Source organism: Falco peregrinus, chromosome 6, assembly GCF_023634155.1.
Source record: "Falco peregrinus isolate bFalPer1 chromosome 6, bFalPer1.pri, whole genome shotgun sequence".
In the NCBI taxonomy this organism is placed as follows: Eukaryota; Metazoa; Chordata; class Aves; order Falconiformes; family Falconidae; genus Falco; species Falco peregrinus.
This window is the reverse complement of record NC_073726.1, coordinates 55,673,422-55,745,164: the sequence shown is the minus strand read 5'-3', so window position 1 is coordinate 55,745,164 and position 71,743 is coordinate 55,673,422. Positions and strand designations below refer to the sequence as shown.

Genomic DNA, 71,743 nt, shown 5'->3' with positions numbered 1-71,743 from the left:
TTACAAATAAAGATTAAAAGAGTACAGTCTAGTGAAATCTGCACTGAGGACTTTCTCCATTAAGAAGTCCCCTGTCTCAAATAAACACTTCGAAGTATTCCCAGGGTTCACTGTGCAATGTTACTTGAACTTTAGTTAAAACCTGCTTTCTCTGCTTAGCCTGTGTCTTACCGGACCTTTGCCTGGTTGCTGAGGATAGATTTTCCCCAAATATCTATCTTTTGACAGATAGGGAGTATAATAATTTTCTGCATGTGTTTGAAGGAAGTAATCAATAAGGAAAGGAAGGAGTTCTTTAGGACAATCCAAGTGAGTGCAATGGAGGAGTAATGGGGAGGCAGGAGGTAGAGCAAAAGTGCGTTTACATTGAATATCATAGATCAGTGGATTCTTTTAGAAGTTGCAAAACAGTTGTCTGATGAACATGCTGGGAGCTTGGTTGCTGCAGCTGTTGACTATGGGATGAGACAGACCAATTGGGGGGGAAGTGGAGAGGAACTGACTGGAGAAGCATCAACCAAATGTTTTATTTCCATTGTTCCATGTCTGTCTGTGTGTTGCTGTGGAAGGTGAGCAGCACAGCACTCCCAGGACAAATTCTTCCTTTCCCAGATATGCTCTCCCCCCACCGGCCCTGTCTACCTTCCTATGAGCAAGAGTGTGGAAGAAAGTTCCCTTGCCTTCTGTGTGAGGGGAGGGTGTTCAGTTTATACTGTGGCCAAGGGAGAGGGCTGAGAAGCCCCCTGCACCCTGAGGACCCCAGCAGGTCTCTGTGCTGCCCACCCTGCACCTGTATGGGTGGAATTTTCCAGGAGCATCCCCTTCCACTACCATCATTACTTTGCAAACTCCAAGAAACGCAACTCATGAAAATGCATTCTTAGCACACAGCTGACATGGTCAACATCTGGTTTCCAAAGAGAGTGTTGTAGAGATTTGGAATTGCTGCACTGTGGAAAAAATTACTTGGAGTAATTATAGATACCTAACAACACTATTTAATTGCTTCTGCTGTGTCTTTCCTTTAGAGTGTATCTGGTAATGCTTCAGAAAGCTGAATAATTCTGACAGAGAGCACTGAGAGGGGTAGGTAAGAGAGAAAAAAGTCCTCTGTGATTTCATTTAGGATCTGAAATTAAGGAAATGTGAATGGAGGGTTAAGTGTTTTCAAGTCCTGCTCCAGAAAGGGGGACCTTTCCTTTTTTTGTGCATTGGCTGTAGGAGGAGGAAGAGGATGTGGAGGATGATGAGGGAAGCTAGGGAAGACAGGACCTCCAAGCAGAGACTCACAGGATAGGGGGAGCTTAGCACAAAGTCTCACTGGCAGCTGGGGTGTTCCTTGGCCCTAATTCTGTTGAGCAGGCTCAGAGCCTGGGACCACAGGGGAAAGGGAGGGGGAATAGATAAGGTTGGATCTGTGACCAGTGGTGAGACTGACTGTTCCAGGAGGCAATCCAGAGTGACTGAAAGTCAGACCCCTGCTCAAGAGCACCTGTGCTTCCTCTGATACAGAGGGAGCCTGCAAAGACTAACCTCAGCTGGCTTAAGTGATGACAAGCCTGGATCCCAGCAGGTTCCCTCTGCTTCAGAAGTGCTGTCGCTCTGTTGGCACTGCAGTCCAGAGGTCCTGCATATGCTGTGTGTCTTCACAGGCAAGACTCCTCCTGGGCTGCACAGAGCCAGCTGCAGTGATGACCTGTCCCCCAAGAAGTGAGCACATTCCTTGGGGGCAGTGGAGAGGGCACCACAGGGGGGCCTTAAGAAAAGGCTCAAGGGCCCTGCAGGTAGTAGGACCCACGTGGAGGTCAGAACATGGTTTAGGAGAAGCCCTGAGAGGCTAAGTGGCACATGTGAAGGAGCACAGTGAGAACCACACAGGGCAGAACTGGGGAGCAGTGGGCAAAAATAGGTTTTGGGGACATTAGATGTCAGTTCCAGCATCAGGGAGGAGGCACTCAGGATAGGGAGCTTTGGGGACTATTGAGCCTTTCTGTAGAGCCCAACAGCAGAAGGATGTTATGGAGGGTTGGTGTTTGATTTGGCCTGCAATGCAGCCAGTGTCACAGTAGATAGACAAGGATGCAAAGAGATGATGAAGTCCATGTCTCAAGCCCCAGAGATGTTGGCATGCTACCTTTCTTCCCTTGTGCTGGGTGCTGTGTCCCACCTCAGTTGCTGGCTCTGAGACAATTACAGCTGTGCAAAGGTGAATTGAAGGGCAGTGGAGATTTCCCTCCTAAAGGGAGGATGGAAGGTCAGCAAGAGACTTCAAGCTGAGGACTTGTCAATTGGTATAGCCTCTACTGGTAAGTTGTCCCCTGAAGGCAAGCTCTTTGTATAATTTCATTTAGAGAAATGCACCAAAAGGGATATAATGAAGATATTCATATTATGAAATTGTGACTTATCCTAGAAGAAACACTGATTAAGACTCATTTGTCTATCATGCTCATTGGGGATTGTCTCAGTGATACGCAATCTGAAGAGCTGTTGGTACTGACATGTTACAATACTTTAGTGTAGGCCTTGGGGAAGGCCTTCATATACAAACATACCAGTTTGAGTGACTGCCTAAAAACATGTAATGCTGAGTTAACTTGCAGAAAATACTCTGGGTTTTTTTGGTGGAAAATTATTTCAGTTAAAATACTTTTTTTCATATGAGGTGCTTGTTTTCCTTGAGACACTTCAACTTGTTGTGAGAAGGCTGGGAAGTTTGAAAAGAGACACTCCAGAGTCTTCTACTACTACAAATGAGTACAAATTGATTTTGGCTTTTTGTTCTCAAATTTTGAATACTATTTCAAACTTTTTAGCAAAAGAAGCAATGTCAGGGACCTCCTCTCATTGATATTCAAATGGATATTTCTGTGTGTTTCAGGAAGCCAGAAACACAAACCAGATGATTCTGGTATTAAAAAAAGAACATACTCTTAGCCAGTGTACCTCCTTCAGAGGAAATTAGCATCTCTCTCTGCTCCAGAAAGTTCTGCAATGATAAATGCAAAGCTGTGCAGATACTGAGGGAATAACCGAACCTTGATCTCTGAGGAAACAGCTAGGGATGGATACTAGTTGAAGGTCAAGATTCCGGACAAATCTGAAGCTGTGATCTCTTTCCCTGTTGAGGGCTTATGAAGAGTATGGTGAGCATGGGCACAGATGTGTGGCAGGAAAACCACAGAAAGTATTGGAATGAGGTATAAGAATTAATGATATTTAGACAGCATCACAAATTTGCAAGATGGTTTCTACAAATTAAAGCAAAAAATAGATGTTCTGTTCTTAAAAGGCCTTTCTCACAGGCCACCTAGACAGCATCTTCTATAGCATCATGGAAAGCTGTGTCTTTTCCTTGCTGCCTTGAACCCTCTCCCTCTCCCAACTTCCTTACTCCAGAAGCTGCTCTGTTGCTGCAAACCAGACTATTCTGAGTTATATTGATACTGTGAAAATGGTACTGCAGTTCCTGACCCAGCCCCTCTTTCTGGGACCTGAGCAGCATTTGTACTCTGGTGGATTGGGATGGCAGACCATGCCTTATTCTTCAAGTGAGGTGTGCATACATGGCCAGGCAACTATCTTACCTGCAGCCTAATACTGACAGCACTGGAAACCAGAACCAGCTTCAAGGATTTTCTCATCACCCTGACCTCTGTAGAAAGAGGAGGAGACAGGTTACCAGCCTTCTGTGAGCAACTCTAAGATACTGTAAACAGCTATCTTTCAAAGTAGATGAGCTCTTCCTGTCTGCGTGCCTGCCAGAGGACTTCCTTGCAGGGGAAGGTTGTTCCTGAGTTGCCTGTCCAGAAGCAGATCTGAAGACCTCTTCTTTTCTTCACCTTTTCAGCCTAGTCTGGGAATAAGGAGTCAGTGAAGGCTGTAATAATGAGTATTCAGTTGCTGAGTCAGACATGCCTTCTATTAACACCTCCATTCTGCTCCCTTCAGCTACAGGGTAGTTTGAGGTAATTGCTTATCTACACAAGGGGTCTTGGTCTGGGGAATAAGACCTCTGTGTGAGTGTGAGAGGCATCTTTTTGGTAATTTTGGAGGCTGAAACTTGGCTGGAAGAGGCCACAAGGGCTCAGAAAAGCACTAGACAATGTTACAATTTGCCTATGAATGGAGCCTGGACAGCTGACCTCCAGGTACCAGCGTGTCCATCTATTTTGAGTTGGACATGTGGACAAGGAATAGTACCCTAGCTGTTTAAAAATATATGTTTTGGTTTTACTTATTGTGTTTTGTGCCCTTCTTGCTGCAGTCATCTCTCCTGCTACTGGGTGCCACAGAGCACTGTACAGGAGCCTGTGACTAAGTCATAGTGAGGTTAAGACATTTAATTGAATAATGCTTATGCACTGGTCCTACAATACATCTTTTTCAGTGGTGGGCCTACTTTTTTTTGTATTTGTGGTGCAGCTGAAGGTACTGAATTTGTTCTTCGGAACCCTCTGTGAGATTGCATCCTGAGTATTTTGTCGCTTTATGCTTCAGCCTGGATTGAAATGAGCTAGGTTAATTGAGCTAAAAATCTGTGGATTTGTACATGTAGCTTACCAGTGGTGTGATCTTGGCACAGGGTGCTACATACTGATACTCTCTTCCATGCCCTTGTTAAAATGCAGGTGAAGGTTGATGACCTTTAAGACAAGTTGCACTGCCTTCCTGTTTAAGGCTGTTTCTGAGGAGAATGGTAGTATAGGGAGGTGTTGGGTGTATTTCTTCTTTATGGGCTGTGGAGGTCTCTAATGTCATTTTCTGACCTTGTGTTAATTGGAAGTGTTTCCAGGGATGTTTTTCAATTTTATTGCTATTGCACTTGGAGAGATTGAAATAATATACAATACGGAAAGGGAAATAAATAAAACCAATGATCTTATGAGGTTTGGCAAATCTTACGTCTGTGATGCCTGGAGCCTCCTAGTTGGCTAATAAACTATTTGTCCTTCTTTCTCTGGCTTATCTTCTGGAGAAAGTGTTCTCACAGGATATCTCTCTTGCACATAGTGAGCAGCAGAGGCAGGGCACTGAACAGGGGAGATTGACTGGAGGGAATGCAATGAGGTAGGGAACTGTGAAATGTGGAATGTATGAAGTGACAGATCAAAGTTGAGAGATTTGTTGACTCCTTTGTTAATCAGGAAGTCAAAAGAGGGGAGCTCAATCAGAAAAACTGACCTTCATCTGGGTTAGGACAATGCCTCTAATTTCCTTAGCATGGTGATTGATGGTCTGTGGACAGCTTATTCCAGAAGTCCCATGACATGGGACTTGATCAATAAGGGAGAAGCCTAGGTAGGTCCTCAAGCCCTTGCACTGCAGCAGTGCATGAGGTCATGTTTCCTCTTTCTGCTGGTGCAGATGCAGAAAGAGGAACCTTCTGCTTGTGGATGGACTGATCTACACAGAGTGCTTTTATAAGCACTTGTTGAAAGGAGTGCTTCATGTTGTGGAGACAACACGTTCCTTCTTGTTTATGTTATAGTAATCTGGAGATACTTGCAGTTGTGTAGCTATGGCTATGGAAGAAGAGTTTGGACCAAAGCTCACAATGATGTCCCTTACCTTCTTGCAGTTTGCCACATCCTGAGGAAGTCCCTAAATTGTTTTGATGCAGTTCACTAAAACTTTCTTTGATGATCCTTTTTATAAATCCACCTGAAGGGGACAAAATTTTATTTACTTTGATTTCCACCCTCAGTCTTTTGACAATACAGTTTATAAAGGGTTGTATTTCTGGGATAAAACAGTTCAAGATTTATTGTTCAAGATGAAAATTTCCTTCGTACCCCATTCCCAACAAATTTATTTACTTGAGAAAAGGCAAGCCTTGACATTTTGTAGTTATCTGTCCTGAAGCCATGGTATCAATGACCTTCTGACCTGTGGCCTTGGGCAAGTGTCCTTTGCTTGTTATGTGTTTTGCAGCAGCGGTTTTTAATGCAACATTGTAAGGTGCAGCTGCCTCTGCAAAGATGATGCTTGATTGCTCTAGGTCCTTCTGGTAGTACCCCTGCAGTCTGTGATGGGTGGCATGTGGAACAGATCAATTCACTCCTCCTTCATCTTTAATCTGTGCACAAACTCCTCATGAGAAGCTGAGGGAGGAGAGGTGGAGCTGTCCTTGTGACAATTTCCTTTCCATCCCCTTTACATGGGACCCAGAAGCCAGCTTTCCTGGCTGCTGAGAAAGAGGCACTTGGAGAAATGGAAGCTGAAATTTAACTGTGTCAGTAGAAGGAGGTGGTAAAGAGAAGTACTTTTCAAAAGAACATGTTAAATCCTAAAGATCTGCTTCAGTCCAGCACCTCTGCCACTTAATTTCATGCTGAACACAGATCAGGAGGCTTTCACTGGTGATCAGAAATAGTGCGGGTTTTTTGCAGCTGCTAAGAAACCTTAGCTCTGTGCTACAGGCTTTTCTGTCCATGGCTAGGAGTGTAGCATCTCCATAGCAGGTTGAGTTAATTGTGTTTTAATATTGATAGTAAATGATGTGGGAGACTCCAGAGTGGTTCAAGACATAATGTTCCATTTTCTCAGTAACAAGGTAGGACTACTTTTGCTTATGCTCTCTGGAAAGCAAAGTGAATTTGATCTCCAGGCTGTCATTCCAGGCTCCTCCACAGATGCTGAGAACAGTTAAAAATGCTGGTGGAGTTATTTAAGTGCCCAGTGATTTGGACTCAGAGGATAAGGCCTTGTCCCTTGGATATTTTAAGTGTGTGATCCCCTGGGGACCAGGAAAAGAAAGAAAACTTTGCTAGAGGCAAGCAGTTTTCTGGCAGAATTTTGTGGTGAAAGCTCTCTTCTTTCAGAGTTTCCCTTAGGCCAGGACAGTCAGCAGAGGCAGATTTACTTGTGGAATTGCTTACACATAGTTATATGGGCTAGCCTCCCATTAATATTCTGTCTTTAGGGAAAATAGACCAAATTTTTAGTTTCGGGGTGGTGCTTTTTTCTAGCCTCTTTATTATCTGGTTTTGGCTGCTGTCTGGGACTTCTGTTCAATGTCCAAAGATCTCAGGCAACCAAAACATCAGGTCTCAAAGTCTGATGCAGCAATCTTGTGTCCTACTTGACTCTTCTCACCATGCAGCTTAGCCTCTAGCTTTTGTGTCCTGCTGCACCCAATACATCAAATATAAGCCCAGAAACAGAAAAACCCCTCAACATAACTGTGACCACACAGCAGGTGGTACTGGGTGGGAATCTAGACTTGTTTCCCCAGTGTTTCCAGGAGATGCATGCTTCAGTGAAGTGCCTGCAGGGCAGACAAAACTTTGCACATATTATTCAGTGACAGAGACAGGTGAGTGGTGTTTGGTGCCTGCAGAAAGCTGTAGATGTGCATATGGGTACTTGTGCTTAACAGGGTACTTGTGGACATGTACTGGTCCTGCATGTATTTCTACATGGGAGTTAGAGATACTGGTCCTTGCAGTGTGTGTGGAGCTCTGCCTCCTTCTCTATGTGTGTGTGTGCACTCCCTAATGTCACCTTCTTGTCTTTCAGTCTTGATTTATAGCTCATATCATGAGAGTTTTTACCACTCCCATAACTCCACGTTTCTTCATGTTTGCTTCTTTCTAATTTATCGCCATTGCAACTTTGTGAATGGTTCCTGATTCTGGGAATGCTCAGTCCTTACTTCATTGGCATCAAGCCATAGCCCCCACTGTTGTGCTATGACAGCAAGTTCCATAACCTGATGCTCCAGAGTGTGGAAAAGTATTTCCTAGGTCCCAAAAGCATATGCATATGATCCTAAATGAAAGGCACTAATGAAAAAAAGAAACTTCTAGCTACTTTTTAAAGGCTCTGGATTAAAAAAAATAAGACTTTCTTTCTTTCTGGGATTGTAAGCAATTTGACTCTGCAGACATTTTATATTGCCTGCTGTAATTGTACCTAGTCCTGCACAAGTCTGTAGTTTAGAAAGCTCTGCCTTCTGGGGATCGTGATACTCTTATTTTGTTATGTGCTTAGCCTAAGGTTTCTTCAAAAACTCAAAGTTAGAACAAAAATCTCAAACAAAAAAGCGCTTAGAATTTGTCCTTACTAAGTATTTTTCAAGTTGTATTATTATGAAGAATAAACCTACCTCTTTTTAATAAGAAGACACATTTTTTAGTCCTAGGAGAACTCTATGGTTGGTCAGATTTTAGCTTCATGCTTGTTCAATGGCATAAATGACTTTTCACATCTGAGGGAATCTAGCTCAGAAATAGAAAAGTTAGGAGTGATTGTGAGTGAATATTCCTTGAGATTGCAGCTGCTCCTTGAGATTTCTTCTCATTTTCTCATTTTGAATGCATTTCAGCTGTGGGTCTCCTGAGAGAGTTGCACCTACCCATGTGATTTTCTGGAAAGTTATGTTTCATCTCCAAAGCAATAATGAAGATTAAAATGCTGGCTATGGCAAACATAACGTGGTGAATCGCAGTGAATGCATGGACTTGTTCTGTTCAGGAGACAGTCTTCTGTTGCAGATCCATGTGAAGATGTGTGTTGATAGGTGGGAGTTTGAATGTTGGCAGCTGATTCGGGGTGAGCTGGATTTTTCCCTAAGTGGGAGTGGACACAGAAAAGCCTAGGTTGTTTCATAGTCCATTGAACTGGGTAAATATGGCAGCTCTTAATAAAGCAGTAAAGTTCGTTGAGGTCTGAAGCAGTAGAGTGGTCAGGAAATGGTAACAGTGCTGCTGGAGCAGCAGTGCATTCTTGTCTTGACCAGACTTGGATGCAAGGTCTTCTGTGCAGTCTAGGAGCTGGCCTCAGAGGGTGTGGGCTGCACCCTGAGGAAAAAAGGACATGCTGTGTTCATCCCAGAAAGTAGGAAGGAAGAGGGTGAGGGTGATACTGCAGGAATGATATTACAAGGCAGCAAGGAGGCTTTTCCTGTACCATTAATTATTTCCTTTCGCAAGGGGAAGTCTCTACTTGAGTTTTCCTTTCTCTCTCTTTCCCCCCTGCCCTGCAATTTCCTCCTTTTTTTTTTTCTTTTTTTTTTTTCCAATCCCCTCTTTCTCTTCCCTTCTCACTGGCTGAGTTTCTAAGAGCAGACCAGCTGGGACTGAGGTAGAGTTGCAGACTGGCCTCTTGCACACTCTCCTAAATGCTTGTTCAAGTAAGCTCAATAATTGATGAGCACCTGGGTCCTCGTCTGCACTGGAGAGTGCACATGGCATTTAGTACATGGAAAAGCAATTTTGCCCATCAGAGCTCATCTCTGGAACAGCACCGTTTCCCCGGGACACCAGTTAATTGTTCTTTCAGTAGTTGTAGAGGAAATTCCTTTCTCCAGTGGTCTCAGCTGCTTGACTTCTTCCAGCCTAGAGCTTGTGCGTGGTCCTAGCACATGGCTGTTGACTTCCACTTGGCATGGTTCAGACTCCTTCTTCCTCCAGTGGGTTAATTTTTGACCACTGCTGTCTAGACTGTCCTCTGCTACAAATGAAACAAGTGCAGCAGGCCTCACGTCATCTCCTGGGTTTCCATGGCCTGGATTATCATCCTGAAACCTTGCACAAGCTGTTGCCTGCCTGGGATTAACTGCTGTTTATTGAGATGGAAGATGCACTGCCACAGCTGCAGGTGCAGGAGGGAGTGTGAAGTCAGGGTTGAAATGTCTCAGGGGAGTTGGAGAAGGAGGAAAAGTGGGTGAGAACTGTCATGTCAGGGAAGGTGCAGGCCATTAGCTTAACATCAGTCTGCTGTGCACATGGGCAGGATAGGCTAAGCAGGACTGAGTAGCTGGGGCTGCTGCTGAGCAGGACAGAGTTGACAAAACTAAGTGTGGAATGGGAGGAAGGACTAAAACAGTTGAGGTGCTATGGATGGGGTCTAAGGTGCACTGGCTGAACTGCTTATTGCTGTCAACAGTGGAAATGGCAGGACGTGCCACAGGCCAGAGCTGTAGGAGTGACAATCTGGTGCATGTTAATACCAATCTCTATTCTGCTGTCAGTGTGACAAGGGGGACTTGCACAAGGGCAAGGGTGCATGTCTCCCCAGACAAGGTAACAACATCCTTTCTCCTGTTGCAGCAACACATTACATACCCAGCCTGTCCCTTTTTCTGAAGGAAGTTTACAGTAAGAGTGTTTTGTGAATGCACTGCATTGGATCTGTAACTGGTAAAGCTGACCCAGGTAGTATCTGCCAGATACCAGAGAAACATGAATGCCTGCCTTTAAAAAAAGAGCTGGGTGGGGGCAGAGGGGAAAAGAGCTTGGGAATTGCAGATTTATGGAATTGCTGTTGTTTAACCCTGATCCTCAGAAAAAAAACCCCAAATTAATTATCAACCAAACTTCTTGTCAGCACGTGGACTATAACAGGGGACGTGTAAAAGTCCACCAGTATTTGTTGAGAACAAGTCATGTCAGACCAATCTCATATCTTTCTGTGACAGGGTAACAGGCATTGTGGACAGAGGTGAAACTGAAGGTGTCATCTGTTTTGACTCCAGTAAGGTTTTTACCATCTCTCTCATCACACTTTGCTAGCAATCTAGAGGAGAAAGGTCTCAAGAAGAGCTAATAACAAATGCATGCAAAATGAGTAAGAATGTCACAATGGAAGGGAGCATGGACTGGGGTTCTGTGAGGGTCTGTCCTGTGCTCAGTTCAGTTCAATGTTTTCTTTAACAGCCTTGGTGATGGGTGGAAAATTTGCATATCAGATCTGAAGATGACAGAAAGCTGGGGGGACTGTGAATTTGTTGCAGAACAGGGTTAGAATTCATAATGATCTTGGCAAAGTGGGATGTAATTCAATAAAGACAAGCACAAACTATTGTACCTTGGCAGGAATAATGGACTACATAAATACAATGCAGAGAAAGATCAACTAGATCACAGTTCTGCAGAAAAGGATTGGGGGGAGGATAAGAGGATCACAAGCTGAACATGATTGTGTGTTGTTGAGAAAGAGGCAAATGCTGTACTTGGATATATAAATAGGAGTTTAGCCTGCAAGGCGCATGATGTAATCTCTCTGCTCTGCTGGGTGATGGTAAACCAGAAAAACTCTGTGCAGTTCTATGGATAGCACTTCAAGAAAGATCTGGATAATCTGGAACTAGTCCAGGGGAAGCAGTAAGAATAATCAGGGGTGCAGAAAACAAAGACATACAAGCAGTGATTTGATGTATTGGGATTGTTTAGTTGTAAACTGAGAGGGCTGGGAGAAAGAGGGAGAGACTGGACAACAGGCAATGAACTTTGTATCTCGGAACTTCCCTATTTGCAGCAATCGCTTTGACAGCACCAAGTGACAGCATCAGTGATTGTGTCAGTGCTCTTACCTGGTCCCTGGTGGAGGAAGCATTTCTGTGATGGGATTTGTGTGGTTGGAAGTTCAGGTGTTTCCCGTCTGTTTGAACCGTTCCTTTGGACCATGATCAACACAATGGCACTGGAGGCTGTCCTGGGAGAGAAGGGGGAAAGGAGCAAGTGAGCAAGGCTCACAAGGAATCTCTCCCCCTTGAAACAAGTGGGTGCCCCTAAGCCAAGGGGTCACTTGGGCCCAAGTGTTGTTAGAACCATTCACAATGTGTGCTGCATGCCAGCTGAACTCTTCAAGGTGAGGTTGAAAGTTTGGCAGGCCATCTTCTGCACAGCATCTGTAACCCTGGAAGAGGGATACAGGCATCATATTATCTCTTCTGTTTCTTTCCTTAAGACAGGCTTTGCTCTTTATTGCCTTACTTGGCCTTATCACTGATCTTGCTTTTTTCTTTCATTTGCACCTTCTATATGTATACATCTGCCTGTCTATCTATCTGCCTGTCTATCACCAGTGTACATCCACAGTGATTTAGTTTGTCTGTCTGGGATACTGCCCCAGCTCCCCCTCTCCTGGAGTTCTTGTATATGTCTTCTGTCTTCTTCCATCTGGGGTACTGTAATCCCCTTGGACTTCCAGATCTCAACTCTCTCATCTTCCATATTAGTATTACGGTGTCTTGTATTAGGCACTGAAAGAACACTTTCCAGTGGTCAGTCTCTCCAAGTGTTTAAAGGAGATGTTGCACATGATGAGTAGATAAACTAAACATGCATATGGAGAGTGGGAGATTTTGGGGGCAATGAGGAAGTGAAATACCTGTATTTACAGCATAATGAATGGTGCTTGTAACTTGCTGTCTGACTAGCTTGCTGTAAACTGGGATGGCAATTCTTGCAGACATCATGGCTGAAGAAAGTTTGAAGGCTGAATCTCATCGTGTTTAAAATGGTGTCTAGATTTCATTGGAGACCAGAGTGCCAGATTCTGCCTTCTCAAAGGAACTGGGAAACAGATTTATCCTTCCGTACCTGAAACCATATCCCACTGATTCCTGATTTTTAAATTCCAAATGTATTCACCATGTAGCGCCTTGACATGCACTTTTTTTGTTGGGTATATTCATAGCATGTTGTCATGTGCAGTACTTTTAAAATTTAGGAGTCTAAGGCTCTGTGAACTCTTTGACTAGCCCTGTCTCATAATACTTAGGAGCTATATAAAACAGCCTTGAAATGTGGAGGCAATATTTGGGCATGGAAGGACAGGTGTTTGTTCTTACTCTTTTGAGAAGATCTGAAGTCTATAGTTGGCGATAAAGGGTACAGGCAAGAAAGCTCCTAGGAAGGCAGAAAACAGAAACGCAGCATTTTTATGGATGAATGAGCTTTTATGCAGTTGCTTTTAAAAGGCAAAATTATATGGCCATTTGCACTGCCTCTTGATTGCTCAGTGCACCAGCTATTCTTTATGCCGCATGCCATTTGCTGGCTTGTATTTAACTTCGCAAAATATTCTGGGATGCAGTTTCCATGAAGGCACCTGTATGAAACATTTGTACTGTTTCATACTGGGTGTAAGATGGGTGTAAGATTTCCTCCAGGAGTGCTCATTAACTTCCACTATTTATTGCCCTGATTTTATGCCCTCCGGGTTAGCTGAGCTCTAGACTTGGGTATGACAGATAGCTATTCTGTTGCAGCCTTTCTTGGCCCTTTTTCTCCCTCTCTCATGCTATGGCTGCAACATAAGCTTTGAAGGGTCATTATCTATATTGTTGCATAGAAAAGTCCTTTGGCAGCCAAATTCACCTCTGGCATAAGTGGCTGCAATTCCATTGACTTCAGAGTAGGTTCACTGCTTGACAACAGGGGTAAAATTTTTTTCAGTGTAGATATCAAAATACTAAGGCATAATGGAGTAGTTTTTGTCCCCAAAATGACCCATTCTTGGGCTCGATTTGGCTTATTGACAGTGCTGCACTCCATCCTTGCATATTAACAGCCCCCTTTTCTGTTTGCTGCTGTCCTGGGACCTTCTTCTCTCCTGCCCGTCATCTTCCTTTCAAATCTGTTTAGATATATTTGTCTGCACCTGCACACTCCCTTAAGTTGCACGTTCCCAACCCTCTGCTCCCTCTTTGCAGCCAGTTGTGCTGAGTCCTTGCAGCCAGTGTTGTTGAGACAAAGTTAAAATAGCTATCCTAGGGTAATCATTGCTCCTAGGTCTTAGGAGGTTGTAGAAGATGTAGACCAAAGTCCGTAAGTGCTGTCTCACAGCTATTGCAATCCAGGACTCCCGTATCTCCTTTGTGGAGGGGAGTGGAGACAGGGAGGCCCCGTGGAAGCCTGGTTTACATTCATACTGCAAACCTGAGGTATTTTCAGCAACCAGTACACAACTCTTGGCTGTATTTAGAGCCTCACAACCCTTCTGGAGGAGACAAGTTGTGTCAGCAGCCCCTGGGATGGGGGGAGACAGTAGAAGTGCAGGTTGGCAAAGCCTGAACCGATTGACTTTTATTGGCAAGGAACTATTTTTGGGAGCCAGTGATGAGTACACCCTGTACTGCTGCAAGTTTGGCTCTGCCTTGCAAGGTTATTATTTGGGAGTTTAATCAGAGTCTGTCAAATGCATGGAGTGAGCAGCTAGTGGCTTAATGGGTGTGTTTTGTGCTGGGATAGGGGGAAGGAGGGGTGGGGATAGAGGCTTTTGAGGTATAAGTGGAGAAAATAGAAATCCATTTCTTGAGTTTCTGCCATTTTTACTTTTGTGTTTAAATACATATAAATAACTTGCATAAATTCAAGATGGACTTTCCACATCTCTATGATCTTGCAGTGTTCAGGCAAAGGCAAATCTGTGACACTGCAGACCTCCTGTTTTCCCTTAGCCTAGGGGGGTCCCTGAGCTCTCTGTGAATGAGCTCTGTCCGCAGAGATGCTTTGCCCTCTGTAGATATGCAGCCGTACCTCCTTGGGATGAGATGCAGCAGCTGTTTGTGCAAAGCCATTCTAACTGGCAGTTTAGGAAACAGGTGAAAATGGAGGGGTAATTAGAGAGACAAAGACTGTAATGAATAGCACTCGGGCTGCAATATGGCTATCATTCTCTGTCTTGCAAAAAAGTGGCCCTGGTTAGTTTGATTCATGAACTTGCAGAACAAGATTATGATTATTTTGATTATTTGTATTACTGTAGTCTCTGACAAGGCCTGCCATTAACCAGTGCCCCATTGTGCTGGGAGCTGCACAGAGAGACCAAGATGATGGCTGTAGCCACTAGACACTTACTGTGTAAGTATCAGCTGAGAAAACATGCTCACATAGACAGATGAGAGAGTCAATGCACAGGGAGTGCAGATAAGTTAAGAACAGAAGTAAATATCTGGGATTTTCTTGCTGTGCATACTTTAGGGAAAGTCTGTAAAGGGATAGCATATTTTACCCACTGATAGCAGTGAACATTTTTGCATTGATCTGCTAGTGCGGTATGAGGGGAAAAATGGGTGAGGATTTCTAAGCTTTGTGGACTATAAACCTAGCATATCAGCAGCCTGACTGCTGCAAATTATCTCCAGCTATCTGGGCAAAAGAGAGACGTAGGGTAGGGTGTAAAGAAAAGCAATGACATCACTGGTATTCATGGTACCTCCCTCAAGAAGGTGGCCAAAATTGAAGAAAGCTACATGGGTCTCTGAAAAGCTACTGAAGAAAGTGAAGGTCAGCATTCACATCTTGTTACTGACTGAGGGATTAGAGGCATCAAGTGGCTTGGAAAAGAGGCACTTGCAGCTGAGAAGGGAGGCAAGGGAAAACTGAAAATAATGAGGAAAAATGATGTCAGGTAAATGATCTCTGAAACAACCTTTTGAGTGGATGTGCAGGGTGTGGGGGTCTGAGAGTTACCCTAACAAAAATGTTAGGGTAAGGGAGAGAGCAGGACCATGATAGTCTGCAAAGGTCAACAGTCCCGGGTCTTAATGCCATACCTCAGACCTGCATTGCTGATAACAAAGAGGAGTCAGGAACCTGGGCGTGTTCCCCTCCAAGGGATCAGTCTGTCCAGCAGCAGGGTTTGCTTTCCCACACCCAGGAGTTGGAGCACATAGCTCCTCTTCACTCAGTCCTGCTGCACTGCTTGCTGAATATCATCAGACTTCTGTTTTTTGGAGATATCTTGTACAGCTGTCATACGAAACCTGACTTTTTCTTAACCTATATGATCATGGACACCTATGACAACAGCTTTACAATGTCACCAGTTGCAGAAGTGCAGTAACCTCCTGCAGGAAGCAGAAAAATGATGCAGGTAATTTCATGCATAGTGAGTGGAGCAGGTGAGCTTGTCAAAAATTCCTGTTTGTTCTCTGTGTTAGTGTCTTCTCTGATCAGAAAGTCTGCGTTTTTTAGGAGACAGATCTCTGTAAAGTGAGAAATTAGAGGCCCGGAAATATACACATATTTACTGCAGTGCTGACAGGCAGTGGTAATCATGAACAGGGGGAACGTGATGGGTGGAAAGGGCTTGATGCCACAGAGAAAGCAGACTGCAAGGAGCTTGACAATACAGCAGCCACTCTGGGGAACCATCAGCTGTGATGGCTGTGTGGGGTGAAAAATCCCAAGGGATCCCAACTGCATAACTGCAGTTATGCTTTGACATGTGGATGACTATTTGTGGGAAGGGTGTTTTTATTTTCCACTCTGCTTACAGAGAATAGGGAATAGGTGGAAGGAACAGACCAGTCTCTCATGTTCAGTGGTACACACCACACTGACAGAGCACCTCCATCTCCTGTTCTGGTGGATACTGGTGGCCCTTCTCACTCTTCAAATTTCTAAGACAGGGTGCTTCTCCCTGTAATGCAAGAAGTCTGCCCAGGGGTGGAGGTACATTTCATTGTACTTATTACATAGAGTTCAGGCCCCATCCCCTCTCTCATTCCTGTTGGACACATTTTTTTGTGTATGTGCAAAGGCTGGGTTTTTTGATGTCTGTGTGCAGAGTGAGTATGTTATTTTCTCATTATCAATAAGGAACTTTTTCCCCAAAGTGTCTCCCTTCCCCAAAGGACACTGATGTGCAACAGGGTAAAATAGTGATAAAAACACTCTGCTGAGGCAGAGGAAAAGTTGCAGAACTTGCTGAAACAGGGAAGAAGTGGGTTTGGCGGGTTGCATTCACTTTGGACCCAAATCTCTCAGTGACAGCTTGCTTCCTACCACAACTCGAATAGTAGCCAGCATCTTTGTACCTAGAGGAGAAAATAAAATTAGTGAACTTGAAAGGGGGCCTTCCTTGACCTTTTTGGCTCTGGGGAAGTGAAAAATCTGGGACATACTCCTGAAGGAAAGATCTCCAAATCGCTCTGAAGCATCACCCTCTGATAGCTGCATGCCAGTGCACAAAAAATGTCCTACTCTGACCATATAAGTGGTCCTTCAACTCTGCCGGTTCCTGCTGTGGGCTCTTTGTGTATGCCAGAGTGTGCTCCCACAGCTCTGCCAGAAACTGGCTTTTGACTGGATTTTCTGAGGGTTTTTTAGCTCTTCTGGATATGTTGGGAAGTATACAAATAGTGTGTGGTTTCCTGGGGTATGGCATATTTTATATGGCTATTACCCCTCAAACCCATCTTACATGGATGACATAAGTGGCCAATTTTATATCCTATTACCTATAATACCCAATTTCAAACCAGTGTTTCTCAAGTGGTCTAGAAAAGATCCAAACTTTATTCTTTGATATCTCATAGAGACTTGTGAAATCTGTAGTGCTGTGGGCGTAGACACAAATAATTCTGCATGAGTATAGGGTCTACAAGCTGGTGAGCCTGGAAGAAGCCATCAATATGGTAACAGCCTCTGCCTAGCCACATAGCAGAGATGAAGGTGGGTGAGTGACTGTAGGGTTTTGGAGTGTGGCCAGCTGTCTCCCCTGGTACCCAGCTTAGGGGGGCAAAGGAGCAACCAGGACTGGATCTCAGGCCTGGTCTTTATCTGTGACAGAACCAGTCATTCCCCAGAAAGGACACTTCAGCCTGCTCCTGAGCATTCAAGGCCTCTTTCTGGAGCGTGACATCAAACAAGGAGAACAATGGAGCTGCTAAAATAAAAAAGACTCAGCATTAGTACAGTTATTTAGCTGTGTCTTTGGTGTTTCAGTTCAAGGCTCTTTCCTCTACTAGCCTCCCAATAAGTCACCTTCTTGGTGTTTGGATTTGTGCAACTGTACTAACACAGACCTGTATTATTATCAGCTCTGATCTCAGGGTGAAAACAACCTCCTGTGCTGGCTGGGTCAGGGAAGAGAAGGGGTTGTTGTGTTTCCAGTTCAAACTCTCATCATCATTTGTCTTCTCCTAGTCCTCCAAGCCATGCCTCTCTTCTTTCCCCTCTGTGCCTTGAATACTGCAGCCAAGTTCCTTGTGCTTTTCTGCATCTTCTGTGGTTTAGTGGCTACTTAAATATTTGTTTATGTCGAATTTGCCCCTGAAGAATGTCTTACGAATGTAGAGGAGGGGTACTGTGAGAGAAGGAGGGAATGAGCAGTCCCTAGAGGGCTTAGTATTGTCCATGGCTGAGGCAGAAACTGCACAAAACCCCCTTGTCCTGCAAAAAGATCGATGTACAAAAGAACACACACGTGTGCACAAAAGCACAAACTTACGAACATATAAACACCAAAAAAAATTCACTGAACACAAGAGAAAGCAAGCATTTCCACCAGTCAAATGGTTAGAGACAGCCCTGTTCAGTCATGGAATCTGCGTTCTTTTGACCCATAGGACACCAGCATTTTTACAGACCTGCCATCCAGAAAATGCTGCAGAAAGATATATGAAAGGGTAGGAATAGTGTGAGATGCTGCATGCAAGAAGGCTACCATGAGTTGAAGGACAGGCTGTATCTCATTGGAAAGATGAGTTTCGCAGGTTTGCAAACACATTTGAATTTGCCCATTGATTCAAGTGTTAACAATCACTTTGTAGATAGCACATAGGAAAATTGGGAATATTTTTGCTGTTGTCATCGATATTGCTTGAACTTTAATCATATGCAAGAGGAAGCTCAGCTTGTTGAATTCATTAATTGCAAAGGCGTAACATATTCACTTAATTGGATTCTCTGCTAGATAGAGATGTATTTATATGTATTTGTATATGTGCTTAGTGTATATATTTAGCTCCACAAAGACTGATATTAATGGAATGTTAAGGTTGCCTGGTGAAATACTCAGCAGACTGGAAGGGATAAATGTTCAGTCGTAAGCACGATCTTTTCTGTTGCAAGAACGGTAAGGCCTGGCTTGCTGGATATTCTTGACACAGCACAAAAGCAGGCAGGGCTAAAGTTGGCACTGAGGCAAATCTGCACTTGTATGTGCCTCAGCCTGGCCATGGCGCTGCTCTGCACCTGGCAGGCCACCCCACCACAGTGCCTGTCTCATCACTGAGAACTGCTGATCAGTTGGTCCTTCTCTTAAGGACATTTCTCCTGCCCAGGTCTTGGAGCCTACCTCCATTTCCTTGTACAAGACAGCACTGCATTGGTGAACCACAGCTGTGAGCCATGGCTGGGGAACATCCCTGGAGTAAGGGTCTGAGGAGGGCAGGACAGGAGAAGTGATTCTGCCCTCTGAAGAGGCTGCAGCCTCCTTCCCACCCACATCTCACCTATGTGTGTGGAGACCTACTGCATGGGGTCTATCCCAAGATAGAGAGGCTGCCTCAGAACCACGAGGTAGAGCTGTGGCCTGGGCCCTCAGCTGATAGAGCTTTATGTGTTGAGCGTAGGTGGTGAGATGGCTCTGCTTCCTGGAGGCTGGAAGGGGCAGGGATGTGTGATGCTGTGCTAGCTCAAATGTTGCTGTGCTCTTTCTTCCAGGAAAGGTATCTTGAGAGAGCCAGGAAAGACAACTGCCTGGTCACTTGTGCCATTTCAGCTTTCAGGGCAGCTGGAGAGGACCAAGAATGTGCTCTTGAGCTTTAGTTAATCTCGTGATCCCAAACTAGTCCTTAGCAAGTACCATATATAATCCCGCTGTTCCTTTTACAGCTGTTGATCCACATGCTTGACCTGCTGTACTGCTGCTCTGTCATTAACCAGCAAGATTTCCACTGCTGACTGCCGTGTGGTCAGCTGCTCTACAGTAACTATTACTCTTCTATGGCAAAGCTCCTTCCTCTGGTGTGGGGCATGAGGGTGTTGTAGGTGCAGCCCTGAGCTGCACAATTTCCTGCGGGATGGATAAGCTGAGGCATCTCCTTACTATACTGACTTCTGTCATTGCTCCCAGCTGTTAGGACCCTGTTCATGCCCCTTGCAATGTGGGCTGGATTATTAAAACCCTTTAATAGAGGGAAAATTGAGTTTCAGAAAGCTTCAGTGGCTTGCTTAAGGTCACAGAGTAAGCACAGGACAAGATTACAGCCAGCACTTGGGTCCCTTCACTCCTGGGCATTTGGGGAGAAAGCATCTGTGCTCTGCACAGCTGCTGCAGCTGCTTAGGGCAAGTTTGCCCTGTGAAACTCAGCTACGCGATGCCTGTGCTGGCATAGGGTTGCGATAGTAAATCCACAACATGCAGAGCAGCGCCACAGGGACGCAGCAGCTCGGCATGGTGCAAGGCAGCTGTGTGAGCCTGGCAAGATGCCTCGGCTCTCAATTTAGCCCTGCTGAGCTAACATAGCTAGACAGCATCTGGACAGTAAGTGGCTTGGTGTCTCTGTGCCATCTACCCCCACCCTCATGCCTCTACTCGAAGGTTACACAGACTAGACCAGCTTGGTCCTGTCCATACCTGCCGTGCAGACCAGCCCTCTCTCTCCTTTAGCCTGTTACAAGCATAGTGCTGCAACATGAGAAACCTGCCTGCAGCATAATCTGCCTGATTAGTGCCTTCCTTTCCTCTCACCTTCTGGGCACCATGACCATGAGGGACCTGCCAGCTTCACCCTCTTCTACCTCTCTCCAGTGCTCCTTTTCAATTGGCTTCTACTTTCTTTGCCTTGTTCAACCCCTCGGCAAGGTCAGTGCTGCTTATATTGTCATAAAACGGGATTGCATAATCTCTACAGTGGTTGATTGGTTTGCTGTCCATCACCGTCTCTATTCCTCTCTCCTCTGCCACTGCTTGGTGATTCATGGACAGCTCTTTCTTCATCTTCACTGATACTTTCTTGGCCTGTTTATTGGTTTTGTAAGAGCTTTTGCACATTCAAGCTGTATAAGCAATTACATATAGAAAATGAAAGAACAGTGATTTCATTTTTAGGTTGTGATTTCAAGCTAGGAAATGCCAGTCTTGTTTCCCAGGCCACCTTAATTCTGCAAAGAAACTTGAAGGAGCAGTACAATGATTGAGGCAGGGATCCCATGGAGGGAGTTTCATGCACTTATTAATTAAAACTTGAATCAAAATGTCCACACACAAGTGGGATGAAAGAAAGGCTGAAAAAGAAACTGTAAACCTGTCATTTCCTAATATTTCAACCTCAGTAAGGTTCCTTTAGTGTAGTTTGCTTTATGTTTTTTGTGTGTGTGTGTTTTGTTTTGTTTTTAAGGGGAAAACCCAAAATATTTTCTGTAGAAATGTATTGTTCATTCTCATGCATACTGAGCCTTTGGCACTGAGTCTGACTTTTCAGCCTAGTGACTAACCTGTACTTGTTCCACAGAGAGTCATGGCTGCTCAGACTGGTTTTCCTTTCTTCTGCATCCTAAGTGGTGGAGTCCAAGTGACCTTTTGACAGTGAGGTGCATTTAAAAGAGAGAGGAGAACCTGGATGGTTTGTCCACATTTAGTGGGCAGCCTGATCGGGCTTTTGCCTCTCCCTTGCTCTGCCAAAGCTGAGGTGTTCCTTGTACTGGCTGTGATACTGGTGGGGATGTCCCCACTGATTTACCGGGTTGATGGACTTAGCTCTTAAAATGTTTATGCTCAGATGCTGTTTGGGCTGTCTGCCAGGATTTCTGTAAGAAAATGACAGAAAAGAAATTATGATTATTTAACAGTTTACAATGCAGTCCAGAGTGAATTTGATGGGCCAAAGTAAAAATCATGTCCTTAGCCTCAGGGCTTTTCCCCTGCTGACTTTCAAATGCCTGTTGTAAAACGTGGACATGTTGGCTTTTCTCAGGGAACTGGCCTGAAGACTCTTGTAATGGAAAGTGTCAGAGAACCTAATTGCAGGCTTACTACTTGCTCCCCTTATAACAGAGGTAACTATACAGTACATACACATTTAAATACGCATTTGAAGTCATCCAGCTAACTCCAGACTGCAAGAAGTCATTCCATGTGTGGACTTACGTGTGCCACAAAAGACCTTTTGCAACCTGCTGAGAGCCTTAGATTTATCTTGTGCCTCCAAGACTGCCTCTGTCATGCCTGTTCTTCTACTTTTAGGCTGCAGAAAGGGAATGGCACAAGATCTGCTTTGTGTTGACATGTTTAGGCACAAAATGACAGACAAATCTTTGAAAAGCACGTGCACCTGAGGTCCACAGGGGCTAAGAGAAGGAAAGATTTTATCTTCCTAAAGCCGTGTTCCCAAGAAAGCAGTCCTTGGCTTAACCCGTCTTTGCTAGATGGGGTTGGCAAATACACAGCTTTCTCTCTCCTTCCCAAATTGCTGATTTCAAGGTTACCTCTCTTTCTGTCCATACTCAGGTCTGATGGTACTCCTTTTGCACAGAGATAACTCGCAGCCCAGATGGCCTCAGCTGGGCCCTTGGCAGTTCTGCCTGGACTCCAAGCCCAGATCGGCTTAGGATAACTGCTTCTGGGGGTACCTCTGTGTGTGTGTCTGCACCTGTGTATAAAATGGGGAAGCAGCAAGATCTTTGGCAGATCTGCTCCCTGCTGCTCATAGAGCACTCAGTGGCTCCAGCCAGCATGACAGTAATACACACGTGTGCAGTGAACCAGATGTCCCACTGATGGGCTCCATCCAAGGATCAGGTCTTCTCTGTAGGGTGTAGGTAGAGCTGGCGGGTCTTGTCTAATGCTCTGCTGAAACTTGGCAGAGTGCCACGGTTTTCAAGCAAAGCCCAGTGCTTGGCTGTAGCAGTGGGTCAGGTGGGGGTCCTGCAGCTCATGGGCTCTGCTTCTGGAGTCCTCTTCCACCAGAGAGGCTGAAACATGTGCTCCTAAAGAAGGAGTTTCCAGATGGGGAGCAGAGCCCACACCAACTCCTGGGAGCCCTGACTGGCCTGGCAGCCTCTCCTGCACGAGGGGTTGGTCTGCAGCAGCATGGACAGAAGTACCCTGGCAATGCTCACTGCTGGCAGAAATGTGCAGTACTGGCACTGGTGTGGTTTGGGCCAGCACTTCATTTCAAGACAAAGGTGAGGCTATGGTTTGGGCACTGCTGGGGCGGGGACAAACCACCCAGCCCAGGTCTAAGTCACTGGGAGCTAAGCCAGCGGGGGGAAATAACATCTCATCCCTGCAGGTTTCTCTACTGCTTGCACTGGTCTCGTTCTTGTGGCAAATCCTGCCATGGGGGCATCAGGGTAGCAGACTGAAGATATGATGAAGTCAGCACATGAGGAGACAGGTCTGTGCAGTGGGGACAATGTCCATGGGTGCACAGCAATGATGGGGAGCAGGACTGTGGGTAGGTGGGAACAAGGGTGCTGATGAGCCTGGGCATGAGGGACCACTGTCCCTTTCTGCTCACACAGGTGAGACATGGGATGTCTGCTGCCTCTACTTCCCCCACTCGCATCCCCTATCTCCTGTGTTTGTTGGGGAGCACCTGAGTGAATAAAAGAAAGAAGGAGGGAGGAAGAAACTGAGTCAGAGCATGAGGTTATTCCATGCCTTCTCCGTAGAGACAGGCAAAGGAGACTGTAGTTAAGAAAAGGTGCAAGGATGCCAGAGAGCAGCCCCCTTAACCACACATGGCATAGAAGGAAAGCAGCAAGACTCAGCAGGGGTCCTCAAACTATGGCCCGCGGGCTGGATACAGCCCCCCAGGGTCCTCAATCCGGCCCCCGATATTTAGAGAACCCCCCACCCCTCCCCCGCTGGGGGTTGGGGGGGGGGGAACCAAGCAGCCGCAGATGACTGCCTGCCACTGCATCTGCGTGCCGGCCCCCTGGTTAAAAAGTTTGAGGACCCCTGAGCAAGAGTGTCCCTGGTTGCCCCTATCCCACAGCCTTGCTTCCCATCTGGTGCCTTTGCAAAGCTGAGTGAAGAGACCTGGCAGAGAACCAGAGTGCAGAGCAGAACTCAATTTGGAGATCCACTGGCAACTTTGAGCAGCAGCTTAGTTGGCTGTTGCTTGGGATGGCCCCAGTGCAGTGCATGAGGGTCCCCACCATGTGCCAGTTTGGGGGTGGGGGGGCATGCAGACATGCACTCTAAGGTGTGGAGGTGTGGGGCTTGCTAGTGGCTATGCCAGTGTGAATGCAGGGCCAGGATCCAGACAGAGGGTGTGCGGCAGGCAGGGACAGCATTTGCAATCAGCTGCCCGAGCTCTTGGTGGGAGAGGAAAGAAACAGGGACATGCAGTTCTGTAGCTGCCTCTTCTGAGTCTTGCTCCTCACATATGCAGTAATTCCTCCAGAGGAGGCATGTTCCAACCCTTTTCACCAGCGAGAGAGGAGCTAAGCACCTTGTGTCTCTCTGTGGAGGAGTGTGCATGCAGCCGTGCCTGCCTGTGCCTCCCTTCACAGGTGTGCATCTCTACATGGGGGCAATGTGGGGCTGCTGTGCAGAAGGCAGGTGCTCTGGCTGGTGTATTCAGGATGGGGAGGTTTCACCTGCTGCAGCATCCCCCAGTGAAGGTTAAAGGATCTTGCTGATATTCTTGGAGATGCTTTTCAAATTGGTGCCCTTGGTCTGGCTTGCACAACTCAGAAAACCATGAGTTTTAGACAACCCACCCCCTCTCTTCATGTTGCCTCCTCTCCTAACCGTGCCAGGTCCTGTTTCAACATTAAGCTTTTCTCATCACAAGGAAATGTTTTTGTCCTTCCTCTAGATCTGCATTTTCAAACATTCCTTCAGCCTCAGGTCACAAGAGATGCTGGGAGAGATACTCTGTGTAAAAAGTAGGTGTCACTGCACAGGGGAACACATGTTGGGGTTTTGTACACTGCTGTATGGGACCCACTTACCAGCTGAAGCTCTAAACCATCTCCCAGGCTGCAGTGTGAATCGGCAAGCCCATCCCTCCCTCTGTGTAACATGTTTTAAGAAAAAAAAGTCTGAGTGAAAGAAATGAAAGCTCAGCAAAATGCAAACCCAAGCCCAGCGCTCAACAGGGAAAGCCAAGGGGAAAAATCATTAGATAGGGCATTACATGCATGGACACGTACTGGATGCAGACACACACCTGCACAATGCGGATGCACTCCTAGAGACCGTGAAATGCTTTCATAAACCATTCAGATGTCTCTACATGCACATAAAAATACAGGGGTTTTTAAACCTTTGTGATTTCTGAACCCCCCGTGACAGAAAAACTGCAAGCTTACCAGTATCCCTGAAATATTTTCCCCTGCTCCATGGTTCTGCAGAGCAGAGCAGTAGAGATGCTCAAAGTGAAATCTTCTTTCACCTTAGATGAGAAATGTTAGGGGCAGTGTGAGCTCCCTGTCTTTGGATTTTATTTCTCAGACCAGAATCAGAATAGACTGATCTTGCTGGTGTTTAGGACATTGTACTAAACTTACCTTTCCTCAGAGTAATTTCAGAAGGGCATGACAGCTCTAAAGGATGCAACATTATTGAAGAGCCTGAGTCAGGTGCTGTCACTGCCTGTTAGCTGGAGGTGGGTTATGTTGGATGGTACAGTCAATCTGCAGTGTTTGTTAAGATATGCATTTTTTCCTAATTCTTCTTCCAAAATCCTAACACCTGATCTGCCCCCCTCTAGAAGCTATGGCTTTGCTGAGTTACATCCTCCAGCCTACTCAGATCACTACCCACACTGCCATCAACATCTTCCTGTAACCTCTCCCTCATGTCTCCTAATTATGCCTGTGCTGATTGCAGCCTGCATTTCCATAAATCACGGTTATGTGTACATCAGATAGCACTGAGGACCTCAAACAAGTATGTCCCTCTGGAAACCATGCTGCTTCTGCATGAGTCAGCTTTGCCTGGATGAACCACTTCCTGGACTACCAAGTTAACACTACTACCAAGAACAACACCATCTCCCAGAGAGAGCTATCAGGTGATCCTCACTGTTTTTATGCCTGTAGTGAGCTCTTGGTACCTTCTGGTTTGGAAGAATGATTACCAAGACAAACACTCTGGCATTCTCACAGCTCTGACCTTTCTGTGACACCAGTGGAGCTCCATAGTTCACTGATTTTGCAGAAGTCAGAAGCACTCAAAGTATATCTCATTAACCTTCTCAGGCTAATCATGGCAGGGGACAGGACCTCAGCAATTACGAAAAACATAAATGCACCAGGAAAGAAATGTTTCAGCAAAAATGGCAAGAGCTGTGTAAATGCCAGACCTCAGTGAGCTGGTTGACTGTGTTTCTGCAAAGAGCTTTTATTCCCAGAATGAGTTGCAAGGCAAAAGCAAGTACTTCACCCTGCCTGTATTCTAAGCAGAACCTCTCTCCAGCATATGCTAGGTGCTGTATAAATATAGAAGGAAGAAAATTCCACCATCTCCTGCAGCCTACACATTTAATTGACAGGCTGTTTGAAGCAATTCCTGCTTCTGCAGGTGCAGTGAAGAAAGCAGCCTTCCCCAGGTGGTTGTGGAAGGTGAACTTGAGGTTCAGGAAGGAATGTTGTTTCTGCGTTAATTAATTTTGCATGTGGAGCATTTACAACTATTTCTTGTCTGCTTTGGCTGATGTGGCTAATTAATCACCTTAAGTGTCTGTAAACAGGAGATTTTTGCTCTCTGTGGCATCCCTTCTCCACCTGCTGTAGACCAGCCTATGTGAGGATACAGACCTGTAGCATCACAGGAATTATACTTTTGGTAATGGCTGTGATGTCAGCACTGTACATGTGAGAGTCAAGACTCAACCAGCTTGGGTGAAGGCTAAGAGGAATATTCTATTCTCAGGGCACTGGAGAAATTTTTGCTGCTGAATGAGAGAAGTATGATCCTAGGAGGTGGAGATACCAAGAATCTTTGTATTCATGTAGATTACCTGAGGGACAGAGATATAATGATTAAGCCTGAGTTTTGACATCTGCAGGCTGAAAAGTCAAGGAAAAGAGGTTATCCATAGAAGAACTCCTCCTCTTGCTTCTGTTTACTCAAGGCCACTGAACTGGAAAGGCTCATCTGGTCCCATCCCTGCTGCTCTAGACAGCAATATCATATAGCCCTACACAAACCAGTTGTGTTTATTCTTGACTCCATTTTAGTTGTTTTCACAGCTCCTTTTGGACAGCTGTTCCAGAACTTCCCTTCTTTGATGGTTAAAATACATCTTATTTTCAAGGCAAATTTCCTCACAACCAGTTGTTCTTGTACCAACAGCGTTTTTCTTCTTAAAACCCCCCTTTCTTCCTCGCTTGTCTATCTGTCTCCCCTTTATTTATAAGGAGCAGTCATATTCCCTCTTGGCTTTCATTTATCTAGGTTAAACAAGTTTTTTAATCTTCTTTTTTAAGGCAGGCTCTCTGTTCCCCTAATCGCTCAATCCAAGGTTATTTCCGATAACTAGCTTTTCTGTAAGGTTCCTCACTGCTTTGCCTAAACCTAGTGTAAACCAGCATGACCTATTACCTGTTGAGTAATTTTGGGTTGAAGAAATATGTCAGCTATCAAATCCAGAGAAAAAGACATCAGGGTACTGCTGTTAAAATTTGCATTTGTTCTCCGCCTTTTCTCTTTAAAGCTAGTCTCCCATAATGACTTAGTTCCTGATATAATTTCTCTTTAATAACATTAATGACATCATCTCTATCCAGACTGAAAGTCAAGCTTGTGGAGCTACAGTAGATCTCTGTAGTTCAGTCCTGGTGGAATATCTTGCACCAGCCTTCCAAAAACTTATCTCAGTCCCAAATGATTCCACTTTATTCATGCATGATTTATTTCTTCACAGTCTACTGCAACATTAAGGTTAAAACAGCATTGCCCAGGTTTACCTTTACTTTTATGTACCCTGAGCAGTGCATACTTCCATTGGCAGTGTCCCAGTTATAATTGCTATTTCTATGGTGCTATTATTCCTACAGTAGCCCTTTTCTGGTCCTGCCCAGTTGTTCTGGTTTTCCCATGTCCTCATTCAGGACCTGTACGAATTGTACTGACAAGACTCTTATTTCTCCCTGGACTCTCCCTGCTTCCCAGAGGGGTTAAGTATGCTTTTCCATCAGCTTCATTACCAATAACACTGCTATTTTCTGCCTGCTGCCCAGCATCTTACCTTTACTTTTTCTATATTTGATCTTCCCTTTTTCATGTATTAAAATCAGGTGTAAAAGTTATGTAAGTTTTTCCCAATTAACTATCTGACAGCAAATATAAAAGACAGGAAGTTTCACATTTACACCATTCACAGATACATGCTGTATATGTTCTCTCATCTAGCTCTAGACACATGTGTGTGTCTCCTCATTTCCATACTATCTGTAAGCCCCATGGCCTTTTCTGTGTTTATGTCCCCAGTGCACCCCAGAGGTGAAAAAATACCACTATCTCCATTTTACATAATGTGGAGTGGAGGCACAAGGGTGCAGATCAGATTCCAAAGGTCCTTGGTGGAATAGGGAATTTCTGCCTTCTAATCCATGCTCTGTGTTGTTGCCTTAGTGTTTCCCCGCTAGAATGAACAAGCCCCTCAGCTTCTGGAAAAAAAAACACGTAATAAGGGAGGAAACATAGAACTTTTGGGGAAATGTAGAAAGCAGTTCAGGTCCTAAGAGAGTTTGGGATGGTCTTTCTTTTATTCTGTAAATGAAACCAAATCCTTTTTGTTCCTTTTGTATTTCTTCTATACCCGGAATGGCAGGAATTGAGAGAAGATTTTAAATTAAAAGATTGTAGCTCAGGGCATGGTGCAAATGGGAGCCTGAATGAAATAAAAACTATCAAAAGACTTTGCCCAGACATAGTTCTCCTGCAGCCTGGTGAAAAGCAAGCACCTGAAGGGTCAGGCCTTCCCCTGAATCTTCACCCCAAATACAAATGTAATGCTTCTGAGCATCTTGCCTGAGAAATATATCTGAACATTTCTGGTTTTATCCAGAACTGTCTTCTGTGGCCTAGTCCTTGAAAGCCAAATTTCTAGGAGGTTTTGGTTTTCCATCTGTTGACATTAGTTAGAGGTTTCTCCAGATGCTCCTGTGCTTTGAAGTCCTGCATGCTAGGAGGAGCTTAGAGACTGGCTTCTGCTCTGGCTGGAACATACAATTTTGGAAGTTCATGTGAGCAGCTTGCACTTGTCTGTACTACCCATCTGGGTAAGGATTTTGTAAATGGTGAGACTGGGTGCTGGTCATTTGAACACGCAGTTGCTTTTGCCAGTGTAGGATGTAAGTTATCCACTGAATGAGACTACCAGCTCCTCTGTGTTATAAATATCTTATTGACCTGATAACACTGAAAAGAGCACATGTAGAAGAATAAGGAAATACACTCTCCTGGTATAAATTGCAGCAAGAAGATTTAGGTTAGACATCAGGAAAAAAAACAACCAACTTTTTAATGGGAAGGATAGTTAAGCACTGGAATAGACTGCCCGTGGAGACTCTGGGCTCTCTGTCAGTGTAAGGACAGGTTAGACAAACATCTGCCACAAATGGCTGTTACAAGCCTTAGCTTCCCTTGGGAGGAGAGAAAAGCCTCTGTTAAGAATTAGTTTCAGGGAACTAATATGATATACCTTTCATTAAAGATGCACGTTAACATACTGCAGAACACTTATTCTGGGTGCATTATACCATGGTTAAGGCAATTTACCAGCCTGCTGGAAGGCTTTTGAAAGGCTCTCATTTTCCCCTGGCATAGGCAATCTTACCTTTTGTCTGCATTGGATAGCTTATATACTTTGGCAAACCAATAGTATATATGATTAACATTTTGTTCTACAATAGCTCTCACTTTCATACTTTGCAAATTTACTGGACTTCTACTTCCAACAGCTTGTTTTCCAAAGTAGGATCTTATATTTAAGGTAAAAGTTAGCTGCTATCCTCTCTCAACACCTCCAAATTAATCCCAACTGAAATAGCTTTCCAGATCACATGTGGTACAGAGCAAAGGGAAGTTAAGGTGAAAATCTGACTCTTAGTAGACCTGCCCTGCCATACAGGAGCATACCTAGAGACTGGAGAATATGATTAGAAAGGGGATTTTAAATATCCCTAGCATCCTTACTTTTGCTGATTCTGTGACCCTCCAGGGCTCCCGGTGGGAGTCTGGATGACGACTCTGACTGGAGAACACCCAGTGGATCTTGAAACTGCAGGGTGACCAATACGTAGGATGCCTGGGATGGTTTATTTTTCTTCTTTTTGCTGAGGCAAGCACTGGGCAAAACCTAAGTAATAACAGTTCACAAGCTGTTAATACCAAATACCCTGAGACTTCAGAAGTGCCTTGCTCTGCTCTGCACAGCTTGACAGGTTATATTCTTTAAGAGTAGGCTTCATTACCTGGACAAATCTGTGACATTTAATTCTGTTGTGGCTAACCTCTGTCCCCACAGCGAATTGCTCCTTTCCTCTCATGGCAGATTATCTAGCATATGATGCACATTTGTATTTTCTCACTCTTGCATTGCCTCCATCCTCTGCACATGTGGTGTTTCTTATTATCCTTACTGTCCTTGCCCACATGCTGCTTAAGCCTGCTCTTCTAAGTGCATACACATTTGACCTTTGCTTCCATGAGCATCTAAAGAAGTCTGCCACCTCTTAATTCACAAACCTTTTCTGACTTTGCTTATTCATATCTGTACATGTCTGCAGGTATATGGCATGCCTGATTGTTCAGGTTAGCAATGAAACATAGTATTTGCACGTATTTTTGAGACACTCCATAGTTAATTTGAAAATTTAGGTCAGAACATTCCCTTACATCCTGTTTTTCTTCCTTATGGGCAATTTAGAATGATTTTATATGGACAACTGTATTTGCAGGTTAAGTCCTTCAGGACGAGGGAGGCTGTGGCAAGACTGTCATTGTTATCCTAATTTCATAATGTTGGCCATGTAGTACAACACTGTGAAACGTGCCTGGCACGCAGCCTTATGAACTCCCCTTTCTGTCCCAGAGAACTTCTGGGTAATTATGAATTGGGTTTGCCTATCTGATCTAATTTATCACTTAGGGGTTTATATCATGCCTATTACTGTGATATCTAAGTGCTGCTGAGATTCTGCAAGATGTCTCTTTCATCAACCACTTATTTCTATGATAAGTTAATGTTACTGAGCTCAAGTCTGGGCTGTTCTGTGCAGCATCTTAATCACTGGTCCCTACTGAGCTCCATGTGTGCAGTTATTCTGCTTGTCTGGTGGCTTCACTGAACTGGTTTTGGGGATTTAAGGTCAGTTACTTGAGGGCTAAAGTTGTACTGCAGAAATCTCTGGCTCAGATGATGATAAATTGACCTGCTTGGTCAACGAGTGGGAAATCTAGGTCTGAGCAGACCCTGGGTAGGCATGTGAGTGTATGCTCTTTATTCCCTCAGAAATGCACTCTTCACATCCAGGCTTAGATATTAGCATGAGTACAGGCCATCTGCTGCCCCAGACAGCACTACCTGTCTTCTGCAGACAAAAGGGGCCACCAGTTCATGGGGCTCCCAGCCAGCCAGCTTTCACCTGCTGCTCAAAAGGTATTTTAAAATTAAAACAACTTCTACCTGCCCACTCAAGTAACAACAACAACAACAAAAACAGACACCTCCCTCAAAAAAAAACCAACCCAACTAAACAAAAAAACAAAACAAAACAAAAAAATAGAGAAAGGAGAAAATAGCTATGTACCCTGCTTGCTGGTCCAAGCAGTATGAGGGTGCTGTGTTTACACTGTAGGGATGGATGGGGAATCTACCGTCTCTGGGTGAGTTCTTCTGCCTTTCCTCTCTGTCCACAAGCCTCCAGAGTGGATTTTTCTTTCATGGCCAGATGAAGCATTTGCTTGTTTGTTTTGAAGGTGACAAGTGTTTTATGTGAATTCTAGCTGGTCTCAAATGCCAAACCCCAGCTGGGCTTTGAGTTTCACAGAATAACCGCTGACACCTAATGAGCCTCTAATAAGTGCTTCTCCCTCCCTTCCTGTCATTTAAATAAATAAATTACTGAAATTTGGGGGTGGTGGGAGGGGTGTTGGATTGCAGTGGAATGAAGCTTTTCTATTTACCCACCAAGCAGGTACACCACTAAGAGCAATCGTGCAAGCTTCCCACACACTCACACTGCCTCTGCCATCAAGTCAGCGTATCTCAGCCCTGGCTTGGAGGGCTTTCTTTGAGGATTGTGCAGGAAAATTCCTTCTAAAGCCCATTTAGTTTCTTGCCCTCTCAGCTTCAGCTGCCAGCCAAGGTGCTAATTAGTGTCAACTGTGATGGGGGAAATTGAGAACAAAGGCAAGACTTTGATAGTTGAAAGCATAGTTGATGTTCAGAGTTTTTTTCTTTTCCTGGAATATTTGCAAGGAATGGTTTACCATGGGCAGTGGCTGTGCTACACGTATCATTTCTTCAGGGACTGGAGTGGCTTCAAAACAGCTCTTATTTGTGGCAGTAGGTATAAGGCAACTGAATCCCAACCCCCTTTTCTGACCACTGAAGATATGATCTCTCTTTGCTTAAAAAATGGAAACCAAGAAGGTCTAAAATTGCAATATATAATTAAGCAAAAACAGCAAGAGTGAAAAATCATAGATGCTTTTTGACTTTATTTTTCGTATGTCAGAGACACAGAGCATTTCCTTGTTTCCAGTAAAGGTACGTAACCAAGTCATTGTGAAATGACAAGAGCCGTTATTTCAGTAAGGCCTTAGCAGGGGATAGCAAGAACTACAGCTAGCAAGCATCTCTGTCGGTGTTCTTCACATTTGAAGACTGTCCTGAAAATGTAAAACATCTCCCTCTTCAGTTGCCTCCCTTGGAAGAACTCAGTCCTGACTAGGAATGGGCAACCTTTTTCTAGAACAAAGAGTTATTGCTGGACAAAATGAAGTTTGACTAAAATGAATCTGTTTAATGAATTTCACTGAAAACAAATAAAGACAAAATTTTTTACAAAATAAAGAAGTTCTGTTTTGACTTTTTCAAGTGAAGTATTTCAATTTCTGTTTCAAAATTACATCTTTTTCACCATTTAAATATATTTTTCCTCTTTTTTAGCAGGAAAGAATTATTATTGTGGCTAGGCTGAAGTCAACATTTCAAGGAGACAAACAAGCTCTGTTTCTGTTTTTTGGCTGAGAAAATTGAAAGACACCATGTCTGTTTGACCATAGTAGTGGTGTCCCCCTGGTCATCCACTCATTCTCCCAGAGGGTGAAAGTATCACAGAGATGAGACAACCCAGACATCTTTCTTGTTCTCTACATCCCTCTGGTTTGAACCCACTTACTCAGAGCCTTCTCCCCAGGAATGTCCTTAATTTAACTGAGCCATGAGCTTGGGTACTCCAGAGTGGTCCTCCTGCCCAGGCCTGTGTGAGCTGTGGTTAATGCAGAGGGATGGGGCACCTAAAAGTCTGTATTCTGTGGTTTATGTCTCCACAGGTGGGGAAATGGAAGGAAAAAAAGTTGCAGATGAAGTATTATGTGTGGCCCCGCTTTGAGCTGTATCCCGACTCTGAGGAACGCGAGGATGATCACCTGAGTATCGTGACCTTGGAAGAGGCACCGTTCGTCATTGTGGAAAATGTGGACCCCCTAAGTGGCACATGCATGAGGAACACCGTCCCTTGCCAGAAACGCATAGTGACTGAGTATGCACCCCTGAGTTTTTCTGCTCCTATTGGGCTTTCCCTTCACAGCAGAATGTAGAAAGTCTCTTAGACCAATACCATCATACCCTGATAATCCTTCCTAGAAAAGCCACTTCTCTTTGCCCCACCTAGCCTGTGTCCATTCATGACCGGCTCCTTTCGGCAAATCATTGTAGTATGCCCCCTCACCCTCCAGCACAGACTGCACAAGTTAAATTCTCCACATCTGATTATGTAAGGGGGAGGGCATATTGACACAAGAAGGGAATTAAGGGAGTTTTCCCTAGTGTTTTAACCCCTTGTTGTTGTGATGGTTCAGGAACAAAACTGATGAGGAGCCAGATTACATGAAGAAATGTTGCAAGGGGTTCTGCATTGACATCCTCAAGAAAATCTCAAAGTCTGTCAAGTTCACCTATGACCTCTACTTGGTGACTAATGGCAAGCATGGGAAAAAGATCAATGGGACATGGAATGGAATGATTGGAGAGGTCAGCAACAAAGGGGGGCATGGTGGGCTTCATCCCTCTGCTGGGTGACATGGGTCAGGTCTGGTCTGCTGTCATTATTGGGTCACCTTCCATGGCAGGGACAGAGGTGACTCCATAGAAATGATTGACCTGGATTCTTTCTGGGCACCAGGTGAATTAATCGGCTCTGACACTCTGACCTTGTCTACCTTTCCTATGTGACGATTAATTATTATTCTCTATAGTGTCACATATTTGGCCTTCACAGTCAAAGAAAGAGGGTGATATCCATGCACCAGAGAGGCTGCAACCTGTATTATGCTTAGATCATATATAAGGTGCATAAAGAATGAAATAAGACTTTGCAGTGTTAGAGGGAGGAGAAAGCAAGGACAGAAAAATGAGATAAGACGTCTTCTCAATGGATGATGTGTTTATCCTAAGACCTCTGCAGATTTATTTTTTATACACATACCAGCTTTGAGGGGAAGATTAATGTCTGTTGATTTCCTGAAAGAAGGTGTCCTGATGAAAGATTAGAAAGGAGGGATGATAGAAACAATATAGGGAATGGGATTACAAGAATAGAAGGATTGTATGGAAAGGCAGAAAAGTGAGAAGGGGTTTGGCTGTGATGCTTGAGAGGTGCCTCAGGTCTGTGTGTGATCTCTTCCTTTCCTTCCTCCAGGTTGTCACCAAACGGGCCTATATGGCTGTAGGATCCCTCACCATTAATGAGGAGCGTTCAGAAGTAGTAGATTTCTCTGTGCCCTTCATTGAGACAGGAATCAGCGTCATGGTGTCACGTAGCAATGGAACTGTCTCACCTTCTGCCTTCTTAGGTATCATTTTAATCTAAAATTAACATTTCACCTAGTGTTCATCAAAAATTAGGTGAAGGTTGCTCGTGATTCTTAGCCTGAAAGTTCCTTTTTGGGAGTACCTGTGGGACAGGGGTATAAAAATAAACTCTGATGTTTTAGTTCTAAATCCCAAGCAAGCAAAATCCAGGTAAATGCTAACAGGCACTGTTAGGAGGTCCAAGGCATGCCTCAGCAATTGTGTGCCTAATCCCAGCAAAGTCTGGGCTCACTTAGAGTTGTCATCTACTCTGCAGCACATGGTTTCCCAGTGACTCAGCTAATAGCATGTTTTAGGAGTGTAGGCCAGAAGAAAAATGATTCAAACCTTGTAGCTGGTATGCCATAGTACTTAGTAATAACAATTAGCAATAAATTGTTGCACTTTGCGAGAAATTTTCTGTAAAGAAGGTATTAACTTGCCTTCCCTTGACAGAACAACTGGTAGAGGTTAGAGATCTAATAGAGCTTTTCAAGAAGAGTAGAGCCATCGGTTCTGTGCTGACACTGTCTTCCAGTAAAGTGATTTCTAATGTCCTTTGGTGGTGGAGGGTGATCAGAGAATGCAGAAATGATACTGCATTTCCCTAAGACTTCCATGTCTTCCTAGTATCTACTATTTGGCTTCATGAAATGTTTTATGATGCAGCAAATGCAGTGTATGTTTTATATAATTACTGTCTGGTCTTTGCCAGTACCCTGAGAATATTTACAAACAGAAATAACTTTATATGGGTAAAAAATATTTTCTAAACCTCTTTAAGTAGGAGTTTCATGACTACTCACTCTTCAGGAGTTTTTGCCTTTGGCCAAGTCCATCAATATTGCTGGGGTATGTAAAAGCAATGATAAAGTTTACTCCAAGATTTTAAATTGCAATTTAAAACAGGCTATAGTCTGGAGCAAAGTTCTAAGCTTCTTTGATCTGTTCAGTCCCATCTTTATCTGTTCAGGCTTGGAGAAATAGAAAACCTGGCAGAGATCAAACACTTACAGAACATGAACAGTAACGTTTCTAGAATGAGCCAGCGTTCCCATTGCTACAGGAAAGGAATAGCTGAAAAAACTACTATCATTATGGCTGAACCTCAGAAATTTGGAGATGCTCTTTGGCTCGATAGCATCTTGAAAGTTGAATGCTTGTCTGAAACTCTGCCAGTTCTGCTTGATTTTCCCCACTCTCTCCAGATGGTGCTGGAGGACTTCCTGGGAACAGTATTTTATCAATGCATTTTATTTTATCAATGCATGCCACAATGGCTACATTTAGTTCCAGATGGAGCCATGTGTCACAAATATAACAGTAAGAAGGAATGCAGTCATTACAGAGACAGAAACATTTGTCTCAATTCAAGATGTTTTTCAGACTGGGGCTGGAGGCTTTGTTGTAACTCTATTTTTCCCCAGCCCAGTTTGCCCCACACTCTCACTGGGGTGTTCTGGAGAGCAAAGGAGGTGAAGGAGGTGTGAGGTGGTGTATCAGGTCTTTCACCATGCTTTTGTTTTCCTCTCCAGAGCCTTTCAGTGCTGATGTATGGGTGATGATGTTTGTGATGCTGCTTATCATCTCTGCGGTGGCTGTCTTCGTCTTTGAGTACTTCAGCCCTGTGGGCTATAATCGGTGCCTTGCTGATGGCAGAGGTAAGGGGAGTCCCTCCTTGCTATGATCCTCTCTTGCTTCCAATCCGAGCTCCTTTGTCAGGGTGTCTCCTTTGCCTTGAATACAATATGGGTCTAGCCTGCTCTGAGGTCTGTGTTCAGCCTAAAAAGAGCAGGGATGGAGGCAGAAAAAAGGCTCTGAAGAGAGCAAATGTGTATAATGGGTAATTTGCTTGGCTTGGGAGACGGAGCTGTGTCGCCTTTCATCTCTAAAGCATGCACCAGCTCCCACTCGTTTCTCACTGAGGGAAAATGGGTCCTGGTAGCCAGTGCTGGCAGTGCCTATAGTGCTGCACTCTCTGAGGCAATCAGAGCGCTCAGCGCTGTCTATCCATCCTTCAGTGATGCATCTTCCCAAAGAGCAAGCCACTCTGCTGGCCTCCCTGCACACTGCTGTGTCCTCCAGACTCCACATCTGTCAGCTGGGCATGTCCCTCCCCCACGTGGCTCTTCGACTTGCTAAGGCTGACTGAGAAAGTGGGAAGCTCATTTTCCTGGTAGTGGGTGATGGAAGTTTTGCAAGGGCAGCAGGAAAGATGGGAACAAGTGAGGACACATTGTTGTGGTTCTAATCTTCAGAAGACAGCCCAATGAGTTAAAGAGAAGATGCACAGCAGCCTAAGAGACATCCTTTTTTTCTTATTGTCATGACAGTTAGCAAGTTAGCAAGTCGAGCCTTCCATCATCTCCTTATCTTCATCTCCTGATGAATCAGCCCTTCAGACCTTTCTGGGTTTATTGGTCCATTCAGGATAGTGGGAGAGACACAGTTATTGGTAAATGCACTCACTCCCCGATCTAGTACTCTGAGTAAATTTATGCTATCAAATTAGAGAAGAGTAAAAAAAAAAAAATATGTGTTAATGAGAACGCAGCAGAGCCACAAATACAGAGAAGTGGAGAACTTATCTCTTAACATGGAGCTGTGGAGGGCCTTTATATGGCGACTGATTGTAACCACATGCATCTGTGTACACAAGTAAATACTGTTAAACCTGTGAGTCCCTTGAGATATATTAATACAGATGTAGAACTAGAAGCAGTTCTTAGTACAGGTGTGCAGTTGTGCAGTTATTAATTTAGCTGAACTACAGCTGCAAGTATCAATATTTCTGAGCAATTATGAACGGTACTGCATGATCAGGCAGATATTATCCCTGACAGATGTAATGTGAAGATGTAGAAATCTGCTGCAGAGACTGCAATGCTTGTTTGGTAATGTTTGGTAATGAACACTCTGGCTGATGTTACTTTGGCTGCATTTGAACTAGTCTACGACAGTATACTCCTGCCTCCCACCCCTCTATTTTCTCTTTACGGATATCAAGTTTTTCTCTCCAGGGTCAGGTGGGCATGCCCTAATCTGGCCCCTAAATGACGTTGCGCTGTTGTTGGGGCACTCAAGTTGGAGATCTCAGAAGGATTCTGGGTCCCTGGTTTGGATCAGAGGCTCTCATTGCTGTCTTGGTTTGTGGCTGACAAAGTAACTGTGAAAGCACATGGGGTGATCAGTGGAGAAAGGAAGGCTTTAGGAGGGAACTTCTCAAAATTTCCTTACACCTTACGTTTCCCACTGATGATTTGCAGGCCTTGCACCTGTGTGTCTTAGGGCATGTTAGATAGAGAGGGATATAAAGCTACCACTCCAGAATGTAAAAAGACAAGGACTGCCAAATCATGTTTCTTATAGCAGCTTTGTCTCCCTGGCATCTAAAGGCTCCAGTTTTGCCAGGTGATGATTCTGCTTTGAATTTGGTGTGTAGTTCCCAGAGTGCAAAATGAGCCCTTGCACCTTTCAGTTGTATTTACAGTAACACAGTGCCTTCAGATGATCTATGATATTTGCTGCTCAGGGGCTTGGAGAGGAGCATCAAAACTTTCTTCCCTTTTGTTCCTCTGGAGCTGGAGCCAACCTTAACCACAGGCAGCAGCACTAGGCACTAGTCAGCATACCCAAGGGAGGAGATAAAACACAAGATACTAACCCAAAAGGTTGCAAAGCAGGCTGGCACCATGGGAAAAGAGACAGACCCCTGAACTGTGCCAGAGTGCTCTCATCCTAAGAGGGTCTTCCTGGTGTCTGAAGCAGGATCCTTGGAGTAATTGCATTTGCAGTCTCCCTGACAGCTGCTCTTGTGCTCAAGTTGAGCAAATTTTCATTTGGGTTCCCACTAATGGAACAAGCATATGCCAGGGATACGAGACTGCTGGGAGACAAGGCAGGATTTCACAAGTTTTCAGGCCTAGTGCTTCATGAGCACACATGACTTTTGGGGTATGTGTGAGCTTCCACACTGAAAAGTGAATAAGAGGAAAATAGCAGCTTTTAAAACATTGGATCTGCCTCTTTACTCTCTGGGGCAGAACTGCTGATTTTCCCAAGATAGACCAGAATATATGTCACTGTTATGTACCTTAGACACAGAACATGGGGAGAGGGAGTTGTCATTTTCGCTGGCTTGTGTGTCTTCAGCAGACTGGGTAATTAAACCCTCTTGCAGAAGTATTTGTTAGAGCCCTGTTATTTCAGATGGTGCTCTTCCTTACACCTGCACAACTACAGTGAAGGCCATTTTTTTGCACAGGTGTATGCTGGGAGTTCAAGGACATCATCACTGTTGAACAGCTAGAAATGAGGATAGAATTTCTTTGAGCAAACTATTTTTGGTGGCAACACTTGAACCAAAGTGGAATGTTTGGGCTTTTAGATGCTCCAATCAGATTTAAAAAAAAAAAAAACAAAAACCAAAACACCTTTGTATAAGGTTTCAGCAGAAATCTTTGAGACAAAATAAATATTGAAGTCTGAGGACGTTTTAAAAAAATAATTTTTCTGGGTTGCACTTTGCTGAGATATATTGTCATGAGCATAGGGAAGCACAGCTGTGGATATTCATCTCAAATGTGGGAATAGGTACTGCTTTTAACTCTGAAGTCAAGATGCATATGTGAAGAGAAATGCAGACCACTTACTCTAAGATGCTTACTGTGGGATCATGTTTCTCAATCACTCTAGAGCCAGGAGGTCCCTCTTTCACCATTGGCAAAGCTATCTGGTTGCTGTGGGGGCTGGTGTTCAACAACTCTGTGCCAGTGCAGAATCCCAAGGGTACCACTAGCAAGATCATGGTGTCAGTGTGGGCCTTCTTCGCTGTCATCTTTCTGGCCAGCTACACTGCCAACCTGGCTGCCTTCATGATCCAAGAGGAATACGTGGACCAGGTGTCTGGCTTGAGCGACAAAAAGGTAATGGATCCACCCAACCCCCCAAAGCAGCCTTTTCCACAAAGAGGCTGCTCTACCCTCTCTTTTCGTTTATTGGGAAAGAGTTCAGCATTTTGCAGTCATGCCATAGCTTTAGCCCCCAGTTTAAATAGCACAACTGCTATTAATTGGTATTCAGTTGCATTTTTACATGCTTTAAGCATTTCGGGGATGAATTAGAAACAGAACTGAACTGTGCTTGCTTGCATGATCCCAAAGCACACCTTGATTGTCAGCAAGAAATGAATTAACGGAGCTTTGGAGACAATGTGTATAATGGCTGTAACCTGTTTTTTCAGGATGAAATAATTTATCTGTGTGGGAATGCTGGCCATTAGGCTAGCAAATATGATCTGTTAGTTTATTCTGGGGACAAGTTCTGCCCATGGGGGTAAATCAGCATGGCTTTGAGGATTTACTATTGCTTGCATTTGAAGTTATATTTTCATTTTTTTGAGGCCTTTGGAAGCTTAGCACAAGGAATTGTTTCCTGTTCAGAATGTGTTTCGCTGCCTTGTTTACATGCACTGCATTTTGTCCTCGCAGAACATTTCCTTTTACTCAGATCTAGGCACTGAAGATTTTGAGGAGATTTCTCATGCATACAGGGTAGCACTGTCTGGTTCATGAGGGTCTGAAGCTTTGTATACTGCTTTATTTTTGTTTTGTGGCAAGGTTACTCACAAGGAATTAAGTGTTGTCAGTCTCGGTTGCCCATGTTGAATTTGTTACTCAATCACTGAGGCTGCTTAAGGGATCATGCCATTGCAGGGCAACCAAATAGCAATAGGTCGTGTACATTGCTATCGGGGATAGCAGCAAGAAGAGGACTGCAAATGTCAGTTTGCTGCTGCTGAATTGGTTATAGTTACTGCCTCTTGTGTCCCCCATAACAGTCCAGAAATAAATTGTGGCCAGGCCCCCTGTGTATACTGTGTCCTGTGCAGCAGGCTAGAAATTCTGTGGTGGATTAATTTTTAAAAGTTTTTTTTTTTCCCTTTAGTTGTTTTTTCCTGGAATGAAATAGGACACAGAATAATGTAAACCATGCAAAGTACTCCTGTTATTTGTTTTAATTTCAACATCAATTTGCTTCATGCTGTCTCCATATTTTCAGTGTGCTGTGTTGAGGAGGGGGTGGAGGGGAGGATGCTTTTCTGGTAGGTGGAGGTTATTGTGGAGACTCCTTCAAAGCTGTGGACTCCCTCAGACTGAAAGACACTGTTCAAAACCAGCCAGCCCTATCAAAGTTAACATTAGTTTGTCATCATTAGGTTTTCAGCTGTCTGAGCTAAATGGGATAGTTCATACCTGTGATCTATTGTTTCAGGCTGTGCCTAGGCTCATGGAGAGAGCCAGGCTTTCATTCTCACGTTTTTCAAGATATTCTTCATACCTGCAGAGATATGTGCATGAAATATCAGTTGAAAGCGGTAACTCCTGGAGCTTCACAGAGCCTTTGGGTACAAGTTTCTGGGCCTATTTTCATCAATTTCTCTGTAGGGCCACCGGTGTGTATTGGATTGCAGTAATTTTCTTCTACTTTTCTTTGCCAACATACCTGTGTTTGCTTTTGCTGTCCTAACACATATGTGCTTTGTTTCTTGGGGAAGAGAAAGGCCATAGTACGTACTCACATCATTGTGGTGTGCCTCAAACACAGCTGCTAGTGCAAGTACAGCATTTGGGTAAAATTATGATCTACCAGAGCATTTGGAATCAGATGAAAATTGGCTGGTAAAAACTGAAGGCCAGCTGCTGCCGCTGGAGAATAAAGACAGGTGGGACTAACTCCATCCAAAAGATGTGAGTAAATAAGCTTGATCTACTGGGCTCATGGATTTCCATTTTCTGAATGTGCAGAGAGCCCTGCAGAATTTGGGAGCAGCCATTCAGGCATATGTCATGCTGCTTCAAGATGCCCTTGTTTGGGATGAATTCACTCTTCTGAATCTCCTCTTTTCCCTCTTCCAAAACCCACATACTGCTTGCAACTCACTCACCCCCGCAATCCCCCACTTGGCCGGGGTGCAAGGAGCAGCCACATCCAGGGCAGATGGAGGTGTGCTGTGCTGTACCTCCCTTTTCCTGCCTACTTAAATTAGCTGGTTAAGACTTTCAAGGGAGGCAGTCACTGACCAATGCCAGGTGGCCAAGAGGACGAACTATAGCTTCCAGTCTCTTTTATCTCCAATGTGTGATCTGGTGTCCACAGCAGAAGTGAGGCACATTAACCTCCAGGCCTTGCTACTTCAGCTGTCAAGGGCAGCTGTGTCCAGCACAAGGAGTCGGCAGAGGATGTAATCCAAGCCAGTAGGCAAAGGGCTAGTTATTTCGAGTGATATTGTTCCTACTAGCCTAGACCTAGATATGCTTGCAAATGTCTTTGTAGCATGACAGTACCTGGGGAAGGTGTCCCCACTGGCACTGTACAGCAGCCAAAATGCCAGATGCACTCACAAAATCCATTACTGTGCCTGGCTGGGGAATGCTAGTCAAGGTCAGGTTGGCTACACCCTGCGAGAGCCACCCTGAGGGTCTCCTTGGACCCTCTTCCTTGGACTTTACCTTGAAAGACCTGTTCCAAGAGATGCCTCCAGCTGCTGACCCGCTGCTTCTCTGGAAAAGTGGGCTGAAATGCTCCAGCTGTCTAAGGACTTGGATGGTGCCTTGGCTGTGCCCCAGTACTTACTCCCTAATAACATGCAAGACAGTGACTAATGTCATATCCCTGCTGTGCTGTGTGGATGCTTAAGCAGGGCTGTCTGAGCTGGGCTGAGTTGGATACTTCTGTGCCAGAGTACTAGGTTGGACTGAGGGCAGCTGGAGGCTCCCTGTACTGAGCTTAGTGACCTCTGTCACTCTCTCTCTCTGCCAGGTGATACTCACCCTGCTGAGTGCCACCCCTCTGTGCTCAGCTGGCCCAAAATTGGTGCCAGAGCTGACACAGGAACCCAGCTCACCATGCCTGTTAATTCCCCCATGTTAACCCTTGCAGCTGCTAAATCATATGTCAAGCTGTGACTCTTAAATCTGGTGCAGCTGTGGGCAGTTTGAGGGAGGAGAGATCTGCTCCTTCCTGAGAGCAGTGTTGGCTTTGTGAGTCCTGCAGGTAAAGAGCTGCTCTGACAACTCCCTTTCAGCTCCCTGTGCTTGCAGCATGCCAAGCTGCTCTCCTCCTGCACAGATGCCAAACCAGCACCTGCTGTCTCTGCTGGTCTACCTTGTGCAGTGGAGCAGCTGGATGTGGACCTGGTGGGGGCAGAGCCATTCTGGCTGGGTCAGCTCCCTGGCTGGAGCTCTGCTCGGTGGCAGCAGTGCTGGCAAGCCCAGCTGGAGCATCCTTGCACATGCCTCTGGGCTGCATCTGTCTGGGGTCCATGTAGGGGGCTGCTACGGCCCCAGCCCCTTGTGAAAACCTTGCCGGTAAGATGGCCTGTCACAGAATACTGCATGCGACTCCTGGGTCTGGATTTCATCTGACTGTAATCAGGAGATATAATCCAATTTCCATTAACAGGAGAGCTTCAGACACATTAAAGAAACAAGTGCCTGAGGTATTTCAGACTAACGAAGGCAATAAATACAGGAAAGATTATATAAAATGAACTAATGTGTGAAATAATCTAATAGCTATATGTAATTTCCATTCATGTACAGTAGTAATAGAATAAAACCAAATGTGGACAGCCAGCAGGGCATTTAAATAAAATAATTTAGAATGCAGTAGGTTAATAATAATAAAAAAAATAGTATCCATGCCTATAAATTAGTTGGAAATGCCAAAGAAGCTAATAAAGTATCAAAATGGTAATTTTGTAATTGACATAAAAGGGAGAGAAATGGATTTCTGCATGCCTGCAAATTAATACAGATTGCTGAAATTTCACACATATTTGACTGACTTGCTTTTTAAGATGTTAATGAAATGTTGAGACAAAAGTCCTGTTTGTATGCATCAGGGGTCAGCTATTTTTTTTTTCAATAGATACGCTTTTTTTTCCAAAAAAATTAAGTTTTGGAGTTAAAACTGGCCAATATTTTTAATGTAAAGGAATGTGAGGAGAGGGCAAGAAGGCAGAAGGAAATTCTGGTATTTGCCAAAGTAGCTCCTTTTAATTTACTTGAAACAAAATACTTGGTTTGATATTTCTGACATGTATTATTTTTTTTTGACTTTTCATTTTCTAAAGGCGCTACTCATAAAATTGACCTACATTAAAAAAAAAAAGGAAAATAAAGATTTTTTTCTGTAACAAAGGAAGGGGACAGAAGGAGATAACTGGAAGACAAAACAGCACATGTTATTTTGAGGTGAATGAAACATTTCAGGTTGATATGAAGCAAAAGTTTCACTGAAAAACCTGCAGAAAAGTATCTGCTGTGTTTCTGCAGTAATAGATGCTTGGCCATGAAACTGAAAAATGAATTATTATTTCCCACATTGCACTGTGCGGCACATTAAATTTAAATTATACAAGGATCCCAGATATGCAGAACACTTAAGCATGTGCTTAACTTTGCACTCATGAGTGGCAACATTAAAGTCAATGGGCATAATAGAAGTTAAATGCTTTTCTGAACTTGCAGCTTTTGTACAACAAATATCTGTTTTGGAGAAGTCCAGGAAAAATTCAGAGCGTATCTGTCAGCTACAGATTTTCCAAGGGAAAAACAACAGGGTCAGTCTTGTACCTTGTAAGATCTGTAAAGGGAAGATTTTCTAACTGGATGGCTTGGAGGCAGTACAGACCTTCCATGGGACTGTGCATTTACTGTCAACAGATATTTGTGGTACTTCCACATGTTTCTGCATGGTACAAAATAAGTTTTATATGGTCATGTCCAGAAGCAGAAAATATGCAGTCCTTTCATCAGCAGTGTGATGTTTAATGTCAGGAGACCTTTGTGGAGATATGAGCTAGCTAGACAGAAGTTAGACCATGCTACTTCCAACTCTGTCCTCTTGTGATAAATCACAACCTTTTCCAAAATGTGTAGTCTGGTGTACCTTCCTTGACCAAACAACAAAAAAAATAAGGAAGTCCCCAAACCCCCAAACCTTATGTCGTGGGGTGGAATTAAATTTCTTTCCACTGTTCTTCTCTGGGGGGACATCCTCCTGTAAATAAATTGAACTGTGTTCAGGTTTTTTGCTTAAATATGACCTTTATATATAAACTTAGTACTACTAACTGGTGTTTAATATAACAAACATTAATTCATAGTGAAGTGTGGAAAACTCAGAGCCCTGATAATCTGAAATTTTATGCCTTATAATCTGATGATTTCTCTGGACCTCTTTGTAAATTATGTTAGTATAGTATGAACTATTTACAAATACTACATAGTGCAGTACATATCTGTGTAATTATATATTATGCTAAAGTCTTCATATTAACAAATAGCTATTAAAACAGCTACAGCATATCGTATGTTAGTAATAGATCTAACTGGTGACTTACATTTTATTGTGTACATAAATATGATCTCATAATTTTTTGCAGTTGTAAATGGGTACATTTATTGTATATTTAGTCATTCTGCACTCTTTGGATTGGCACAATTTTTGTGCTTTCTGAGATTCTTGGAACAAACCTCTGCGTCTGTGTGCTAAAAAGTGATTCAGTAGTTTTAAGGCTATAAATGTTTAAAGTCAGTGGGTTTTCAAGCATGCTTTTTCTCCCTCCACTTCAGTCCTAGTTTCTTTGTCATTCACCCTCTTTTTTTAAGCTCAGTGCTGCATAGTGGTGAGGAGGCTGTGATATGCTTTAGCCTTGACTCTCAGGATTCTCTCTTTTCTGTTGATTTGGAGGGATTTAATGGCAGTTAAAAACTTGTAATGGGACTCTTCAAGATTAGTGCCAGTTAAAAGTCAGTTTAGTTGGGAACTTAAGCAGGTAAGATACAAGGGAAGGGGATACTCATGAGTCAGACCATAGGCTTAATTAATCCTTGCTGGAAAAGGAGAGATGCAATCCCTAGGGCTTTGCTGGCAGCATGGATGGGAGTCACTGAAGGAGAGATGTCAGCGATGGGACTGTGGCACAATTCTTGGCTTGCAGCTTTTGCATTCCCCTTGCTGCGCCATCCTGGCTTTTCCCAGGCCTTGGCCACCACTGACCCTTCCTTTTAATCTTCCTTTTAACTACCTCTTGGAGCTGACCCTTTGGAGGCTCTGGGCAAGTTTGGTCGCTTCCATGCTAATTGCTTGGCCGTCTGGAAAAAGCCATCTTCACAGAGTTACATAAGAGGAAAGGGAGAGGGGGAGCAAAGGATTGTCCTGCTTCTCACATCACTTTAAGTCAGTGGAGAGGCAAGCAATGAATATTTTTATGTATTATTTATATGGTGCCATAAATGTACTTGGCACTCTGGAATCAAATAAAAGACTATGGCCCTGCCACCAGGATTTGGCAGCCTAAGAGGTGAGAGCTGGACTCCTTCATCTGAATGATCAGGGCTGAATTACTAGTGGAAAGGAAACGGGAGGATGAGATCTACAAGATTAAAAAAGCCTAAACAACAGCCTGCCCCCCGCACCTCCCCCCCCTTCACTGCTTCTGCCTAGTGACTGTGACATTTGAAGTTACATATACATATATATGTCTGATAAATATTTGGCAGGTTGTATTTTCAGAGACATTTTCACTTCACCTGTTGGAAAGGAGCTCTGCTTCTCCCAGGCCTTTGGCTACTCAAGGTCAGGCTTCTCCTGAGTCTTGGTGGTCCAGAAGGCTTGCTTGGGTCTACCTGTTCCAGTGCACTAGTAGTCACAAGGGAATGATATGATTTTCCTTCCTGCGCTATCATGCACTTGCAGATGGGAGGCAGCTTTCTGCAGTAAGCCAAAGGAAGACATTATTTCCCACCTCTGGGATGGTGCTGGGATGCCCCAGCTGCCCTGCCTCAAGTGCCCTGCTTTTTGCTTTGCCTCCCTGCCTACAGGGGTGCCTAAGAAGTTGCACTAATGCGATGACTAGTATTTTCTAATTACTTGGATGAATATTCTGGCCCCAGTGAAGTCTTTGGGAGGTTTGTCAGACGTGTGCAGAATCTCACCCTACTGCCCAGTGGCTGGTATCCACATACAAGGTGCTGAAGCAGGTTGGCTACTATTAGTGTTCTGAAGACAGGAGGCTCTGAGCTGCCTTTTTTAGTGAAAGTGGATGAAAAATAGAATTGCTCCTCCACCAAACTATATCTTCTGAATTTCTCAGTGTTTCGTGATTTGTTAACTACCTGCTTCATGTGCAAAAAAAGTAGATTTCAAACTCCTCAGTACTCAGCTGCCACTTCTTCTCTCAAGTTCTTTTTCATCAGTTAATTTTCTCCCTCTGAATGAACATCTACACTGCTAATGATATTAACATGAGTGTACTAACTGGCGTCTTTGTGCCTCACTAATTTCTGTTTTCTGCTTGCCTGGGATTATTCAGTAGGTGCCTTTTGCCCCAGTGAAGCTGACTTCCCAGGATGGAATACATGGCATGATTTGATACTGAGATAAACAGATGATCTCCATCCTCTACATGCATGCAAGCAAAAGTTGAATGCGCTGTAGCTAAGATCGCATAGCTCAATTGCAATAGATATACTGTATTCATCTGATACCACACCTACTAATACGAGGGCTGTGCAAGGAGCTTTTGTCTCTGACTGGTGAAGCTCAGTGATTCCACTGCAGACATTATTCTCTGATCAAGTTTGAGAGACAACCTAGCAGTGTGACTGACTTGAACCTAATAGCCTGCCAAATGTGTCCCAAGGAAGTTTCAAAGCTTTAGTGTTACCTTTTGGGTGGAGAAGCTGCACTGAGTCCATAATGCTTACATATTTGGCAGGCCCAGAAGACACCTGGTTTGTTCGTGGTGGCTGAAATCTTTCCACATGTGATGGTCTCATCCTGGAGTGGCCCACAGGCCTGGTGTATCCATAACGCCTGGGTCAGCAGAAAGGCAGTGTGGTCCCAGCATGCACATGTAGGTCTGGCTATGGAAGATGTGGGACCCCTGAAATGCCATCTGTCTGGGGCAATGCTGTGCTGCTTAAGGTTTTCGGTTTTCTGCTCTGTGCAGAAGTGGCACAGAGCAGTTTGCACATAGCAATCCAGCTTGCAAAGAGGCTGCACAGTCCTACTGTGTGCATTGCTCTGGCAGTAACTGCATGTGATGGCAGCTTCTTCCACCAATTGGATCTCTGCTTTAATCTGTTATTTTACAAGGGCAACTATTTTTGAAGTTGCTATATTTGAACTTCTTTCTTTTGCTTTCACCTCCCCCCCCCTCACCTCTGCATTGTCACTAGGTTGCTCTGTTCTCTTCCCTGACCCACACATGTCCCTGTTTCACCACCAGACATACATAGATATTTTTCTTGTTTGTGGGTCTGACCCACCCTACATTTTCCTTTAAAAGTGACTTTAATCTAATTCTTTGCCAACTTTACTGCAGTCAGCTGCACTAACTGATAACTCCTTTCTCAGACTTATCTAGAGGAATTCATGGGTGAAAGCAGTATGCAAAGCAAGACCAGAGAATTTGAAACATCACTGGGTATTGAATAATAAGATTAACCACAAAGTCAAAGTCTGAGAGAGCACAAGGTATTTTTATGCTCCTCCAGAACTGACTTTATATTGGATTTGATGTTGTTCATTACCCACCCCCAACCCCCTCTTTTTTTTTTTTATTTTATTGTTAAATAAAGCAAGCAATGTATTGTTTGACTGGTGAAGACAAGAAACTAGGTTTTTGCCACTGCAATCTTAGGGCTGATCTCTGTGACTGGGCCCAACAATCAGGAAGAATCGATGTGGTGACTCCATTCTGAGCTGTGAAGAGTCCCAGCCACTGCTGGGGAGGTGGAGGATGATGTTATGAAAGAATACAGAAGAAGAGAGGAAATTTGAACTAGGGTAAAAGGAGGGTCTGAAAACCTGTAGTCACTTAGAAATGGTATGAGTTCCACTTTGGAAGAAAAAAATGTCTGAAATGTCAAAACTAGGTGCTGGTGCAGAGGGGAGAAAGATGCTTTAGGAATGAAGCTTGAGAAGTATTTGTACAAGAGATTCATGAGTAATAGAGGAATGACAAGCACAGTCTCTTTAGTCTTCTCTCCTCACAGATTATTGTATCAGTGCTATGATTTAGATTTGCAGCACGATTTTCTACCTGTACTGTTGGGCTGGCATGCCTCTAGCTGGGATGCTATTGTAGCAATGTAAAAATGCCCTGAACCAACATACCAATAAAGCAGGCTGTACACTGGGAATCTGTAGTGCACTTCCTCTACCAGAACCAGTAATGAGGCACAGTGGTGTGGATGTGCCTATGTGCATAATCAAGCTGGATGAAGAAAAGAATACAGTAAAAGCCCTAAGACAGTGCTGGGAGTGACAATTGACATTCCTGAAACAAACTGGTCACCACCTGAATGCAAATCAGGACAGAGTTACAGCTTTGAAGAACTTGCAAGACTAAAGGACAGAGGGGAAAAAGATATAACATAGGCACTGAGGAAAGTAATAATGAGCATTACTCTCACTAGCAATGTTTTTATTGTCTTGCTGAAGGCTTTTTTAATGTGTTGTTCTCTCAGCATCTTGGGGTCCTGATCAGATTGTTCTTGGTATGGTAGAAAGCATGTCTACAAACCAAAGGCAAGTCAAGGAAGGACCTACTGGATACAGCCAAAGGACAGCAGCAAGAATGGTTACAGGTTTAGATAATACAGCTTGCAAAGAAAGACCGAGGAAACTGGGCCTCTTTATCCCCAATGCAATAACACGGAGAAGAAACAGCTTGGCAGTCTTCAAAAACATAAAATGCACTTTCAGAGAAGAAGAAACTATTCTGATTCCCATGTCCATGGTGAAGATAACAAATTATTGTAGTTGGATTGCAACAGGAAGGCTTTAGTTCAGACACTTGGAGGAACTTTCCAATAGTAAAGCCCTGGTCTTGATTATTCAGGGAATGGGGGGATCTCTAGCACCTGGCATCTTCCACAGCCGTCTGAATGAAGAGCTGTCAGGAACAGTGATGTCTAGCAGACACCCACCAGGGAGAGAGGGGCAGAGCAGATATCTTACTGGGGCCAGATCCAGGTTTATGATTCTGTGGCATAGTTCATGGTGCAGCTTGGGGACAAAAATGGCATAATTTTTGGTGGTATGAAAAGGACAAGCCTCTTCTCTTTGAAAGCTATCTATTAGCTGTGAAGGAGTTAATTTCCTGGATGAAGCAGAGGATACAAAAGCAAGGCAACTAGGGCAAGCCATGTTGCTATGGACATGTGTAGTCTATCAAGGCTTAAGTGTAGGGATAGAACTACCTCAGAGTTAGACCTGAAAACCACTGATCTGCTCTACAATTTTTTACAAGTTCTGGATGAAGTTTCTGTGCAAACAGCCTGGCTGGATTCTCAGGCAATGAAGGAAGGTGCAAGCTGGCTGTAGTGACATGCAATTGAATCAGAGCAAGAGGGGATAATCAAAGATGTTTGGGCAATGCAGAGAGGTTGTGCTAAAATTGTGCACCTGAGCATGGACTTCACTTTTCTAGCCTGATATCACTAAATCTTACATTGCAGCTCACTCATAGATGCCATCTTTTTTAGAGATATTTGGCCTGTGCCGCAACAGCTATCTGTGGGTTGTATGGTTGCCAAAGAGCAGGCAGAGTGCTGCTTATAGGTGCCTACGCGAAAGGTTGTGACTGATGCCCTAATGGGCAAGTTCAAGAGAGTGGTGGGCACTTTGGGCTGTCTGCTACCCACAGCAGCTGGCTTCCTGTGCTTTTGGTGGGAGAAACTGTCCTGAGGGCCAAATGGTCCAGTGGCTAGATTCAGCTGTACAAATGTAGATGTCTAGAGCCAATTTAGGTGCACTAGTATATCGAAGATACTTGGGTGGCTGGCAAATCTGACACAGGGCCTAGGAGACAACTGTTGCCAGGGTGAAATTCCCTCAGCATCTCAACTTGACACTTAACACTTGGGCAAATGAATTGAACCCAGAGTATCTAACATGGTCTTAAGCTTTTTTTGGACTTGCAGCTAACAGAGGAGCTGTACATGTGGACTTTATTTTGGTGGGTCAGGACTGTGGCGCTTCCTGCGATAGAAAATTTAAACTGAGTGTCTGGGCCTTACAAAGTGAAAGGAGCCCTCCCAGAGAATCTGTGTAAGGGTAAGGTACTACACATGTACACACGTACACACACACACACCAAGTTTTGCCAGCTCATTATGTTATCCAGCAGGGGATTATTTTTTTAAAAGCAATGTAAAAGTAGATTGACTGATAAAAGAGCCTTTTTGTTGTGAGAGCTTGCTGAGCTTGGGAAACCGCTTTCAATGCTACTGGCAAACACTTTACAGTGTAAACAGGGCCTACATCAGGCAGATAAATAAGTGCAGATGTGCTTTTCTGCAGGAACCATTTGGTGATAGACAATATATTGAAAAAAAAAATCTCATCAAATTAATTGTGGCCAATTAGACACAACCCCTTTCCTCATCCCTGAATCCCCTCCAACAGCAACTGCCTGAATGGGAAGAGCTCCTATCACCTGTTTCATTATGCAGATTGATATTCGAACATCTGAGAACAATGCTGCTTTCTGCACGGCAGGGCTCCAAATTGCTAATGAAACAGCTCTGCCAGACAAGTCACTTAAACCCTCTCTTGCTGCTGCTGCTGACAGCTCTCATGGTGAGTTGCAGGGGGGAGTGGGAAAGGGTCTCTCCACTCTGAATGTGCTAATAGCTTCCAGCCTGTGTGTTTATCGCTCTCCAGAGCAGGAAGATTTCTGCTGTCTGATTCTGAGAGGTTACTTTCCCAAAGCCATGGTCTGATTTCAACCTAATGTTTCTTGATTTTAATTTGTGAAGTAAGGGGTTGAAGAAGTGGGCAGCCGCTGGGCTCTGAGCACAGACATCTCATGTCCCAAAGCTACCCCAGCCCTTCAGGCATGCTTCTTGGTGTTTGCTTCTACCCCCATCTCTAGCATCCACCTCCTCCCTACATTTGATGTGAAGCCAGCTCCGTAAAGGATTTCTTTCATGGGTGAGAGCATGTCACATCACTTTGGGTACAAGGGGACCTTCTCATGGCTGAAGCCCCATGGTGAGCAAGTATGACGCTGCAGATGGGCTACACCTCTGCCCAGGGCTCTTTGGGTGCTGGGTTGTAGCCATGCACTGTGGGTTCCCTCCCAGGCAGTCACCCCTCGAGTTAGGCAGAGCTGGGCAGCAGGAGAGGGATCCTGAAGCAGGGAAATGTGAGATGGGCCTGCTGCAAGTGCGGACCCTGTACAGCCCTGTTTGTGGCTCGGCTCCCTGTGACTTTGCAGCTGGGTTTGCTCAGCAACCGGTGCAGTTGTTAATCTTCCCTTCCCCTGTTATCACCATACATTTTGCCAAAGCCTCACAAGGCTCCTCTTGGCACATGCTTGGGGTAGAGTAGTGACTTGGGGCTCTGACAGGAGAAACATTGACAGTTCTCTCATTAATCTAAATTTTGACCATTTCTGTCAATATCTGTGGTTAATTACTTTGTCGATATTTACTGAGGCATCGAGATTATCTTTGTGCAGGCTGCCTCCATGTAATGGCCCCTGCACTGTGCCTCAGCTCCTGCCACATGTCTCTCAGACTCCTTCTAGACAAGCCTGCCAGAGTGCCTTGTTCCCCTGAGACTGACAATTCTGATCCAGGACCAGTCTTCCAGCATTTGGCAAAAGCCAAACAACTGCCTTTCCTTACTGAACTCTTTGTCTGTTCTGGTTTTGGCTGGGATAGAGTTAATTTTCTTCCTCATAGCTAGTACAGTGCTGTGTTTTGGATTGAATATGAAAATAATGTTGATAACACACTGATGGTTTAGTTGTTGCTTACTCTGAACCAAGGACTTTTCAGTTTCCCATGCTCTACCAGTGAGCAGGTGCACAAGAAGCCAGGAGGGAGCCTGGCAGGGACAGCTGGCCTGAACTAGCCAAGGGGATATTCCATACCATAGAATGTCATGCTTGGTATATACACTGGGGAATGTTGGCCAGGAGGGGCTGATCACTGCTCAGGGACTGGCTGGGCATTGGTCAGCAGGCAGTGAGTAATTGTATTGTGCATCACTTGTCTTTCTTGGGTTTTATTCCTTTCTCTCTTTTCCATTATTGTTGTTGTTGTTGTTATTAATATTTACTTTATTTCAATTATTAAACTGTTCTTAGCTCAACCCACAGGTTTTACCTTTTCCCAATTCTCCTCCCCATCCCACAGGGCAGGGGGGAGTGAGCAAGTGGCTTTGGGGTACTTAGTTGCTGGCTGGGGTTAAACATGACAGTGTCAATTAACTTTGCTTCTTATAGATCTTGTCCAGTTTCTCCACGCATGTTCCTCCACCACGTTGCCAGGAGAGGACACACTCTCCCCATCTGTCCCATATATTTTCTGGGAAGGCTTGTATGTCTTCTTGTTCCTTCAGTATGAACTGTGTAGGACAGAAGTGAGCTCATAAAGGTGCAGCTGGTTTTGGCTCTGGAGAGCTCTTTAGGTATCCCTTCATCCCTGGACTGAGCTATGCTCATATACTGCCAAGTAACAAACACAGGGGGGTTTCAGATGCTATCTCCTGTAAGAAGGCTGTGTCTGTGTACCCCTGTTATTTCTAAAATGTGGAGAAGTTAGCTGCTTATCTCTGGCTCCAGCTTTGCAAACACCAAACCAGGTGGCTGGGGATGCATGTTCCTCTTAGGCATTCAATCTAAAGATCTCTGGTGTGAGTCCCTTATGGATCCTTTCAGACTGTTTCTCATCTTGTTGTCCACCAGACTGTGGTTGAAGTGTGTGCACATGTGGGTGTGTGGAGAACAATTTGCATTTACAGATCTGTTCTGACTGAGGAATGAGCAGGGGGTAAGGGATGATGAGTGAATGTGCAGTATGTGGTTTTGTAGAAGGCATCAGCCTGGCTTCCTTCTCTAGAAACATGCTCCTCCAGTTGCTGAAAACAATAATTTCCTTCTGGAGGAATGTTTTCATTTATTTGTTGATTTCTCAGGAGGTTAAAAATTCAATTAATAAAATAAAATAAAAATTAAACATGGAACCTTTTATCTCTGACTGCTAAGATGGTCCCTTGAACACAGTGGGGACAGTAGATAGTTCAGAGGTGGGTGGTTATCACAGCGCTGCTTAACTCTGTAATCCTTCTTGCTCTGGTTCATAGGTGCAGTGATGGAAGCAGACAAAATTAGAAATTGTGTCACTGCAAATGGAGAGTGGAAGTGTAAAATAGACATTGGATGGGTCTTTTTTTCTCTTAACACTCTTTGGGCCCAGAGAGGGTCTCATAGCTGCTGCTTCTCCAAAGGACATGCTGAAGCTGAGGTCACACCGATGCTGGTCAGGCCTGCTGCTGTTTGCTCTGCTAACTTTACTCTGTTGGAGGGTTCTATTGGGGATGGAGGGTGCCTCGGCCTCAAGGCTGGGAAAACAAGCTGTCCACTTTGCAGACTCCTGTGATGGGTCCCCTAAGTTGCTGCTACAGTCAGCTTGGAGAAAAAGCATAATTTTAGCATGTTGCAGTGATCTTTCTCCCATTAAAGTTTTCTTTCATTACAGGTTTTGATAGCTATGAGTTTGTCTTCCTCCCTAGGGTGTGTGACGGGGTTCTAAGAGCCACCTTACTGCTTGTTTCATCCTGTGTGAAACCTCTTCTTTTTGGTGATGTGCTAACCTGTGTTTCAAAAAACAGGCCCGCTGTTTTCTATTGGCTTAAAGCAGTAGAACGTGTTCTCTCTCACACACTCATGTGTGCACATACAAGGCAGCCCATCTCACCATCCAAACTGGAGAGATGTTTTCTTGCACAGCTGGATGTGTTGACTAGTATGTAGAAACGGGTGATGTGAACGGTGTATTCACCCATCCACAGACAGAACTCCTGGTTGGCCTTATTGCTGAGATGATGTGAATGAGATACACTGCTTTAGTGGCTTTGGCCTCCTCAGCTGAGTTGACCGGGTTCCAAACTGGCTTTGAGCAGAACTCAAGAACAAGGCTCGTCTGCATATTTTTTAAGCTATAGCTGTAGACTGCAGCCACATTTCTACTATAGAAGGTCGCAGTATATGACTGCATATGTTCATGTACAGGTGAACTGTTGCTGTTAAATGGGTTTGGTTTGATGGTTAGCATGTTCTTAGCATGCTTCTCGGGATCATCCAAATAAACAGTCACAGGTGGGAGTCAAGAATTAACACCAGGCAAGCTACTGCTTGATAAATCAAGAGAGGAGGAAGCTTCTCTCCATTTAACCTACTTTTGCACCTTTTTCTTTACTGCTTATTCAGTTCCTGGCTTACAATTCCGTGCTCCTTCCTGTCTGCTAGTTCTAGGGGTTTTAAGCAGTCTCGATAATTTACAGTCTAAATTTTACTGCTCATAAAACACCAGAGAGCATTGATTATGACTTGAGTTAAGCAAGTGGCATATAAAATCTCACAGCCTTTCAGCCGTAGGGGAATGTTATGATGAATGTATTTCTTGGGAGCAGCAAAAGGTTTGGAGTATTCTGCCAGCTCTGTTCAGGGCATCAAATGTTACTAGTGACTTGAGCCACTAACAGCATTTCATTTGGGACATTTGCCCAAAAGTTTGAAAGGTGATCATTCCTTTGGTGAAGTCGGTGTGAGGTGTTCTGAGAGGCATCTCTCACCATTAATTACTTTTCCACTTCAGACAGAATCAGGAAGTGCAAAGACATCCACAGAGCTGAAAAAGATACTTCTTAGAAAATAAATGACACTTTGTAGATAAAATGCACATAGATTTTATTGAAAATCTTCTCTTGATTGTGTTCCAAAGCTGCCGTTACATTTTCCCTTCCCTTTTTCCTTTTTCTTTTTATCTATCCTCCTGTTAATCTTTGATCACTGGCTATTTTTTGCACTTAATCCAGAGGGGACAGAAAGACCACATTGCTCAGATTCACTTCTTGGTTCTTAGGTACTAACAGGAGATGTTTGTGTTTGAAAACGGTGAAATATAGTATCTTCTCAGTATTATTTTCTACATGATAGTAAAATAAAATCAGAACTATCTTCTGAGGAGAACGTGTTCTTCCATTCAGATGACTGCTTCTTGCTGAAAGATTGTGAGAAATGTTCTTTTTCTGTCTCTCCAGTTCCAGAAACCCAATGACTTCTCACCTCCTTTCCGCTTCGGGACAGTTCCCAATGGCAGCACAGAAAGGAACATTCGCAACAACTACCCTGAAATGCACAGCTACATGGTGAAATTCAATCAGAGGGGGGTGGATGATGCACTGTTCTCACTGAAGACTGGGTAAGGCTTTCTTTCATGCTTGCTCACCACAGAAACTTTCTTTGCATGTTTGTCTGAAAAATTTTTTGTAGGGTTTGGAAAATGAGCCTCCATTATCGTTCCATGATTAAGACCACAAACAGCACAAGAGAATAATTCTGTGGTTCTCTTAGCTAGGTTTTTCTATTGACATCTGTATAAGAGTTTCTGGTTTTGCTGTGTTTATAAGACTATTTAAGAGAAAGAGGATCTTCCATATCCTTGTGTATGCTAGCCTTGTGTATATTAGTATGTATTAGTGTATATTAGTCCTTGCTTCATCAAGGTGTTTCATGCTGATGGGTCCTTATGCATACACAGGAAAAGCTCACAGACCTCTGTAGACAAAGTTTTTTTTTCAGAGCATTTATACTGTCACCTCGAAATTCCTTTGTTTTCCCTTTGTTGCTGTTGTTTCTGGTTATAAAAGATTATGTTAATCAGGAAGCTGAAACAATCCTTGCCAGACCAATCCCACCCCAGTGTATCACCAGCTAATATACTGTTATGGAAGGCGTGCTTGAAGCAAATAGTTTGGAAGTAGCCCTTCTCTCTGGAATGTTTTAGTGTCAAGGACTGAACAAAATGTTTGAATAATAAAGAAGTATATAAAATGGGAGCATTTATTTGGGTAATTTGGGAAATGTGGGAAAAATCATTAGCAAAATGTATGTTTGAACAGCTCATCCTATTTTAATATCAGTGAATCTGCAGAGGAGCTAACTTAAAACACCATATTGCAAGCTTTTGTCCTTTATCTTCCCAGGTAAAGACCTTGCCCCAGAGCTGACCATTTTGATTGTCATAGCCCAGGCCCAGTGAAAAAAAAACACGCTTGCTTACACTCCTATTGCATCCTTACGAGAAAGTTCATTCCAAAGCACGAATGAAGATGTTCAGCCAATTTAATTACTAGATTGACTGAATATTCCTAAACCTGATTGCCAGGTTCAAAGGCACACAGCCCATTATAAATGATTGTACCATTGTTGGATGGTATCCTGGGAAGGTACGTTTGCCAGGATAGTCATAATCCAGGAAATAAATATGCTCTGTCCTGGAAATATATGGATGAAATAGAGCTCATCACTTGTGGTAGATGTCATCCTGGCTTCAAATCCACCCTTGGACAGACTTCCCCACAGATACACACTTGAACTGAGATAATCACCGTACTGGAAATACATGTGCAGGAGGTGGATTGAAAAGATAGCGTGGGTGTGAGAATGTGCAAGGTGGAAGGTCTTCAGTCTTTTATTGGAAAGTGCTTCATTTCAGATCTAGTGGGAAGATTTACTCATCCGCTGTCTTTGGTTATGTGGAAGATGCAGCCCCCTGAGACTGTCCCCCACATCCAAATCAATTTGTTGCATTGAGAGGAAGGCTTTCATTAGTCTGTTGTGCTGTCTACCCATCCCAGCCAATAATGGAGATTTCTCTGTGTTGAAAAAGATTTTTTCTTCTGGTTTTCCTCTAAGCACTCTTTACCAAAGAGCTACTCAGCATGGTAAACCATGAAACTGCTGTCATGTCCCCTTGAACACTGGGAAAGATCCAGTAGTGCTTTTCACAGTAACTGAGGTGTTAAACACGACGCCCTGACTATATTAATTTGAAAACAATTGCATTTTGCTCAGCTAAGTCATGCCAGCAGTTTGAATTTGAGATATTTTCCTTACTTCAGCCCCTACTTTACTATCTAATATTGATACGTTGGCAGTGTTGGCTTAACAGTCAGACTCCATAATGATCTTAAAGGTCTTTTCCAACCTAAACGATTCTATGATTTTATAAAGCATCTTTAGATTCCTTTGAGAAGAAAGTCAGTACAGTAATACAGGCTATTCTTAGGACTATAGATCCCCTTGACTTCCTCTTCATTCATCTTTATCTTGCAGTATGTTTGTATTCCAAATTTTCTTTCAGATCAGAAATTATGATTATCAAAGAGTCAGAAAGAAATAGTTCTCATTTATAATCTAACTTTACCTATAAACAGGTTCTAGGCTCAGATTTTAGTTAACTGATAAAGGTGAAGGTGCAACCTATTGTCTGTCTGAAGGAAGTTTGTTTCTGCCTTAATTACCCAAGAACACCATTGAACTTATACAGATTCTGTCTTTTCTGTACTATACCCCTCTTGTTTCTTGCACCTGTGCAGGAAGTTGGATGCTTTCATTTATGATGCAGCAGTGCTAAACTACATGGCTGGCAGAGATGAAGGCTGCAAGCTGGTGACGATTGGGAGTGGGAAAGTGTTTGCTTCCACTGGCTATGGCATTGCCATCCAAAAGGACTCAGGCTGGAAGCGCCAGGTGGATCTTGCCATTCTACAGCTTTTTGGAGATGGTAAGTGACAAGAAAAAGAGGAGTTGGGGTTTTCCTAAGAAATTCCAAGTTTTGCATGTATGAAATAGAAGTTCCTGGCATTGGCATGTCAGATTTCAGTTGAGAACAGGAAATTATTAAGAAGGGTTCATTAGAGACATTACACCAAAAATGTAAGGGTGTCACTTGTTTTATGTTGTTGATGCAGGGTAGAAGTATCATCAAAGGCAATGTCAAAAGCACTAAAGGTTTCATAGGACCAGCTCACGTGTGTTTGAAAAGTATCTTGTGCGAAGAATGTCTTGTAAAAACAAGATTTCTGTTGTGAACTTGCACTACCTTTGAGGTTTTGCTATGACCAAACCCACTAATTACACTGGACTTTCTGTGGTCATCACATGTGTTAGAGTTCTAGCCAGGATCAAGTCATGCAGAGTTTACAGAATTAAAGAATAAATATTTATGTATGAAAAAGTTAACACAGATTTCCCAAAACATAAAAAAAAACCCCCAAGGAAACACTTGAGATCAGAAACATATTTGGAAGTGAGTTTTTAATCAGAACATTATAGTTACCTAGTTCAATATTAGCTTTCACAGAGAAATTGCTATTATTAAAAAAATTATTCATGGGATAAGGGATTCCTTTTTAGAAAATATTTTCCTGGCTTTCCCTTTCCATTCCATATTATATCTTGCTGTGCCCTTTTTCTGAATACATAAAATTCACAGGCTATTTTATTTATAAGTATTTCTTTTTATCTGAAATCTGAAAATAACATATGGTATAAGAAATATGAAAAGAACGTAGCTCTGACATACTTCAGCAGAAAATTGGCCACCTGATGGATAGGGCGTTCTGTCATCTAAACAGCCTAATATGTATTATTTCAGAAAGAAACGTAAGTTCTCCATAAAGTTTTAAAGACTGTGCTATAGCACCACATAAATATACAGATTTTTTCCTCCTTGTCATTGGATTGGAAGTTGAAAAAGTGAAAAACTAGATTTCCTAACAACATGAAAAGAATTGCCAACCTGCAAAATTAGTTTGTTTCTGAATATCTCAGTGTATGTCTCTGTGTGTGTGTGTGTGTGAGAGTGTTTATCTCTCTCCCTCCTCATGAAAATAATATAATGGGAGTAAGTGGGGTATGAAATTAGACTACAGAACATTTGTTCCGCGCTGATACAGATTAGTAATATTTTTGATTGGTCAAAGGGCTTGGAAGTGTTGAATTTGAACAAAATTGAAGGGAAGAAAACCATGTAAAAATGCACAAATATTTTGGGAGTATTGCACCTAGTTTTAATGAGCTATGGATATGATGGGAACAAATTCAAAATCATTTAAAAAAATGAACATTTTGAATTTTGAATTGGAAACATACAATGTTTTTATTTAGAGGTGATTCATTTTTGTCTACCAGTATCAGTCACTGATTTTCCCCTTCATTGACCTAATATGAAAGTGGAAATTTCTGAGGCCAAGTTTTCAGTCATCTGGTGGATAACTTTTTCAGGATCTCACTGTAGACATTTGGCAAATGTGATAGCTGTGTCCTGTGGTACGGGTTTTGTGGCTGTGGAAAAATACTGTTGCCTTCCCTGTGACAAATTGCACTTGCCCCTATCAGAAGGGCAGTCAGGGTATTTCATGGATGTAATAGAAGTGGAAAAAAAGCATGGCCACTGGAAATGACCTTAGATCAGCTTCTTGCTTTCAGTCTGCCCCGGCTTGAGTTCTTTAACCATTGCAGAGCTGTCTATCTAACCTGTTTCTTTCCTTCTTTCTGTCTTTCTAGGGGAGATGGAGGAGCTGGAAGCACTGTGGCTCACTGGGATTTGTCACAATGAGAAGAACGAGGTTATGAGCAGCCAGCTGGATATAGATAACATGGCAGGTGTCTTCTACATGCTGGGAGCAGCCATGGCTCTCAGTCTCATCACCTTCATCTGTGAGCATCTCTTCTACTGGCAATTCCGCCACTGCTTCATGGGCGTCTGCTCTGGCAAGCCCGGTGTAGTCTTCTCCATCAGCAGGGTGAGTGTCATTGGCTAGTGGGGATGAACAGAGGCTTTATTCAGACAGTCCTAGGTACTGGAGAAGGGGAAATCCACCAAGACTGTCTAACACACAGCATAGAGTAGTGGTCTGCACGATAAAGGCTGGTGTCTTTTCACCATTAATGTTGCAAGAACATCTGATGGTTTTCTGTGACACCTTTGGTTTCTGCTGGATTATGGTCATGTAAATGAAAATTTACCATGGAAATGAAAATGCAGTATAAAGAGAAGTAAAGTGTAACTGTCTGCTCCTCCAAAGTGAGTTGCAAGAAGGCCAGATTTGGGGAGAGTAAGTCAAGTAACGGTGGATAACATGGTTAGAAATTCAGGAGTTTTTCATTGTCCTCTGTATTCCAGCTTTTCACTTGACCTTATGTTAACTAAAAGTGTGCTGTTATGGACAGTCATAAGTCCCTAACCAAAAGCCATACCCTAAACCATGCAGAAATCCTTCCAGAGAGGATGACCGCATAAACTTAGCAATTGCTTTATGCACATCTGCCTTAGGGTATAATATTTACATTTAAAGCAGGTTCTAGTCATTTCTGAGTAATCTTTCTGATATTATTGTAACAGTATTCCATTTGGAGGTTTTTTATCTTCTTTTAAGCCACTGGTCCCTTCCCCTGATCCATTCTGAAGTGAGGTCAAATCTCAGCATTTTTTACTTCAGTGTCCAACGTAACAGAATTAACTTTGATTATGAAAGGAGTATATAATTGTCACATATCATATCGTTGAAGAGAAATGACAAAGCCTTTTGAAGGCAGGGGCACAGCCTCTCTTCTATATTGTTAATTTCTAACCTGGTTTATTCTGGAGATGCAGTGCGGAATTGTGGTTGGTGATCCTCAGCTAGGGTTATGTTAGACCTGGACCAGGTTGGTGAAAAGTATGAAAAGTGTTAATCATCTTCTAGCTGCTGAGAAACCATGGTAACATGATGTGATGGTGTTCATTTTACAATTGACATTATTAAGCAGGCGCCATTCAGCAGGCCAGGGAATGAACGAGCCCCTTTCCTTCTGCTCCTAGGGGTAGCCCTCGCAAACAGTCTGTGTCATGGATGAAATGAGCTAGTGGAGAATGTGAAGGAACCAAGCACTTCTGCTGGCTGATTTGAGGTTGAATAGAGGACTTTACGCTTTCATCTGGGATGTCAATTTGGAGGCTGTTATCACTGTTAAATTTAACAGCATGCAATTAAAAATTCTATTGTACCTCACTCAACCAGATGCAAAAGACCTAAATACCTATTCGGCAGTCTTGCTCTTTCTCTGTTTCCCTTTCTAATCTGTACTGGTGATTAATGTAACTCGGTTTATGACAAATGAAGCTGTTCCCTTTTTAAGATAGCTCCTGTCTTGTTGATTCACTGATGTCCAGATGAATTTCAAGGGCCAAAACAGACTTTCTTCCTCTCATCCACACAGAATCATCTGTCTTGATGCTTTTCTTCCCAAGGATATTATTGTCCCCATTAGCAATTCTGTTACACCTACTAGATCTGAGTAACTCTTAGAGATGCAAACAGGTATTCCTGCATCCTACAGATATAACATGAGGCAAAGCAGAGGAAGAGGAATGAGGGGGAAGGAAATGTGTGACAGGTGAGAAAGAGGGGCAAAACAGCAAGGGTTTGTAGGGCAGGTCTGATTTAATTTGATTTGATTGTACATCATGATGGAAGGCTGACAGGCCTTCTGTCCTAGAGGAACATGCTACTGCTGCACAGGGTGCTTCCTGGCTTCCAGGCCAGGTCCTCTTTCATGTATTCTTTGCAGGACCACTCACCTTCCTGCTTTTTCTAATTTCAGGGTATCTACAGCTGCATCCATGGCGTGGCCATCGAGGAACGCCAGTCAGCTATGAACTCCCCCACGGCGACTATGAACAACACCCATTCCAACATCCTCCGCCTGCTTCGGACAGCCAAGAACATGGCCAACCTGTCAGGGGTCAATGGCTCACCACAGAGTGCCCTGGACTTTATCCGCCGTGAGTCATCGGTCTATGATATCTCTGAGCACCGCCGTAGCTTCACTCACTCAGACTGCAAGTCCTACAACAACCCCCCCTGTGAGGAGAACCTCTTCAGCGATTATATTAGTGAGGTGGAAAGGACCTTTGGCAACCTCCAGCTGAAGGACAGCAATGTGTATCAGGACCACTACCACCACCACCACCGCCCTCACAGCATTGGCAGCACCAGCTCCATCGACGGGCTTTATGACTGTGACAATCCACCCTTCAATGCCCAGTCACGGTCCATTGGGAAGAAACCCTTGGACCTGGGGTTACCCCCTGCCAAGCACAGCCAGTTGGGTGACCTTTATGGCAAGTTCTCCTTCAAGAGTGACCGCTATGGGGGCAGTGGGGCCCACGACGACCTGATCCGCTCAGATGTCTCTGACATTTCCACTCACACGGTCACCTATGGCAACATTGAAGGCAATGCAGCCAAGCGGCGGAAGCAGCAGTACAAGGACAGCCTGAAGAAGCGCCCGGCTTCCGCCAAGTCCCGGAGGGAGTTTGATGAGATAGAGCTGGCCTACCGCCGGCGTCCGCCCCGCTCACCCGACCACAAGCGCTACTTCAGGGACAAGGAAGGGCTACGGGACTTCTACCTAGACCAGTTTCGGGCAAAAGAGAACTCACCGCACTGGGAACATGTGGATCTGACGGATATCTACAAAGAACGGGGAGATGATTTTAAGCGTGACACAGGAGGAGGTGGAGGTGGATCCTGCACCAACAGGGCCCACCACAAGCACAGCTCAGGCGAGTTTGGTGGAGGCAACGAGCACAAGCATGGCGTTGTGAGTGGGGTCCCAGCACCGTGGGAGAAGAACCTGACCAATCTAGACTGGGAGGACCGGCCTGGGGCTAATTTCTGCCGTGGTTGCCCTTCTAAGCTGCACAACTACACGCCATCAGTGGTGGGGCAGAACTCCACCCGCCAGGCCTGCATCCGCTGTGAGGCCTGCAAGAAAGCAGGCAACTTGTATGACATCAGTGAGGACAACTCTCTCCAAGAGCTGGATCAGCCACCTGCCCCCGTGCCCATGGCCACCAGCGCCACTTCCTCCTCCAAATATCCTCAGAGCCCTTCCAATTCTGCCTCCAAGGTACAGAAGAAGAACCGCAACAAGCTCCGCCGGCAGCACTCCTATGACACTTTTGTGGACCTGCAGAAGGATGACTCAGCCCTGGCCCCCCGCAGCGTCAGCCTCAAGGACAAGGGCCGCTTTTTGGAGGGTAGCCCCTACGCCCACATGTTTGAGATGCCAGCCAGTGAGACCACCTTTGCCAACAACAAGTCCTCAGTGCCCGCCACCAGCTACCACCACCACAACAACCCCGGCAGCAGCGGGGGCTACATGCTCAGCAAGTCGCTCTACCCCGACCGGGTCACCCAAAACCCTTTCATCCCCACTTTTGGGGATGACCAATGCTTGCTCCACGGCAGCAAATCTTATTTCTTCAGGCAGCCTGTGGTGGCAGGAGGGCCCAAAGCCAGGCCAGACTTCCGAGCCATTGTCACCACCAACAAGCCGGTGGTCTCAGCCCTTCACGGGGCTGTGCCAGCCCGTTTCCAGAAGGACATCTGTATAGGGAACCAGTCCAACCCCTGTGTGCCTAACAACAAAAACCCCAGGGCTTTCAATGGCTCCAGCAACGGGCATGTTTATGAGAAACTCTCCAGTATTGAGTCTGACGTTTGAGTGAGAGGGGAAGAACGCGGGGAGGGACTGGGGGTGTATGTGGAGTGTGGGAGGGTGGGGTGGGATCAATCCCATTGGCTACTCTCCTGGGTCATCCTTAGTTAGTGGGATACTGGAGTTCTGAGTAGTGCAGCACTGGTGACAAGTGCCACCTCTTTGGTTTCCCCTCTTCCTCCTCCTCTTTCCCACCCCTCCCCTTTTATCTTTTTTTCCATGTTCTCGCTCCTTCCATTCTCCTCCATTCCTGGCCATTGCACTTTACAGTGACGTTGGAGTTGGATATCCTTGCTCGTGATTTCAGGAAGTGGAGAAAAAGGCAGGGAAGGGGTGGGTTGAGGGAGAGTGGCAGTGACTCTACTGTTTCACTTTTGCTGGCTCCTGGCAGAGAAAGGCATGTGCACACACACATGGCAGGAGAAGACAGCAGAAGCAGTGTAATGGACATGCAGGAAAATACGCTTGCTCAGGCAACTCTTCCTAAAACTGCCTAGCAAAGAGTAGTGTTTGAAGATGTGGAGAAAGGGAAGGGGGAATAACACAACTAACTTGACGATGCACTTATATGTTAGTTATACTGAGGTTCTCGTTACATTATTTTGTGAAGACTATGGGGGTTTAGGGCTGAAATATATATATATATATTTGCGTATATGCTGAGAGATTTTATGCTAAAATTTTGGATTGTCTGCTGGGGGTTGTGGGGGGAGGGAGAGAAGGCTTGTCTGCAGGTCTGGCTAATGGTTTCACTATGGCTATTACAGCCATTGAATCTGTGGCAGACCAGTGGAAGAGATGGAAAGGAAGCAGGGTCTGAGTTTGGGAAAGCAGCCCTGGAGTCAGGGAGGCTTGCTGGGATCTCTGACAGAGGATGCTGGTTTGCACTGAAATGAGAGGAGTTTGGGGGAAGGGGCACAGGGTTGGTTCATTAGCTGTGAATTGCTTACTAATTGTGACATACTTCAAGGGTGGGAGCAGTGTGTAGTATGGGTTAGCCTATACGCGAGTATATACAATAACTTTATACTTGAAATATCTGTGGAGAAAGCAAAATGAACCCACAATCCTATAAAGTGTCTGGAAACAGACACAGTGGAACAGAACTAAAGAATAAGAAAAAGTGGGGAGTTTTGTCACTGTCACTTCAGGGGACAACAAGCCTGTTTTGGCATCTCCTTTCAGCAAGGAGGGCAGGGGAAAAAGGGTTTTTGTCCTTCTGTCCTCCCTACCCTTGGCCAGCAGGTTGGAACAAACAGAATAGGGTGTCCTCTGCCAATGGTGGCATGGTGCTGGAGAGGAAAAAAAATGCCTTGAAAGGGTGTGTGTGGTGGTGGTGGTTCTGGTGGACTGTTTCAATGCCTCCTTGCACGTGTGGAAATGGGAGGAGTGTGTACGCACCCATGGGAAACACATATGTATGTTTACTATTGAATGTACAGGGGAAGTACACAGCTTGTCTTCCTGGGAAAGGGTGTGCTCGAATAAATGCCAGAGAGCACAGAAACATGTGCTGAGGGCTGAAGACAAGAATGTGCAAGGCTGAGATGTGTGTGTACATGTACGTGTGCCTCTGTGTGCAAGAGAGAGAGATACTAGCACAGGTGCAAAGCTGGAATAGCCTAGGGTTTCCCATCCCTGCAGTTGTAGTGACAGCTTTCCTGGTGCAACTAGTATCGATAAAAGTGGGGTTTTTTTTCCATTGTCTCATTTTAGATGCAAGTTAAACTAAAGTGAAGGGAGCAATGGTAGAAGTGAGAAGCTTTCCCCTTTCATATGTCTTCTTTCCCCTGAGGTGGGTGTGTGGGCCAACCTTTACTGTCCTGAGAGATATGGCAAAGTCTCTTCTGCTTATCCTGGGTCTGTGACAGTGTCTTGATGACTGTGGCTCACCAGGGGAAGGGTTGAGAGAGCCTTGTGCTTAGGGCATGGGGACACTGCTGGGGACTGACTTTGGAAGGAGATGGCAGCCCCATCTTTATGAGCCACATTTCTTGGAGCTGAAAGCCACCTCTCACATTCCTCACCACACCCTGGTTGATTTTATCTTTCTCTTTTTAAGCCAACAGAAGGCCTTTTATTTATTTGCCTATTTATTTTATTTATTTTTTAAAGCTGGGGTGGGGGGAGGGTGGGAGTTGCCTGTAAAAACAAAGAATGTGAGGAGAGGGTGAGCAGGGTTGGTGAGGGGAATTATTTTCTTACATTTCACTGAGGAAATTAAGGAGGGAAGATGGGGAGAGTCTTTGTAATGCCACCCCTTAGTCTTCAGGGTAAGGGAGCTTCTTACTCTTTCCTTCTTATCTCATTACAAGGACAAAAAGGAAAAGAAAAAAAAAAAAAGAAACCAAACAAATTAACAGAGCGATCTGCAATCCAGAACACATAGCAGCTTGTCAGATGCCTCTGACAGCAGCCACTGAGAAGACGTTCCTTTCATTTGTAAATATTTCTTTTTTATTGCGTTTTTGTATAAATTGGTGTTTCTCTTCTCGTGATATTCAGGTCGTGGGGTGGGAGGGTTGGGAAGTTTGTTTCCGTTCTGTTTGTTTTTTACAACTTTTCAGGCTGTGTTTTTGGAAGCGGTTTACGCGGGTCGAGGCCGTATGAATGAGGAAGAGAGAGAGAGAGAGAGAGAGAGAGAAAGAGAAACCCATGTGTGTTGTGTTCCCCTGAGGCCCCCCGTATTGCCCTGTCACCTTTATCTTCATGAATGGAAGACGCCGGAACGTCACTTCAAGCCTTGCCAGCAGGGTTTCATGTTTTGATGGGAACACCCCCAATTCCTTTTTGCATATAAACTCTCTGTACCAGCATCTCTCTGTGGAGTTTGGGCCTCAAGGCACTACGCTGTCTTGATAGTGGTGGGGTGAACCATCAAGTTGGCTGCTCAGGTTGGACCATCACTTTGACGTTAAGAGACTTCTCCAATGCTACTTTGGTTTAGAAATCTTGGACCTGGGAAAGCTCGTGATAATTTCTGGTATTTCCTAAGGGCTTGGGGGGCAGCTTGACAGCTGGAGAGGGCAGCTAATCTCTTTGGTGGTTATCTCAGTACTTTTCCGTCCCTCCCCACCTGGAACGAGGAAACCTGGAGGGTGGCTCTGCAGGGAAATTAAGACGAAAACAAACCAAAAAGAAGTTAACGGAACTTTTTTCAAATCTCTTCTTAAAGGTTCTGATTTTTGTGTTCTGGGGTGAAAGTTGGTTCGTATTTTCTCTGAACTGGTCTGTCCCTTGTTCCACTGATTGGCAAATGATAGTTTGCCAATATCATTATCTAGTGTTGATACTGTTGTAGCACTGTTAACACTCTGAGTGCTCTGCAAATATTAACTGTGCCACAAACCACTCAAATGAATGCTCTAGGGCAACCAGAAAAGAAGAACTGGAAATTCTGGACTGAACCACTGGTCTAACCACAGGAGCCTGGTATTTTGCCTTCTCCCATAATAGATTAGGCCACGTGTCCATCAGGTTAATCCTTTCTCCTATAAGCGATCTTTTCTGGTTGCTTTGTTTTATTTTAGTTCTGACAGGTCAACAAGTTTTGGGACAGAGATGAAGGGGAGGGGCTGGGAGGTGGGAGGGCATAATTCATAATCCAGAAAATAAATCAATGATGTTATTAAACTCTGATTATATATTTAGAATTTTAGATTTGGTGTATTTTCATTCTAAGTATTCAAGTGAATCAATCAGGTAATGTTAGCAGCAGGTGTTGCCTATACTAGAAAACCACCACTGTGCTGTTTATTACCTGTCCAGAAAAGAACGGGATTTCATACCAGAGCCTGACAAAACTCCACATCCCCTCCCTTGCCATTTCTCTCTCTCTCCTGTAGGAACACCAGAATTTTCTGGGGCAGTGTCTGGGAACATTTCCCCTTTCTGAAAGTTTCTGCACACAAGAATACCAAGCAAAAACCATTGTGTCCTCTACAGTTTGGTGACCTCTACTGTACATAATTGCAGCCAGCCTCCAGGGAAAGATTAGGCGCCTTTGGCAATGTTTCTGACATTTGTCTCCTCACTCTAGCCCCAGGCATGTCTCTCTGAGAGGTATTTTCATGTGCCATGATCTTCTGAAGTGGTACTGAAGTATGTACTCAGCTGAAGGAGGATATGTATGAAGGAGATGGAGGGAATATTCAAAAAATATCAGAGATGTGCCATGCACAGTGGAAAGCAGCTGGCAGGTAGAACTTGCAGCTGTGGATCACATCATAAACCTTCTTGGAGTATTCACACTAGCTTTATACTGTAGTGCAACACAACACAGGCTGGTGCAGCAGTTCTCTGTCTCCCATCACTCCTCCCAGTGAGGGCAGTGTCAGAACTTGCCGTGTCACATCAGAAACAGGAAAGAAAAGCTGCAGTCAGGACTTGTCAGTTGAGACAGTGAAGCACACTGGCCCCATCTCCTCAGCAAAAAACCATCCTGTTCTCTCTGAAATCCAGCACATGTTGTCAGAACTCTCCAGGCAAGAACCCTAGTGGGTTCAAAATGCTCAGCAATATGCAAGTATGAACTTTGCCCTTTAGGGAATTGATATTTCAATTTCCAGTGCATGGTGGGAGGAAGGTTCCTTTGTTATGTCCTGAAGGACTTGGTGGAAGAGTTAAGAGTTGCCAGGATGGGCCTCTTTGTTTCTGACTTTGCAGCAATGCATGCTGATGTTGAACTCCTCACTCCAAGAAGACACTAACATCCATCTTGAATAAAGCCCCTTTTACCTTCAAATCAGGGTTGTTTCTCACAGCATCATTGCCAGCAAAAGAGAGAGGGGGAGACAGAGAATGAATATGATGGTGGTGACAGGTTAGAGTGATCAGAGATACCTCAGGGATCTTTATAGGCAAGTCTTTGCTTTAGAGCTTTCTATCAAATGTGGCATATCCTCCCGCCTCCATTGCTTATCAACAGATGGAAGCAAGCCTGGGAACACAGCCAATGATCAGACTTAGGCCTTTCACACATCCTCCACTCCAGTCAAGCAACCTTTGATGAGCCCTTCCCATGGAGAAGGGTGGGAGGTTGCATTTCCCCACATATTTATGGTTGCCAAGAAGAAAAGAAAAAGGAGAGGGGATAAAGATGAGGAGTGTTGAAGGGACTTTGTGCTGACTCTGCACCATTGCTCTAAGGAATTACACTTCACCCTGTCTGCTTAATGCAAGCTGGCAAAGAGTAGGGTCCAATTATACTGCCTCTCCTTGGTGTGTGCCTGGCTCACCACAGGAGCCCTTGGCAGCCATGTGCAAGAAAGGAACTGGATTACTGGCAACAAATGGGGACGGACTCTATGCCACGATCCCCGTCTGCACCCACTCTTTCCCATAAGTGCTTCCCTGCTGCTGAACACACCTGGCGTGTCCACCTGGAACACACCTACCATGCTGCTGGATGCTGCAGGGCACATTGAGATAGTAACTAGTGGGACCTGATTGTTGTCCCCACAAGGGCTTATTTTCAATTTGCAGCCAAATAGATTTCCAAGCCATAGACCCTCGCTGCATTCACCCACCTACACTTTCCTGTGGCTCCCTCCCTCCTCCCCTGTCAAAGGCAAACTGGGGCGCTGACTTTCTCACTGGCAATATGAATACTATTGCTTCATCTTCACCATGGGCTCTCTGGACCTCCCTGTGGCTGACTGCAGACAGACCTGGGTGTCTGCCTTTAGAATGGCAACAACAGCAACAACAAAACCCACTTTGCAATTGGCTTTGAGTTCTTTCTTAATTTCTTCAGCATCCCCAAATTCCTTTCCTAGCCATGCCATTTGAGTGAATTCTGGCACCCTTCTGTCATTGCTGACAACAAAACTGATACGGCATGAATCTGCTTGTGTATAGAATAAGGCAATGAAGCCGTAATACAGAGAGCAGGACTCATGTCTGCCAATGCCAAGGGTACAGTCGCCTGGGTGCTGATGTAAAGGAGGATCTCTGTGATGCGTTACAGATCTCTTAACCTGCTGGCCTCCTGCCGTTAAAGGTTCACAGCAAGCACCGATATACACTCCAACAGGTCAGAAAAATATTCCACACTGTGGAACGGGGTTCCTCTGGGCACACACACACACATGAGACATACTGGGGAAGTGAAACACACATGTACAAACCTGACACAGCAGGAAGCTGTGAGGCTTGCGTGCCTGCACGCACGCACACACACACAGACACACACAGTACATTGCAGTACGCTTAATGACTCTGTCCCACAATGCATTTTTGCCAAGTAGGAACAACGTGACCTTTCCTAATGTTCTGCTGGTAGATATTTAATTTATGTATTCATTTTGTGACTTTTACATCATCTGCTTTCTTGACTGCAGCATTACTGTGTAAATATGTGTGTATATATGTACAGAGACTAACTCAAGCAATTATATTCAGGTTGGGAAAAGGGTGGGTTTTATATCTGTACAGTATTTCCTTATTAAATAATGGCATGGGGGGGGCTGGGAAAGTTAACTTCTAAATTGTGGTTTTATTGGTCTGTGGTGTTTGAAGTTGTTTCAGTGGTTGCTTTTGCTGGTTCGGAAAGTTTATCTGGATGTTATATGTGTGTGCCAAGAAAGGGTCCCCAAACAGGGGAGGTTTGGGATTGGTAAGGGGTGGTGGGTAGCAGAGGGTGTTAATAATTTCCTGTAATAAAAGCCGTGTTGATTGCTAGGGACTGTTTGTGTGAGGCACAGGGCTGTTTCCTTCTCTATGTGCTTTGCTCTTTGATGACTTTCTCTTCCCTGGTCCCCATTGTCTTCTCCCTGGGACGTCAGCAGAGTACATTTGTTACTGTGGATTACAGGGATCTCTCTCTGGGCCTTTATCTCCTGACCAGCTCTTCCATCTCCCTCTTTTTGTGGCCTTCCCAGTACCAGTGTGGGAGGAGGCGGCATAGTCTCAGACCCTCTGTGCCATTCTTGTCTACTTTGCTTCCTCTCCTTTAGACCCTCTTTCTCCATCCTCTAAGAAGAAACTCATTTTCAGGTGTTTTGATCTCTCCAGCAGTTTACTGCCTCATCTCCCTGGCCTCCTATCTACTTATTTCCCATCTTACTCACACTAGTTCTTCAATTTCATCTCTACGCCTCTTCCCTCAGAATGACTTACACTGGCTGTTTGCCCACTCTGCTCCTCTTATTACTGTCTTGTTGCTCTGTTGTCTTCATCAAACTGTGCAATGCTGTGCAGAAAATCAGTGAAAGGCAGGCCTCTACTTCTCTTCTCCTGGAAAATTCTAGCATTGACCAGATTTTTAGATCATACTTGGTAGCCTTTTTTGACTTCTGCGTCACTTTCACTGAGGTGATCTGCTCTTGCCCACTCATCAATGGGCAAGAAATAAGGAATGATCAGTCTGGCAAATTAGCCAGTGCAAGGAAGCAGCGAAATTGTCTTTTCTGAGAAAGTCAAGAGAAAGAACATATTTTTCATTCTTGGTGTTTGACTGATGAATTTAGAGCAGGGGCAGATACAGTTTTTATCCAGTCTAGGTTGACTTGCATCAGGGTTGGCAGAGTTTCTTTGCTTTTATTCTATGTGGATAAGGCAAGGCTGCTGGAGAGAAGTATGCTGTCTTTTAGAAGCACAGGGCTAGCTTCCTTTATTGCCTAAAGGCCATTGGCTTGTACACACCTACATGATGTTCTGTTGTGTTGCAAACCTGGGAGTGAATGCCTGGTAGTACTTGGTCCCTTTCTGTCTGACAAGTCATTATAACCTGTGCTAGGCACTAGCTGCCTAGGGTTTGTGGTCTAGTGTCAAGTCAGTAAGGGAGAAGAGTGACAGGGTCTGACATG

General features: G+C 44.3%; 1 protein-coding gene across 1 annotated transcript; it reads left to right on the top strand.

Moving 5' to 3' along the window:
• The first annotated feature begins 32,751 nt into the window (after positions 1–32,751).
• LOC101912862 (glutamate receptor ionotropic, NMDA 2B) lies at positions 32,752–63,941 on the top strand. Its single transcript, XM_005237386.3, has 9 exons — positions 32,752–33,200; positions 33,520–33,691; positions 34,359–34,512; positions 36,046–36,171; positions 39,206–39,435; positions 55,643–55,803; positions 57,983–58,170; positions 59,955–60,193; positions 62,034–63,941. Exons 1-9 carry the CDS (start codon positions 32,947–32,949, stop codon positions 63,939–63,941), a joined length of 3,432 nt encoding a protein of 1,143 aa, XP_005237443.2. The 5' UTR covers positions 32,752–32,946.
• The last annotated feature ends 7,802 nt before the right edge of the window (positions 63,942–71,743 follow it).

What these genes read in the sequence shown, in the direction of transcription:
- LOC101912862 (XM_005237386.3), top strand. Translation starts at nt 32,947, where the DNA reads ATGGGGCACCTAAAAGTCTGTATTCTGTGGTTTATGTCTCCACAGGTG. An exon ending in CAGAAACGCATAGTGACTGA is followed by an intron (nt 33,201 to 33,519) that starts GTATGCACCCCT and finishes GTGATGGTTCAG; the next exon opens with GAACAAAACTGATGAGGAGC. An exon ending in GTGCCTTGCTGATGGCAGAG is followed by an intron (nt 36,172 to 39,205) that starts GTAAGGGGAGTC and finishes CAATCACTCTAG; the next exon opens with AGCCAGGAGGTCCCTCTTTC.